We start from the raw sequence: 65,609 nt of genomic DNA on the forward strand, positions 1-65,609 counted from the left end.
CTTGGTCACACAGAGGAGGTCCACGATGATGGGAAAGAGGGCGAAAAATGGTACATACCTCATCACGGTGTATTCCACGACAAGAAGCCAGGCAAACTGCGCATGGTGTTTGACTGCTCTGCCAAGTACCAGGGAACCAGTCTGAATGATCATCTGCTCACTGGTCCTGACCTGATGAACAATCTCAACGGCGTACTCCTTCGCTTCCGGTTACACTCCACTGCATTGATGAACGACATAGAGAAAATGTTTCACCAATTTCATGTGAGGAAGTCGGACCAGGATTACCTGCGCTTCCTTTGGTGGAAGAAAGGAGATCTCGGTGCACAACCCCAAGAATACCGTATGAGGGTGCAGCCTCATCACCTGGTTGTGCGAACTACGGATTGAAGCATTTGGCTACAGAAAATAAAGACCAATTCCCATTAGGCTCTCAGTTCATTCTGAGATTTCTATGTCGACGATGGAGTCACAAGTACAGACAGCTCAGAGAAGGCTATCAAGTTAGCAGAAGAAGCCAGAAGACTTTGTGCCCTGGGTGGTCTTAGGCTCCACAAGTTTGTGTCCAACGACAAAGCTGTCCTGGAAAGCATACCAGCAACTGAACGTGCATCAGACATTAAAGACCTCAACCTTGCCTTTGATAACTTACCTTCGGAGAGAGCGTTGGGTATCCAATGGCACGTCGAATCAGACTGCCTGAAGATCAGCACCAACCTTAAGGAACAGCCTGCAACGCGTTGAGGCATATTGTCCATTGTTGCATCCCTGTACGATCCCTTGGGTCTCATAGCCCCTTTTTTGCTCATTGGAAAGGAAGTGATGCAGCAGATGTGCTGCCATGGAACAGGTTGGGACGACCCTCTAACCAACGAACTTCGTCCACGGTGGGAGAAATGGAAAAACGACCTCAACAACTTGGAGAGGATAAATATACCCTGAAGTTACGCCCCGGCAGATTTCGGAAAGGTTATCAAACGTGAGTTACATCACTTCTCCAACGCAAGCACTACCTGCTATGGACAGTGTTCATATCTGAGGCTTAGCAATGAAGAAGGAGACATCCACTGTGCACTAGTCATGGCCAAATCTCGCGTTGCCCCAACAAAGGTCACCACGATCCCAAGATTAGAGTTGACGGCTGCAGTCATCTCTGTGAAAACCAGCAATGTTTTGAAGGAAGAACTTGGATATGCGGACATTGATGAGCATTTTTGGACTGATTCCAAGGTTGTACTAGGGTACATCAATAACGAGACTCGACGTTTTCACACATTCGTAGCCAACCGTATCCAGAAGATACATCTCTACACGAATCAAAGGCAATGGAGATACGTCCCTACCGACCAGAATCCTGCGGATCGTGCTTCTAGAGGTTGTTTCGTCAATGAGCTAATATTATCGAACTGGTTTACCGGCCCTGCATTTCTATGGGAAAAGGGAGTTGACCTCTCAGCAGAGGTGGCTCCGGAACTATCAGTCGGAGATCCAGAAGTTAAGGAAACACGGACTCTAAACACGGAAACTATAGAAGAAGATTCTCTTACTTATCGGCTGGCAAAGTTCTCGTCCTGGACTCGCGCCATCTGTGCAGTGGCTCGCATTCTTCGAAGGATCAACAAGGATAAGTCAATCGGCCTCTCTACAATGCAGGAAAGAGAAGAAGCCGAGCGCCTCATCATCAAAGATCTGTAGAGACAAACATACTCGGAGGAAGTGCGGCTATTGAAGAAAGGTTGTCAGCTGCCACCTCATAACAAGCTACATCAGCTCAACCCCTTCTTGGACAACAATGGTGTGATTAAGGTGGGAGGTCGACTCCGTGATTCAAACCTTCCTCTCTTAGTCAAACACCCTACCATCATTTCAAAGGAACATTATGTTACTAGGATGATCATAGCATACTGTCATGAAGAAGTCAAGCATCAAGGCAAGGGGATGACTCTCAGTGCAATTAGGACAAGAGGTTACTGGATACCAGGAATTGGTAGGACGGTTGCATCCTATCTTCGTCGATGTGTAGTTTGTTGGAAGCTTCGGAGACGGACAGAAGAACAGAAAATGGCCGATCTCCCTCCAGAGCGAGTAAATCCATCCCCACCCTTTACCTACTGTGGAATGGATTGCTTTGGACCCTTCTATAGCAAGCAAGGACGTAGTGTGCGAAAACGATATGGTCTCCTTTTCACCTGCTTCTCCTCCAGAGCCATACATATTGAAATGCTGGAGGATCTATCTACAGACTCAATCATAATTGGACTGCGCTGCTTCATTGCTATACGTGGAGCAGTGCGCCAGATCAAATCTGACCAAGGCAGTAACTTCCTAGGAGCCAAGAATGAACTGCAGGAAGCCCTCGCGGAATTAGATGGTGATAAACTGACGAACTTCCTTTCTAAGAAGCAGTGTGACTTCATCCTAAATGCTCCTGGCTCAAGTCATGTTGGGGGAGTGTGGGAGCGTCAAATTAGAACAGTCAGGAGTGTTCTCAACGCGACCCTTGGACTCTCACCTGGAAACCTATCTGATGCTTCCCTCCGAGCATTCTTCTATGAAGCAATGACGATAGTTAATAGTCGTCCTCTCACTATTGAAAACCTACATGATCACAACAGTCTTGAGCTACTGACACCAAACCACTTACTTACCCTGAAGTCTACCATGGCCCTTCCTCCCCCCGGCAAGTTCATAAGGGAAGATATGTATGCGAGAAAGAGATGGCGCCACGTACAATATTTGGCCGAGCAGTTCTGGAGCCGTTGGCGGAAAGAGTACTTGGCCAACATTGCCTTTAGACAACGCTGGCACACCCCAAAGCGAAACCTGCAGATCGGGGATATAGTCATAATGAAGGATGAAGACTTGCCCAGAAATGAATGGAGGTTGGGAAGAGTCGTAGAGATGGACTGGTTAGGAGAGTGAAGTTCTGTCTAGGTGTCAGGAGACTTGGCAAAAATGGTGAACGTCTTACTAAGCGGTCAGTGCTCGAACGGGCAGTTCAAAAACTAGTCTTATTGTTGGAAAATGACTAGTTCATTCCTTGCATACTATGCTTCTGTTGTTTGGTCATTATTTGTATTATGAAATCATTTGTGTTCTCTCTTCCTATGGTTATGGAGTTATGATGTTTGTTACACTAATGATTTGGTGGGAGTGTAAATGACTCAGATTATTTATCTTATTGATATTTTTCAAATAGTTAAATCCCTGAATGAATTATACCTTATAATATAGATTAGACTCTTATTTTGAAATTCGGAAAGGATTTGTCTCTGTGTTTCAGTTTGGCTTAGCTGTAGGCCTGAGAGTGTGTGTAATTGTGTAGAGAGAGAGGAATTTATTGTCTGGTGTCATAAAAGGAGACAGGAAGCTACAGTTTGGGGGGTTGCTGATGATGATGCTTGTACCTTTAATAAAAACTCATAATTGTTATAAACTTAGAAGCAGGAGACTCTCCACCTTAAACGTAAATGTAAGACAATAAGAGGCCAATGGCCCAGTGGATGCAGAGTGGGAGTCTCAGTAATATGTTAACTCTGTTTTCTATGTTCTGTAGAGGAATCTGGTGTAGTTTGGGTGAGGAGATTACTTTTATGACCCCCAGGAAGTCACGTATACAGAGACACACACAGTGCTTTAACTGTTACGACACACCCACACATACATGCACACTCCCTCACATGCACTCACATAGTGTAAATGACCCAGATTATTTATCTTATTGATATTTTTCAAACAGTTAAATCCCTGAATGAATTATACCTTATAATATAGATTAGACTCTTATTTTGAAATTCGGAACGGGCAACTTCCGGGAAGGAAGATCGTACTGCTACTGCTTGCCGCAGAAAAGGTTAATGAGAAGGTTATCGTTTTCCATCCATCTTTAAATTAGCATCTAGCCAGAAGGCGAACAGGTATGTTTATGTGTTATACTTGTTGTTTACATTTCGGACAATTTGTAAATGTATTACTTGATTGTTAATAAGTTTATGAGTGATCTAGCAGGCTGATGCTAGCACCTCTTGTGCCTTTTCTGTGAATTAATTAGCATAACGGAAACGTGGTTATATCAAGTGAATCTTTATTTTGTTTTATGTTATGATTACAGCTCTTACGATGTGTCTATGGTAACTTGTGAATAAATGGGTTGGAATACCCCACCATGGTCCATCCGTAATGATCATTGAGTGCATCGTCTGAATAAAGTCCGGCTGGAATGCTACACATAGACATATGGGTACGCGCATACACAGGCACTCAAGTGCTCCTGCATACACTCAGACACACAGAGTTCGCAGCACACCATGGGGGTTTTATGATGGATCGCTTCTACAAAACTGTGTTTCACAGACAGAAGAGTGAAGATCTGCAGAGGGACACCAGCCTGGCACATCTCCCCTTCTAGAAGATGCGTGCTTAAATGAAGATGAATAAAGTTTTTTGTGCATCTCTGGAGGCCCGAAGAATAAAAAGAACCGGGCTGAAACTGATTTCTTAACACTTATAAGAAATGAACAAAAAGAAAGATCACATTGAGCAATAAACTTACCTTGACTTAAATATTTGTTCGGGTTGCTGTTAGTGACTGATGTTGAGACTTTGTGCATTTGAGAGTACCTAAAGAATTTATTTACAGTAGCTTGCAAAAGTATTCGGCCCCCTTGAACTTTCCCACATTTTGTCACATTACAGCCACAAACATGAATCAATTTTATTGGAATTCCACGTGAAAGACCAATACAAAGTGGTGTACACGTGAGAAGTGAAACGAAAATCATACATGATTCCAAACATTTTTTTACAAATAAATAACTGCAAAGTGGGGTGTGCGGAATTATTCAGCCCCCTTTGGTCTGAGTGCAGTCAGTTGCACATAGACGTTGCCTGATGAGTGCTAATGACTAAATAGAGTGCACCTGTGTGTAATCCAATGTCAGTACAAATACAGCTGCTCTGTGATGACCTCAGAGGTTGTCTAAGAGAATACTGGGAGCAACAACACCATGAAGTCCAAAGAACACACCAGACAGGTCAGGGATAAAGTTATTGAGAAATTTAAAGCAGGCTTAGGCTACAAAAAGATTTCCCAAGCCTTGAACATCCCACGGAGCACTGTTCAAGCGATCATTCAGAAATGGAAGGTGTATGGCACAACTGTAAACCTATCAAGACAAGACCGTCCACCTAAACTCACAGACCGAACAAGGAGAGCGCTGATCAGAAATGCAGCCAAGAGGCCCATGGTGACTCTGGACGAGCTGCAGAGATCTACAGCTCAGGTGGGGGAATCTGTCCATAGGACAACTATTAGTCGTGCACTGCACAAAGTTGGCCTTTATGAAAGAGTGGCAAGAAGAAAGCCATTGTTAACCAGTGTTGGGAATACTATTACTACGTTATTAAGTAACGCGTTACAGTAACTACATTATTATTGTGGTAACGAGAACGGTAACTAGTTATTATGCCAAAACCAGGAGCGCGTTACTCGTTACTGGGATTTAGATAGGCTCGTTATTCATTACTTCGTGTGGTGGCTATCGCGGAGCTTCCACAGATTCAATAACATTAGCAAGAGGTGGAGGCCAGCAGGTGGATGAAGGAAAAGGGAGGCAAGAGGAGAGACCCGAGGCGGCCGCCGGTCCGAGTGTCAGGTGAACTGAACTCCAGGTAAGAAGTTATGACCTGCAGAATATCTGGGTCAGATATAAACGTTTAGTTTAGTTGGAGTATATTTTTTTTATGCTGACTTTTTCGTACTGCGTGCTAGCTAGCATGATGGACTTTCTATACAGCTGGGTGGGTGCTATGATGTTACTGATGTTGAACTTTATTTTGTTCATAAGGTTAGTTAGTAGAGTTGAGAACCGTCCCATAAAAAAACGGAATCGTCTCATATTCAGAGAAAATATTACGCATTTCGTATTGAGGTGAAAAGGAACACAGTTTGTCCCGGACTTCAGCTACAATGAAAAAGACACAAAGCTGGAGTTATTGTGCATCTTTACACTGCACAGCTGCCTCTTCTTCTCTCATTCCCTCCCCTCCCTCTCCTGTTTCTACTTCAATCATGAAACTAATCAATGATCAGCTGATCGGCTTTTCTCTCTTGTTTATTTATCGCCCACTTTGCGCCAGAAAGAGGAAACCAGCGGATGTCGCGCTAAACAACAGCAGCACGTTTGATCAGGTGTTGTTAGAATTTATTTAATATTAATTTCTAGTATCAGCTGACGTTTGCTGGAGTCACAGCTGTAAAGCTGCTGGTCATGATATCGATTTGGTTATCTGGTGAGAGGGAAACATGAAGGTGAAACTGAATCATCAGAGCTGAACAGGTGATGGAGAAACAGGTTTACCTTTTAGGTGACATAAATGAGTTGAAGGGAAGTGATGAACTGTTTCTGAGAGACAAATAACAGCAGGATCCTTTTCTAAGTAGCTGACAGCTGGTAACTGTACAGGGGCGGGTCTAGCAAAGTGTTGCCAGGGGTCCATGTAGGGCATTAACAAGGAAAGGGGGCACAAAGAAATACTTTTCTTTCTTATTCTCATTTAAAATGTCTCGCTTTTAACAAATAATTATCTGAATCTTACAACAAACAGTTGATAGATTGATGCATATATACCATCAGAACAGTGCACATCACTGTCACAACAGTGTTTATTTTCATTCAAAAGCTTTATGATTTTTCCTATAGTGGTGGGCCGATCTCTAGTCAAAATGCCCGGGCCGATTTTTTTCACCCAGTCCAACCCTGTATGCAGCTCATCTGCATTCTGGTGTTACCTACATCTTCCTATTCAGAAGGCAGAATTTCCGAGTTCTGAGTACAATCGAAAGCACCACGACTGCAGTTTTTGTGTTGGATGTAAAAAGCAGGCTAGAATCATGCAGCGGTCAACGACAGTCCAGGCGTGGGATTTCTCTCGTGGAAATATGCACATTATCTTTTCCTGTCTATTGGTAGGTGGCACAGTGCACTTGTGGCAAGTAAGCAAGCTAAAAGACTGGCAATCTTGCTGGGTTACGGAAGCAACACATTAACAAGAGAATTCTGAGTATGATTTATATATAACACAGTTATATATACAGTGTCAAAGGAACCTGTCTTTGAGTGAAGATTTAAGGTGACAGGAAATATAAATAAATGCAGCTTGAATCTTTGCTGCAGCTCAGTATTTGACACAGAGTTCATTCACTGCTGTAATAACTAATAATGATTGAAAAGATAACTTTAATATTGGCCATATTATATTTACATCACCAAAGTGAGATGACTTTAGTCTCATGAACAACATTAGGTAATTGTCATTTACTAGCTAATCTTAAAACGACTGTTCAGTACAAAAATGAGGCCCAATAATCATGATTTCACAGTCATGTGGTCTCAGCCTCAGATACTTGTCAAATAAAAGCTCATGTAGAAACAAACAAACAAATGAACAAAAGATTTTCTCCTTCATTTCTGTCAAATAATGCTGTATGAAACATTTCCAGCTGTTAGTGTCTTGGTTGCTAGGCAACCTGGGCAGCATGATGGAGGCTAGACCGTCCCATTTCACAAGCCTACAAGCCTGTCACTTCCGGCCTTAGCGGTCTTTGAGTACGCGGCCCTTGAGGACATTTAAGGCTGCAGACCCTGAATTGGGATACAGCCTATGATTCACATTTTACATTAACAACATCCTCACTCATGGTTTATATATGGCCACTAGAGGGAGATGTTGGACTTTAAATACTAACTAATCAGTCAAGTTAGATGGTCACCACTGCCGTAACATATTTCTGCTGGAGGTTGCTTCCTGTCAAGAGATATATTCTTAAACACTTCTTCAGCTTCGAATCAGAGAGGAGAAACACACAGATTTACTTGCAGCAAGGGCAGCCACAGAGCACTCGCACGGGAGTGAGGGCTCCGGGACCTGCGCCCTGCCACTGCCCTGGTCTTTATTTATATACATCAGTGGGTGTGTTTGTTCATTACATTGGAATGTGGATGTGTGTGTGGGGTCAGAGTGTGACCCCATAAAGACTTCCCTAAACCTGCTGGTCTGGAAGTCCAGCGGTTCATCTAAACAAAAGGCACTTAGACTAAAACAGATATAGCTACGTTTATCCTACCATAAAACAATAAGAGAAGGTACAACCTCTCCCATGCTCCCAGGATGTGGGTGTGAATGCCAGAGCACTCTGGAATGCACACAAAGTCTTTGCAGACTATTAAGGATCAAACATCCTATCACTACACAATTGATTATACACCTCTAAGCATATATGGTTAAATATTTCTTAATACAAATGACAATAATAAAATCTAAACCCATCATCACCACCCATGTTACGAAATCAGTTTTACCTCGGTTCTTTTATTCCTCGAGCATCCAGAGATGGCACCGGACTCAGTAATCATTTTCACAAAATCTTTATTCATCTTCATTTATGCATGCACTTGTAGAAGGGAAGACGAGGCCCGTGTCCCTCTCCAAATCTTCACCCCTTTGTTAGTTACAGCCAGCTTTATAGAGACGACCCTATCATAAAACCCCCCACGGTGTGCTGCAAACCCTGTGTCTATGTGCACAAGCACATGAATGCCTACATGTGTGTGTTCCCATGTGTCTATGTGAGTGCTCGTGTGTGACTGTGTACGCATACCTGTGTGTATGTTTGAGTGCACATGAGTGAGTGTGCGTGTGGATGTGTGTGCGTGACAGTTAAAACACTGTGGGTGTAGGTGACTCCCTAGGTCATAAAACCCATCTCCCTTCCAGACCACAGTTATCCAGTTACAAATGTTGAGACCCCCACCCAAACATCCTCTGGGGAATTTCCACTCAGCATTAACTCCTCTTTGTCTTACTTTCACAGTTCAAGTGGGGGAGGGGTCTCCTACAATCTACTCCTAAGTTCACGACACAGTGAAGCCTTTATTATATTGAGGGCAGTGTCTCTACAATAGTTCTACATTCTATGTTAACACATTTCTAAACTCTAAAATAAGCTAAACACTCCTACACCCAACAGCCTAAGTCATCAAAAGGTCAACATGCAGTATTCTACCATATGCAAACTTATATCATTAAAAGATTATACTGACTACTAAGTACAATTTTCTATTGACACTTCCTGTTAAAAGGAATCCTTCTCACTTTCACCAATGTCCTTGCTCGTAGGAATATTTGGGTTTTCTCCGTTTTCTTCTATTATTGTAGAGTTTTTACATTACAGTTTTAAGTGTCTCGGGGCAAATGTTGCAATTTGACACTATATTCACAAAATTGAACTGAACATCTGATTTAACAAACAATGACTTGATTTAACATTTAGCTTTTATATTTTACATTTCAAATTGTGTTTTAAATATGAAAGGCTACAAATATTTTTCTAAATGTTGTAAAAAATGACTCGACAAAACATGTTTTTGTTAGGTTTTGAGCTAAATGTGAAAAAATGTTGCCGTTCATTTCAGCATGTTTCGCTTTACAAATGGTGCCCCATAGTGATCTACTCTAGCGCTCGTGAACGTTTTCTTAGTGTTAACCCGTGACTTCGTCTAACCAACCTTTCCTGTGTGTAGTTTTCCCAGACCTCTGACCTACCCGCCGTTTGGACGTGTGTGAGTTGGAGTGTGAGAGAGCCTTCCCTTTCCCAGACCTCCCTTTGGCCCTTGGAACCCTGGATTCCTCCACTGTATATATCCTGCACCTGGTGATTGTGTGAATAAAACTGGTTTTTGAACTGAATCCTGCTCTGACCTGAGTCCCCGCGATCACACGTGACTGTCCCAGTGTACAGCAAGCTGCATACAAACCGTTTTCGTGTTTCCTGATATTTGTTCTTGGTAATGGTAAATGGAGGCATTATTATATAGTGCTTTTCCATGCTATCTAAGCACTCAAAGTGCTTTACAAAAAGCATTTTTTTTTTAAAAATCTGATGATCTACAGCGTTTTCTGTCTAACATTCACATACATTCATATTCTGATGGAGGCACTGGAGAAAAACTTGGGGTCAATATCTTCCCCAAAACAATAAACTGCATGCCCAATATTTGGCAAGCAGGCTGAAGCAAAAACAAATTAAAAACACTGACCTTCTAATCAGCAGAGGACTTTCTACACCCCCTAAGCTACCCCAAATGTTCTGCTAATAGAAACACTGGATTTAAAAACACTTCACAGATTTAAAAAAAATAAATAAAAAGTTACACACTCTATGCTCGCTCCTCTTCCGTAGGTGCTGAAGTACAGCCACCCCTCTGTTTGTACATCTGCGCTCATGCGATGACCAAAAATAATACCTCATAAATGTGTTCAAAAAATTAAGTCTGCTTTAAAAATGTGAGAGGTACAAAGTAGAGACATTTTGTGCCAAAATGCAGTGAATAAAAGTAAAACGTTTTCAGAAAAACAAATGCCAACATAAAGTACAGATACCTTAAAATTCTACAGAAGTACTATAAAGATTTATTTGTACTTCGCTACTTTCCACCTCTGCTACCTCCTGCCTATGACCTGAAAAGGAGAGCTCCATCTTGAAATGTGTTTCAACTCCTAAAATCTGAGCTAGCGAAACAAGCCGATGAATTAGCATTTCACCCTCTCTTTTAAATTTAGCCATTTCTGCCTCTGAATGGCCTCAAACTGAGGTGCTGATTCCCGTCACAGAATGCAAACTGTTCTGTCACTGAGTGTTGGAGGCCATTGAAGCCTCGTGGAACACGTCATCAGTGAAAATCAGGGATTTGATTATGAGGTCAGAGAGACTGAAAAATCTACTCTTTGTTTAGGTTTCCATCCAACAGGAACTACTCTGAATATGTACAACAAACATAAAAGGGAAAACCATGGTGTGCAGTTGGAGTACTTTCTTGGTCCAACCTATGATGAAGTATTATGGACCACATTAAAAAAAATATTAATCATTTTGAGAATACATTCAATATGTGAAGATTATAGTTGTGTTTTCAGACAAACTGCCACGATTGCTAGAACCTCTGAGTTAGTGATTTCAGAATCAGATTTAGTCATAGGGATGGAACTGGTCTCTTTTTTTTAGTGCACAAACACAGTGTGGTTATCGGTATAAGAACTGAAAAGATTGTGTTGAAAGATGCATGTGGAGATTTGTATAAAATGAAATGGCTGGCAGTAGATAGATGAAGGATTATCGATGGTTACACCCCTGTGCTATAAAGAGGATGTATGTTGTATCACAAGATGACTGATCAATTTGTTTCACTAAGTTTTGTAGAGAGTATAGCAGCTGTGGCAGAAATATCAAATCCTTTTTTCTCAAAATTGAATTTTAACTTGTTTCTGGAAATAGAATTACAACTTCAATCTCACCACCATTATTTAAAAATCCCTGAAAAATCGGTACTCTGTTCTCCATTAAAATCCCATTTTAGTTCAGGAGTAACATCATTAAATTTGCTTAAATTTGTTTGAGCACATCAAAACAACTTTCCACTCACCAATTTATTACTTCCTGTTAAAGGGAACAGCCTCTGTTTCATTTGTTTATCTGCTGCAGGGCATCAACAACAACAAACCCAGCCCCATCATATAGTACGTAAGGTTACTGTAACACCTGATCAATACATGAGAATCCGTTTGATCTTACAAACAGCTGCTAAACCTGAAAAACTCATTCAATGATTCTGATTCCATTACATACAAGACACTGAATTAATTAATACTGAGGGAACAAACAGTTATTTTTTTCTAATCATCAGTGGAAGTTGAGCTTTGAGTCAAACTGAAAACCTTCTCTAAAATAAAAATAGGAAATCTTAAAATATATATGTAACTTTTCTTTTCGTGAAAACATGAACTAACACATACAAACAAGATCTAAATAAAAAGAACGTAACATGAACGTAACACTGAGATGATCAGCTGACTTGGACAGTTTTGGTGACCTCAACTTGTGCTCTTCTTGGTTTTATAATCACTTTTTTCAGTCTTACTTCAGGCAAAGTGAAAATATTGTGGGCATGATGTTCACCGCTCTGTTATTTCAGCCCAAGTATTTATCAAACTATCGTCCATCCTGGAAAAACTCTTTGGACTCCTCTGTTTTTTTTTTTACTTGGATGTAATGTTTTAGTCTCTACAGTCACAGATTATCCTTATGTTTGATTTAGCAATGCAGGCTTCTCTGATTCTGTGTGAATAGCTGAGCCATTTCCATGCTGCAGTTCATCAGGAGGCTGGTATGAATGCTGACTCTGTTTTGGTTTTTTACATTTTCTGTATTTCAAAGAACCAACAACAGCAGCAACAAGAAGAACAGCAGCAGAAACTGACAGACCAACTTTCAGTCCAACAGATCCATCCTCCTTCCCTCCAGCCTCCTTCCCTCCATCCTCTGTGTCTCCTCTTGTCTGACCTGCAGGTGAGAAACAGGTGTGAGGTGTCAGCTGTCAGGTAGGTGATGAGTGAAGAACAGAACAGAATCCATTTCCTCTTCAAACTGCTGTCAGACATTATCTACTGCACTCTGATCACATCACTCAGACCAGCTGCTTTCTACAAAGTCTCATCAACAACATCTTTAGAAACAAACATCAACAACCAGGAAGCAGCTTCACCTCTGATCACACACACACTCAACTCTACTCACTTACCTGAAACAGTCAGGTTGAAGGTGTTGATGGTCTCCCATGATCTTGTCTCTCCACTGAAGACACGACACTCGTATGTTCCAGTATCATTAATCGTCACGTTCTTCAGAATCAAAGACATGTCTCCATCTTTCATCTGTCTGTCCTGCAGATCCACCCGGTTCATAAAAGATGGATGCTGACCATCAGGATCAAACTGCTTGTCTCTGTACGAAAGTATATATTCATCTCCCAGGTCAGCTCTGTTCCACTCCACACCTATGATGTTGTTGTTTGGAGCTCGACATGTAAGAATGATGTTCTGTCCAGACTCAGCTGTGATGGTTCTTTGGTCTGAAAGAGGAAGCAACACAGAGCAGAGAGGTTATATTACACATTGTTCACACTGAGAGTTGCTGTGTTCAGTGATACTGAACAAAATGAGAGCTGTTATCATTGAGAGGATGAGGAGAAGATAAAGGTGCTGCAGAGCTACAGAAAGTGAAATCTAAGAGGAGGAAAAAACTGTTTGTTCCAGCTATCATTAAAGCGAAAAATGCTGCTAGCACATTTAGTGCCACTGCACACCCACCCTCAGCAGATCTAACTTTAATTCTATTCCTGCTGAAGCCAAAGTGTCTTTTCTGTTTTTGTGTTTTCTCTCCTTTTATAGTTTGGAGCATTTTTCAAAAAGCCAGAATCTCCTATTTCCATAGCACAGGGTTAGATTTAGTAGAAGGCTTTAACCCTCAGAGGGTTAAAACAGTGCTGTTTGTACCACTTTTTACAATAACCAAAGAGCTCATTATTTATAACAGCAGAAGTCGTATAAACACCAGCGATTCAATGCAGTTTTAAGAAGTGGTCCTTAAAGCCGGAGATATACAAACTGTGCTATGACTACACCCAGAGAGATTTATGATGTAACACATCTCCAGAAACCTGGAGGACTTAGGCTACGTCGCTGGGTTTTCGTTTGAAAACGCATCGCTTTCTCTCTGTTTTGGCCTCTTGTCCACACTGAGACGGCGTTTTCGCTGATGGAAAATGCAGCATTTTAGAAACCTCTTGAAAACGCATACATTTGAAAGCCGTGCTTTCACTTCGCAGTGTGAACAGTAAAAACGGAGACTTTCTATAACGATGACGCATATTAGTCATATGATGCAGTCATGTGACCAATTAAAGTAAGATAGCGGAGGGCATTATACAGCAGTTGTTTTGTTTGCTCTCAATTTTGACAGCCCTATTAAAGATTAATATCAGTTTGTACATGCTTCAGATAGCTTTTCTTCAAATTCTTTAATTCTCACTCGCTTTTGCAATTTTGTACTTTTGTGTTACTCGTAGCAACAACTCCACTTCGTTGTTAGTCCATTTAAAAAGCTATTTTTTTGCTTTTCATCAACATTTTGCCGCGACGTTTCAAAGAGCCGGAAAGTAACCATTTGAATACAAGCGCGCTGATCCACACAGGTGTGCACACGGGTGTTCACTGCTCATAGACTTAAATCACACCTTTCTTGGTTGCTACTTCAAAGCACATTGTGCGCTGTCTGTCCTGCGTGCTGCACAACAACATTGAATATTTAGTACTTACTGCTGTTTACACTTAGCTAGATTAATGCGATGGTGTTGTGTTTAGTATGTTGCTTTGGGGTTTTTTTGCTTGTTTTCTATTCTTCTTCTCTCAACAGGTGATCCAGGAGATTATTTTTCCCTTTCTCACTGTCCCTCTCCCCTTCTGTTTTTCTTTTCCTCCATCTTTCTCTCTCCCTTTCCTATCCCTCACTCATGTCTGTCCCGTCTGTAACAACTGAAAATAAAATAAAATAAATAATAAAAACAAAGGTCGATCAAATGGACCAATACGGCAATGCCACGATGATCCATTTGGCAAAATAAATCCATTGGGTATCCTTGTTGGTCTTCAGACAACAATTCTGATGGCTAAAGAACCAAATGGGACAAAAAAAAAAAAAAGAGCCGGAAAGTAAATAAACGGCAAGCATGCGCAGTACTGGAATGTTGCATTTTTGGCCATTTCAATGTGGACGCACACTCTGTGAAAATGACTGAAAACGCTAGTGTGGACGTGGAGCGTTTTCCGACAAAAACGCCTTTTTCAAATCTATCCAGGCTAGTGGTACACGGGTATTTTTGAAAACAGAGATCTTTTCCATTTTCATTTTTTAAAATCCCACGCCCAATCCCATGAAGGAAAACGCTGCCAGGAACATGCCAAAGCAACAGTTGGCGATATATTCCTAACCGTGTAGAAATGTTGGCCAATCAGAAGTCTAGAAGCCTGGGTGGGAAAGAGTAAACAAAGATGGTGCATAGAAGCAGAACTGAGTCCTATGTGTGGAGGGACAGTAACTCTATGTGTATATGTAAACATTTAAACACTGCATAGAGTAAAATTAACAGTAACAGTATTTTCTGTAAGTCCGCCCTTGTAACATCAAAAAAGCCGCACACCTTTGATGCTGCGCTTTCTCCGTTTTCTTCGTCCACACATAAACGCAAAAACTGAGTTTTTGAAAATCTCCACCCTGGCAGGAGTTACTAACAATCTCTGTTTTCAGTGACCGAAAACACTGTTTACGTGTGGACAAAAGGTGCAAACACATGGAAAAATCTGCGTTTTCAAAAATCTCCGTGTAGGTGTGGACGTAGCCTTAAACTCACCTAACCTCCCTTGTCATTGTCCTGTAATCAGCACAATAAGGCAAACATCTCCACTGAGACCAATTAATGCAGTGACACCTATAGCCTGGGGAAAACTGCTAGATATCCTGTAGTCCAGATGATAGATGGGAGTGGCTGGATGCATGTTGGTAGACAAGACACCAGAAGATGAAAGAGCTTGAAGGCTGATCTAATTTAAGTGGAAATGGACTAAATGGTCAAATTGATTTCATATCCACAGAGTGCTCACCTGTCCTACCCTTCATGCCACAAAGCTGCATTTTAGCCACATTACAGTTGTCTCCCTCAACTAGCGTGCAGTTACCTTGTTGTGGTTCACAGTCCAACAACAGCTACAAGGGATTCACCTACACATACATCAGGCTTAGCATGCAGCACAACAAGAACAGGCGGACTCTTCTGTATCAACTATATTAACATCTGAAGCTTTGCCTTTACAGCCCTCTGCATCTACAATTCCTGTGGTCTTTACTCATCTTTTATTAGTGCAGCCTCTTCCTCCTGCTTCACCGCAGCCTCCAGCTACTGTTATGATGCCGCAAGATGCCAATCTATAGAACGTATGTGGATAAGTGTCGCCACTCAAACAATATCGCTTCATAATCGCTGATAAGGAGACGAAGTCAAAAGCCAAGAAGCCAAGACTTATAGTGAGCTCCTCAGATGTTGACAGTCTACTCCACTGTCACATCCACCTGTCCATTATCCTGCACCATCACATCTACAGCACTCCTACCCAGCACCCTTTTCTGCAACTCCTTGCCTTCTCTCATCTAACAAGTATGATGGAGATGATAATTGCTTCATCATATGTGAGCCAAATTCCTGCGGTCAGAGGATTTAGGTCGGTTCTATCCTGCAGTGTTCCAACAAGTCTTCACACACTAAGCCGGTTTTATTGTCCCACAAACCTGTCCATCCACTTTTTGGTTGAGGAGGGTCACCCGCCCCAGATGTACTCAGGGGCGGTTCTACAAGATCCTGACTGTACGTCATTGGAAGCCAGATGACGTAGGCCATTTCTGAATGTTCATTGGTTGGCAGGTGAAAAAAGAGCAGGAAGTGATAGCAGAGTTTACAAAGAACAAGAGAACCTAAAAAACTTCAAAGATCAAAAACTAAAGCACGAAAAACACAGACAGTGACTGTAGCGATACTTGTCTTTGTTTTTAACACTCGGGAGCTTTTGGTATGTTAGCCTTCGCTCTGCTCCCCGGCTGGCTGGCAGACCAACAACAACACGAGCAACAGACGCCACAGACCGATTAAAGCACAGAATCTGTGCACTGCCATCATTTCAACCACAGATCTCACTTTAGTCAGAAGGACAGTCCCCACAGTGGTACAGATAGCAAACATGCTAACTCTACGATAAAACAAGTGGACCCCACCCAGCCTCGTGATGCGTTCACGGACACAAACAAATGGAATCGACATGAAACTAATTATTTGTGAAGTATTGGCACCACGTAAACGACAAAGATACCATTTTTCCTTTTTTTATCTCAGAGGGGAAAATTTTGGTTTATTAACCTCACCTGCCGAGACAAACACGAAGATGCCAAAAAACAGCAAAGTGGAGCAGAGTGACGCAGTTACAAACATTTCCGTGTTCTTCTTTCGGATGATCGGACAAGTTTGTTCTAAATGTGCTAGTCTGATGATATTTTCTGCGAATAACAGACTATGACTTTAAAAAGTAACTACAGGAGATTCAATTTAAAGTTTAAGCAAGACAAAGATTATTTGAGCTTCAGCCGATCGTTTCAGCTTCAAACTTGCGTTCAGTTCTCTTAAGGTAGTCGCATTTAAGTGACGTCAGGCTCGCTGAGCTATACGAACAGTAAGTGAGTCATAAGAAAAGAGGTGAAAACTAAAACAGCTCTGAGTGTTTCTTGAATGATCTCCGTAACCGCTCTCATCCATAAACAATCAGCTACATGCTAGAGACCAAAGGACTTTAAAATCGTTCCACTGTACAACAATGTAAATATATAAAAATGAAGCCCTCAAACACTTTCCTGATTGGCGTCCTGTCTAACTTCTTAATAAGGACTAGAAAGTTTCTACCCAAATATTTGCTCATACAATTAAGGTAGCTTTAGCTTTCGTAACTGATGAGACACAAACAGAGGAATTGGTATATCTCTGATCATATAAGAATAGTATTAGACCTTATTGATTATTTACTTCTCATTTGATTTCTACAAAACTTTTGATTCCATCCAAAAAAACCCAAAAACATTCTGCACTTGATAGGTTTAGCTTTGGGGCGTTTCTTCTATAACACTATCAAGAAATGTACACAAATGTGAATTGCTTTACAAAACTGAAGTCTTTATTTTCTAAAGCATTAGATTCCACTAAATGTGAACAAAACTTTTAAAGACTCCATCAACCATGAAACTGTGAAAATAACTCAATTTCTTAAATAAAATCTGCACTGTTTATTTACGATGCAATTAGTTCTTTGTAAAATGTCAAAATGTTAGTAATTATTTTTATTTTTATCTTAACCTTGTTTCTATCTTACTTCACTATATTGTGAAATTATAAAGAACACCATTATGAATCCCTTCCCAATATTCTAAATGTTATTTATGATGTCCATCCATCCATCCATCCATCCATTTTCTTCCGCTTATCCAGGTCCGGGTCGTGGGGGCAGCAGCCCAAGCAGAGAAGCCCAGACCTCCCTCTCCCCAGCCACCTCCTCCAGCTTATCCGGTGGAACACCAAGGCGTTCCCAGGCCAGCTGAGAGATATAATCTCTCCAGCGTGTCCTGGGTCTGCCCTGGGGCCTCTGGTGGGACATGCCCGGAAAACCTCTCCCAGGATGCGCCCACCTCAACTGGCTCCTTTCGATGCGGAGGAGCAGCAGCTCTACTCTGCACAGCAAAATCTCCAGTGTTAAATTAACACTAGAGAGTGTCTATATGGGTCCACACCTCTGAGTGTTAAATACAACACTGTTGAGTGTTAAATTAACACTTTTGACAGTGTTATATGTTTAAAAGTAACCTACCGGTAGTCAGTTTTGAAGATTAACAAAGACTAACACTGAGCAGTGCTGATTTTCTAACACTGGAATATTTCTAACATTTTGAGTTAGTATTTGCTGATTCTCATTCCCACTGCGTCACACTCGGCTGTTTCAAGGCAAGCTGGAGGCCATCACCTGACGAAGCCAGCAGGACCACATCACCTGCAAAAAGCAGACATGAGATCCTGAGACCACCAAAGACCACCAAAGTGATCTCAAGTAAGTAAGTCTGGAATTACTTAATTGATCCTGAGGGTTATGGAACAAAAAAGTCAAGTGGAAGACCCCCCCCCCCCCCCCACACACACACACACACACACAATTTCACCAGCACTGAGCCGGAGGATCCTCAACCCAAATGAAGTCCGTTACTGGTGGCAACTGCAGCCCCATAACCATCAGACAGCGACTGAAGAGCTTCAAAACCAAAACATCTTCAAAGGCCTCGTCTCATTGAACAACACAGAACTGACCGTTTGTGTTTAGCAAGAGTGCACCAAACATGGAACACTGAAAAGTGGACGAGAGTTTTATTCTCTCATGAGAAAAAATGTAACCTTGATGGTACTGATGGTTTCCAATGTTACTGGCATGACAGTACCTGCCACAATGGAAGAGGAACCATAATGGTCTGGGGTCCTTTTTCCTTCAGTGGAACAATGAAGCTTCAGGAGGTGTGAGGCGTCAAACAGCTGCTGGCTATGTCCAGATGTTACAGAGAGCATCTCTCATGACTGAGGGCTCTCGTCTGTGTTGTAACGACTGTTTTTTTTTTTTTCTTTTTTAACAGGACAACGCTACAGTACACAATGCCCGCAGGACAAGGGATTTCTTCCAGGTGAATAAAATCCCTCTTTTGGAGCATCCTGCCTTGATCTAAATAAAATTGACAACCTTTTGGGATTTGTTACGTGTCTGCAGGCTGTATGTTTTCTGAATCGCCTTTCTCCCAAACTGATGAGTCAGTGGGTTGAACAATACACTGTGCAGACTGTCAGGCATGGTTTACAGAGTGCAGATGGTCAATTGGAATAGGGTGGATGAGCTCCGATCATCTTGCACCCTACCAGCCCTCGATGCCATCTGAGGGGGAGTCAGGGCTCCAACTCCAGACTCTGAGCACAACTTTCAAGATGTCTGAGGCTGAAATGACTTTGTTGTGGACAAGTGGGTTGTTTGGCACAGTTAACCACCTAGGTGGGAAGAAAACGTTGTTTCGTTTTGATTCTAAGGAAAGTGTGTTTATTGTACATGTTATGGTTATGTTGCTCCTTTAGGTTGATCTTGCCAATTTTGCTGTGTTGTTTTGACTTAAAGTTGTTTTTGTGGTGGAGCTGTTACACCACTGAAGTAATGTGCAGGTTCGTTGACCTTCTTTGAAGCACTTTGTTAGTGTGTCTGTAAATGTTGACCAAAGAGCTCCCCCTAGTGTGTTATTGGGGTAGTGCAACCTGAAGTAGTTTCACACGTCAAAATTAATTGCTTTGGGATTCCTCAGCTCCCTTTGTTTTAAATAACTACACTTAATTAAGTGACAAAATGTGTTTATTGGTCCTCACTTCAAAATAATATAAAAATTGAAACTAGTAACTTAATGATCTAATTAATCACTGAATCCTCAGCAGCTTTGTCTGAGTGGAAAAGGGTGTGTGTGTGTGTGTGTGTGTGTGTGTGTGTGTGTTTGCATTGTGGTATTGTTGTATTTTTGCATTATCCCTATTAAACTGGTTCAGCAGTAAGAAAACTGTGTGAATGAGATTTCCTGCTTTTTGTAAAGTTTGATAAACTCTAAAATTAAGGGCTACTACAACATGGAGCTTCTTCTTTTTCTTCTTCAGTGTTGGTTCATCTGTCTGTTCAATGTTTGTTATTAGAGCTAACATAGCTCTGGTTATCTTAGACTGACTAGACTGACCGACTAATAGATCCAAACAGTAAAATTTTAAATTTAATGTACTTTGGGTGTTTTTTTCTCTTGAGGGTTTGTTTTTATATGAGTTTATAAGAAAGTTATTTAATTTCCAAACTTTACTTATTTTTTAAATTTAGAAACATCTGAAGAGAAAAAACAAAGATTGTTTAATTCTAGTTTCATTTATTATTTCATTTATTTTTGCTGTTCATGTTTTCTCCTCATGTGCAGTGACAGAAAGAAAGAAAGGACAAATGTGATGTGCCCAAATAATACAAGTATGTGTAGCTTACACTTTATAAGATAAGCATAAGAAATCTATACTTATTTTTTTCAAAAGTTAAACTTCTTGAAATGTATTATATTGAGGTAACACTGACTAAGATACTACGTTGAATTATTCGAGCTGAACTATTAAAAATATTCTCAAACTGAAAATATGTTTGTGTACTATACACTATGGAGTAAAATATATATATTACCACATAGAGGACATTTAGTGAGGAAACACAAGCAGGACAACCAACCGCATGTAAAACATGAGAAGCAGCAAATAGTCCAGGAAGAAAGAGAGGCAGACAGATTATGTGACTCCTGCCAGCACTTCTCCTAAATCACATGACTGTAATCAGATTGACATGATCTTCCTCTTTATACTGTGTCAGTCTGACAGTTTTTGGTTCTTCAGATGATAAAGCATATTGAATCCATTTAATATGATGGGGTTTTTTCAGTCAACAGTAAATAACATGCTTCACACTAACTCTGCATGACATTCATCTGTAACCAGTAAAGTGAAGCTTTAATCCTGGTCCAGATGGGTTGACATGAACAATCTGTTAATCTACTGAAGCTCACAGACTTCAGTCAACCTGTCAGATTATCTAAAAAACTGAAAGACGTCATTTTAAACACTTACTGTTGTTCTGAAGGATCTCTGAAGCCCCCCAACACTCTTCTGCTCATCAGGATGGAAAAAATAGGATTTACATGAATCAATCCTTCCATTTTCTTCTGTTTATATGGGGGCAGCAGCCTAAGCAGAGAAGCCCAGTCCTCCCTCTTCCTACTGACAAAAGATATAATCTCTCCAGCGGTTCCTGGGTCTGCTGCGTGGTCTCATTCCAGTGAGATATCCAAAGAACATCTCACCCAGGACGTGTCCAAGAGGAATCCTAGTCAGATGCCCAAACCACCTCATCTGGCTCCTTTTGATGTGGAGGAGCAGCATCTCTATTCTGAGCCTCTCCTGGATGACTCAACTCCTCACCCCATCTCTAAGCGACAGATCTGGTTTACAAAAGTAAATGTTTCCAACTAAAACTGTAAAGATGATCTGTAACAAGTTTCCTCTGTAGCAAACTGACTGAGCTGACCAGTGAACTGCTGTTTTAAACAGACACACCCAGATCTGAGATCTTGCCACAGAGAAACCACTGTACGCTCAGAGATTTGATTAACAAATTTTAAAATGCAAACTAAGGTGTGACCATAACAGGAAGTGGACTTGTTTCACTGACACAGGTAGATGTGGAGACAACTTCCCACTGCACTCTGTGAATTTACATCAACTTGTTCTAATGAATAACAATAAAACCCCATGTTAACATGCTTAGGCTCACATAAAATATGCACTATTTATAATTAATTGTACACACACAACTCAAAAACCTCACATGAGAATTAAGGTCTCTGTATTTACTTTTATGTGAGCAAAATTATATATTTTTATATAGTCCTTAGTTTTCTTTGTTCTGGTTAAATGTACAGAAATTTGTAGTGCAACAAGACTCAGATAAGAGCAGCATGACAGATGTTTACTTTGATTAGACGAACAGTATTTAGGAGGAGGAAATGGACAATAGGTATTGATGTGTATATAACTGGAGATGAACAACTTAAGCATATTATATATAATATTATATTAAAGCATATGTCGAAATAATGTTATCTTATAATACTATGAGCCAGGATCATATCCTGAATGTGAATGTAAACAATTTATTCAACGTTTTAAAGACAAAATTAATTTTAGGAAAAATTTGTCCTCATTTGACCTTAAAGAAAAGGTCAGAGGTCCAAAGTAACATTATATATATGGAATCCCAGATATTATTCCCTGCAAGCTGGTACACGTCAATACAAACAAACGTTTACGTTTTATTGAACTTTGACAGACATGCTAGTGCTACTAAACACATAACCTCCTTGGCAAAGGTAACAACAGCAATAGATGAATTTTTTTTTTTCACAAATGTAAGAAAACAAACAAAAACATTATCAGTAAACATTTTAAACACACTGACTGTGATCAAAGCCACTTACTTTATTCTGTTCTTGTCTCCATCTGGTAGTTTTTCTCAGCATAACGTCATCGGCTCATAACCACAATCATGTCAGGAAACATCTTCAGGGTTGAAAAACAGATTTAAATCAGAAAAAAGTTACAATTAATTTAAAATCAAAATGAATCAGTTTTACACTGCCCACTCCAGCTGTCAGGGTTTAAAGACAAAACTGCCAAGTCTGTGAACGTCTGTGAGAACAGAAACAAGTAGTGGTTTGTGCTTTCTCAGTAAACTGAAGGCTCATATGACTATGTGGGATATGTGGCTGCTCAAAACAAGTTACAGCAAAGATCTATTCTTGCCTTCATTTCCTGAAAAAATTAAAACAATAACACATGGATCTGATAGTGTTTACTCTGAAAACATCTGGAGGAATCTTTAAAGTCAGCTTTGAGTTTGTGGAGAAGTGAGTCTCAGAAAGACGTGAAAACTCTTCATGAAGTCGTCACCTCAGAATGATCTGATCAATCAATAAATCAATAATTTACTGATTACAATTGTCCGATCATCAGCAGCACTGAGTATGTGTTTGTGTGTTCATCAGTATCCTGGTCAAACTGGTTCAGTGAGTATTATTGGTACAGATGGACTCATTCATTTCCTGCTAGTGTGTACAGTTTACGTACATCATCATCTTTAAAACAAGCTCTACCTAAACATGGAGCTATTTTTAAAATATTTCTGTTGTTTTGTCATCATCTCTCTGTTTGTGAAGTGATTTCAAAGATTCTTGTTATTGTGTGTACCTGTGAATATTCACTTCCTCTCTCGTGCTGACGTGGGAGAACAGAAAAAAGAAGCTGTTGTCAGATAAACAGTAAACACTTTGGAATTAGTGACTGGAAATAAAACAGAAACAGTGGTTCAGGGGATTTTAGCACATTTGTATTTCTTTAAAATGAACAATTACATAACCATAAAACATTTGAGCTTTGATACATTCTAATTACTTAAAACCAACAAAGAGCTTTGATTTCCTACGTGTGAGATTTGTTGTAAAGGGCAGAAGAAAACTTCAGATCTCTTTGAGTCCATCAAAAAGTGCAAAGCTGAGCAGAAAGCTGCACCAACTTAATAATCTGTAAGTAACTGTGTAAACATTTGCTGCATTATTCTTTATTCGACTTAAAGTCCAACTACTAAAACTGAAAATATTTTAAGTCACCAATTCCCAAAAAACAAGAGTGGTGTTCCTCCCACTCAAAAAACAGAAAATCCCACACACTCCACCCAAAGCTAAATCCTCAATCTAATCAATCAAACTCAAAGTGTTAAAGTCAATGTGTGACCCACCTGCCACTGACACACAAACTTCAATGTGTTTCATAGTTTTTGTAACGGTGACAATAAAGATCTGTTCTTACAGAGCAGTGAATATAGGTCAGAGTAGTCAGTGATATCACCTCCTTTTATTTTTAATTCACTTTTTATATAAATAAATACATTCAGATGAATGTGTAATTTAACACACCTGTGACTAATTTCAGCCTGAATTTCAGTTTTTACTGTGGCCCACCTGTAGTACCTTCATGACTCACTGGGGCATCCAGACTTTCTCCACCCTTATAATATCCAATTCAGTGAAATATACATAGTGATCTTGCCAAATTAATAAAACATTTACCTTAATAAGAATATCACAGAAACTGATATGGCGTGATATGGCAGCCAGGGCAGCTGTGGCTACAACCGTGGATTGCCTCCACCAATGTGTGAATGTGAGAGTGAATGAATAGTGGAATTGTAAAGCGCTTTGGGTGCCTTGAAAAGCGCTATATAAATCCAATCCATTATATTTTAACTCAAAAGTACAGTTTTTAAATTTAATGTTGCTGAAACAACAAAATAAATAAAAATAAATAAATCTGATCGAGAAATCACTCATCTTTGGAAAAGAGTTTTTTACAGAGAAATGGCTCTTTCCAAAATAAAAGCTATACTATACGCTTCTTCTAGGCTATATTCTCAGCAGCATATTAAACATATCAGGTCAGATCCTCATAAGGAGAATAAGTGGTAAGTAGATACAGGCTGGTGACACAGAGACATCCAGGTCAGTAACTGTACAAATGGAAGGCAGAAGACTAGACACTGAGAGGGAGAAATTCAAAAATACATATATTGACTAATCAAAACCCAGGCTGTGTGGCCATGTGGCTAACGACAGAGAAGAAGCAGTTCAGGAGGACGGCTGCCAGAGATGTGGCAGGGCTGGAGGCTAGTCGAGGTGTGGGTGAAGACCTTTGGGTCTCTTGGTAGGTGGAGACGGTACCTGGAGTGGCAGGTGCAGGAGGTCCTGGTCGTGCCATGGAAGGTCCAGGCAGTGCCGAATGTTGCAGATCAGGTTTGGCAGGTGCAGAACCAGATAGCGGAGCGCAGACCTCTGGCTGAGACGTGATATAACCAAACATCGCTGAGGCCTCTGACTGAGACTGCAGCAGGCTCTGGAGATGGGCGTCCTCCAGCCTCAGCTGGAAAGGGACCCATTGGTTTAATTCCCAAAGCGGGCGATGGCATGGAGTCTGTGGCAGGCGGTGGCATGGACCTTTCGAACTGGGGTTAGCAGTGTCTGTCCATATTTTTTCCTGTCTCCGAAAGAGCACGAACAAAGTCTCTGTCACTCACCACAGCTGGCTGCTTTGGGGAAGTGTCGATTAGACATGAGCGCTGGTGGCGTAGACGCCAAAATTGCAAGATTAGCAAAAAAAAGTGCAAAAGCAGACAGAACAGAATTTGAAGGAAGGCCCCTTACCACGTTCACTGCTTTGCTGCACCAGCCCAGCTACCACACCAAGAACCATTGTTTTCATAAAATGTACCTAAACCCAAATGACTTCAGTGGTCATCTGATAGATTTCTGAACGTTAAATCTTACGTCTCTGTCTAGGAGGACCAACATAAGGGTTAAAAAAGGTGTCTCTGCCCCAGTCCCCAAAGCCAGACCCAAAAGCCAATATAACATACGGTGAGGTTTATTCCTACTAATAACACCAAAACTGAAAGCATTAACTCTGGGGTGAACAAAGACCACAATAATAAAGAAACAAGCTATTCCAAAGAAGTGCAACCTAGCTCTGTGTGAAACAAAACCAAACTAAACAGCATTTTCAGCACTACACACAAAACCTAATTATTCTCAAAAGACACACAAAATTGATTACTGAGGGTTTGGAGGCCAAGAACAGGTCTGCTGCTGCCAGTTGCTGGTATACGGGTTTTTAAAACAGCCAGTTGTTAATAGGGAACCAACAAGCAGCTGCCAGGTCAACGCCATCCCAAAACTGCTCCCCAGGTCCTCTCATAAAGACCACATGGTCAGGGTTCTAACATTAAAGTATTGTCATGTATAAAGCAAGTGTTCCGCTTAGTGCTGTGCAGTACTACAAATTCTGGTATAAGTCTGATACCAAGTAAATCCAGGGTCAATATTCCTGATACCAATATTGATGCTGTTGACCTATAAAAGCAACTTATGTTGGTGAGATCAGTCTGTCGTGGTTTATGAGATAAATCAGCATCTATTTGTTAGTTCAAAAAACATGCATTGACCACTAAATAATTCCTGGAGTGTAAAAGTGTCTGACTCTAAAGTGCTTTGGTTTAGCTTTTGTTGTTTAAAAGAATATAAACAAAATAAATTTTCCATAGTGTGTCTTTTGTTTTGTTTTTAATAAATGAAAATATATATTTATTTAACAGATTTCAGTCAGCTACATGCTGAACTTGTGTGATAGAATCAAAGCATCAATCTTTTAACACTAGTCTTTATTTAATACCAATATCAAGATTGTCATCAAAACTTTTGAGCGCAAGCGCTGATGTAATACCCAGTTTTACCAGTAGGTGGCAGCAGACCTCATATGTGAATCATTCCCTTTTGAAGCTTCACTGTCATCCCTCACAAACTCACTCGCAAGCTGGCAACACTCGGCCTGCATCCCGCTCTATGTGACTGGCTACAGGACTTCTTGGCGGTCAGTCTGTCAGGATCGGCCACAGGACTTCAGCCAGCATTATTACAAACACTGGCGTCCCACAAGACTGCGTCCTCAGCTCCATCCTCTACACTCTGTACACCCACAACTGTGTCGCCTCCAACAAAGATGATATCATTTTGAAGTTCGCGGATGACACTGCAGTGATCGGTCGCATCACTGGAGTGGACGAAGTGGATTATAGGAGAGAGGTCTGGTCTGGTGTCATGGTGTGAGGACAACAACCTCACCCTCAACACTGACAAGACAAAGGAGATGATTGTGGACACGAGGACGAAGAGGAGGCCTCACCCACCGCTGTCTATCCAGGGCCTTGAAGTGGAGAGGGTGAGCAGCTTTAGGTACCTGGGCGTCTACATCTCTAAGGACCTCACCTGGACACTGAACACCACACAGCTGACATCTTGCTTGAAACCCATAGAACCACATGAATAACACAGAATAAAATCTTTTAATGCAGATAAAGTTAATAGCTGGGGAAAAAGAACACGGTGTTTAAGGCACATTTAAAATAAAAAACAACAAGGAAACTTAACTGTGGCCATAAAACACAAACATATGTTTATTGTTATTGATGATTTTACAGGAAAATTGAATTTTAAAACTCCAGGTAAAAATACATACTCATATTTTAATCATAGTTGTTCAGGTAAGTAAAAAAAATAAAGAACAACATGTGGATGTCCTCTGCTCTGAAGGGGGGGACCAGTTAGAGACCAGCAGCTGGACGTCAGTGGTTGGACTGGTGGACTACTTCAGTGAAGAGTAGACGACGTCTGGCTCTGGTTTAACGTCTGAACACAAACACAGTTCAAACAACAGGAAACATGATTACAAGCTTTGTAGTTCAATCAAGACCTCCAGTCTCCACCTCTCTGCATCACACAGTCCCAGTTCAGACTTTACTGGGAACCAGCTCAGATACATATCACAAAGGTTACACTGCTTTCATTTTAATTTAAAGTTAAATTAACAAAACCCAAACCTTAAACCCACAGAGCTGAAACAATCAGATTTGCATTAAAAAGTCCAATATATGCTGTTTTAGTTCACTTCATTGGTTCTTGGTGACTCCATGAACGATTTTCAAAATACATTTGAAAAACTGTTGACATGTAAAAGTGTGTAGTCCACCCAGACAGCTATGATAAGCTCCAGTTCCCATGTGACCCTTAATTTGACAACTCAAAAAGAACACAGCTTTATTGCTGGCGAGGAGGCGACACAAATAACAATACAAAACTAAACTGGGGAAAACTAATGCACAAGGAGACAGGGGGAGAAACACACAGCTATAAGGGCTGATGCAACAGTAACAATGAAAAACACAGGGCTTAAATACATTGAGGGAAAACGAGGGGATTGTGACACAGAAGGAGAGCACAGTTCTTCTGTCTTAGGCTGGACGAGACAAGGGAGGCAAAAAAAACCAATGACACGAGACACAGACCTTCAAAGTAAAACAGGAAACACGCTGACTGAACTCTAGACATGTAAACTTAACAGACTGGGGAGACACAACATAGGGACCTGAAACATGGGACAGAAAGGCACAGTAGACACAACACGAGAAGCCATCACACAAAACCTAAGAACTAAATCCTTGACAACCATAACTGAAACCTAGGGAAATAACAATAATCAAAACAGTACAGCCAAGGACTCAGAACATAAACCATAATATGAAAGTACAAGGCTGGTCACAAGGACCCAGAATTTTTAGGTTTCTGTGTGGATGTAAAAATGCAGCACACTACACTTCACTGTGCCCTACAGCAAAGTTTAATAAAACATATAGAAAGAGACATGGTGTGACTTGTGTTTGTTCATTGAAGCTATGTGTATGATTTGTACTATGCTTGAATGAGAAACTGTCTGTTTCCACTCTGGAAGGAGATGACAGATAATCTATAATATCTATAATAATCTATCCATATTTACAGTGAAACTCTTCATTTTCAGAGGAGCGTTACATGATGATACAGGGTTTAAAATAATCATTCTTTATCTTATACTGAACCTTTGTACAGCCTCTGGTTTTATTCTCTGCCTGAAACAAGGTGATTTAATATACCCTTGTTCAAGAAAACATTGTTTTAATTGGCTGCTGGTTTTTTTTTTTTTTTTTTTGCCTGAGAAAAGCATATTAGGGATATATCACCTCTCTATAATACCATACAGATTATTGGGAAAGACAACATGTGAGCAGGCTGCAACCTCAGCTTTTGGCACACAGGAATTACTGTTCACACAATCACCTCATCATTTAAAAGGTTTGATGTGAGCATGGCCTTTCCAAACCAGTAAATGAATGCTTGGCTGCATTTGAATGGAAAGCAACTGCACCTCTTTTTCTCTTTGGTGTGGCAGCATAATTGTTCATAACTGATGTTTCCTGTTCTCAGTACTGAGTAGCCTGCAGCTGAATAAATATCTGCAGAAAAGAAAAACACAGAAATTACTTCACAACAACAACAACAGTACAGTGAAATAACGTAGCCATGATGGTTATACTGTATGCAGATTAACTAAACATCACCTCTGTCTAAAACGTCAGAGTTAAAGTAAATAAAAAGAGGGGAAACTGCAGTTTAATAGTTTAACTGCAGATTAATGCAAAGTTATGCCACTTTAATATTTTCACATTTTCATAATTGGTGCAAATATGTAAAAAACAAATATGCATAATCTATACATACAAGGTGTTTGTAAAGTGTTTTGTATGTTTGCGTGAGATTCCGTTTCCTAAGTCCTGATTGGTTGGTCAACCATACTGGAGCGAGGAAGTGGGTGTGGTCAGGCCCCGGTGGCCCGTGCCCTACTGGACTGGAGTAAGCTGTTGGACGTCTACAGGTAACAACTAGCTGACAAAGCTTCAGCGACACCCCTTCTGTGTAGTGATGGGCAGATGAAGCCTCATGAAGCATTGAAGCTTTTCATCCAATTGGTTCATCCCAGCGCAAAGCTTCTTGAAGCTTTATTTGCTCTAGCAGGACACCTACTGGACGTAAAAATATTAGTTGGCATGAATTTGAAGAGTGTGGCCTTTTGCACATATTTATGCTGGCAGTATGGAAAATGATTATTTGCGGCAAAGTTCGAACCGCTTCCTGAACCAGTCACGTGGTACAGCCGGGCAGCGAGGCTTCGGACGTCATCATTTTCAGCTCCTCCCATAAATGAAGCAAGCCTCGATACGCGCTTCGCGGAAACGCCCCCTCCATTACTCGACACACGCTCCGAAGCCTCAATACAGAACGTCACATCACCCCTGCTGTGGTCTATCCCCACAGTAGCCTCAGTGAAGCAAAAGCTTACTGCCGTGTTTTTCCCGAGGCAGAGTTGGACTGTGGAATTTTTTATGCTAAATTTGAGTTGGACTAGGTTTTTGCACCACCAGTGCGGAGCTGTTTCCTTCTTTGCACCAAGATTTAACAACGTAGTTTGCAGAACTGCTAGCAGCACTAAAGAAGTGTTGACTGCTGCAAGCTAGCAAGGATGGTGTGCTGTCAAAATACTCAAGCATCTTCTGCTGAGGCTGCAACAGGTTAGTTTAATTGTTTTCTTTGTGTTCACGTGAGCTGACAAATGTACATGCGGTTATTGTTTAAGTAATCCCTCCTGCTTCACTGATTTATTACCACCTGGCTGAATGGGAAGGGTTTTTGTTGTGTGTCTGGGGATGCATCATCTCCTAGCTTAGGTAAACTATTTTGTTAAGCTATTTAGCATTGCTGGCTTAATAGGGGTTTTATTTTCTTGAGTCAACCACCCACATATTATTGTTGTTTTCTTTTGTGGTGTGTAGTTTATTTGTGGTAAATAAATGCCACCATTTTCCACTATTTTCCTATTTTATTCCTTTTACCACCACTTGATTAAATCCATGGCTGCAACATAAAAATTCTAATTTATTGATTAAGATAGACCTTCTAAGTTGCAAACTTAATTTTTTTGGGTTGTGTTGAATTAATAATGTTGGTAATTACATTAAATTAATTTTATATGTAATTTGAAATTCCAATGTTAGTGGGTTCAAAATAAAATTCAAGTTGTAATTACTTAAAGAAATTTAATAGATAACTTATTTTTTTTCCACTGTAACTTCTGATTTCAAATTCCTTCCCCTACCGACTTAACTACCACATGTAGCTAATGCTAGCCATTCTGAACTTTAGCACAGGAGAGGATAAGATTTATAAAGTTTCATTTGACAAAAGTCTTCAGCTAGAGAGTGCAACTGTGGCTAGGAAAAGCATGGTTAAAGCTTTGCTACACAGTGCAATCTAATTTCGATCATAGGCTGATTTTGTTTTTCTTTTTACCAAAATTAGAAGCCTTTAAGCTGTGAACAGTTTTGTCAGAGGGATAACCTAGAGGCTTCTTTTTTCTGTCTGGCTCACCTATTTTATATCTTTATAAAACTTGCATGACCTATATGTAATATTACATTGATTTTGGTTAGTATTGTGATACAGCTTAAAGTAAGTATTGTTCTTGATCTTAAGAGTTGTAGCTATCTTTGTTTTGTTTTTTTGTTTTTGTTTTTTTAAATCAGACTGTGTGAAATATTGTTAAATTCATTCCAATAGCATTATTCTGGCATAGGCTATGTGAATCTACTTAACATTAAGACTTTATGTAAGCAGTTAGTATAGTGTGATAATCTAGGGTCATTAGTGCTTTGTTAAGTTGGGACACAATTTTTACAAAATGGGCTGGGAGTGAACAATGTGTAAATTCGAAACCTCTGCAAAAACAGGGTTGCTAAAACATTAGAGATTACACCACGGTTATGGTGGGGAAGTCTCCCTTGTCTTCACCAAGATTGTTTTTGTTCCCTCAAAACTTGGGGTAGCCTTAGATCACATCTATCCTCTTTAAATAATGTATTAGAGCATTCATTAATGCAGTATAGCTAATAGTCTGCAAGATTTAATTCTTCTGTTTGTGTGGTCTACAGATAAAGGAGGAGTTCAAGAGAATAACCACTGTAAGCCTTGAATGGCTACACTTGACCATTGCACCCCAAAACTGATGGATGTCATTTTATCAAGGGGAGGAGCTAAGGGAGGGAGCATCAGGCAGATCAAGGACATGCTGCTTGAGGTAGGACAACTATTTAGACTTTGGGTAGCTTTGAAATGCACTTTGTTGGCAGTCACCCATGTATTTTATACTCATACTTTATTTTTTCTTAAATAGCACAATACAATTGAAACACGCAGAGAAGTAGCCATCTGCTGCCTTATCACTTTCCTTGGAGAGAAGGACGAGGACCTTTTCATGGAGTTTGGTGTAAGTAATTCAGCATTGTGTGTGTGTGTTCCATTGATCATCTGAATTCATTAAGATTCAGTAAGTATAAAAGTCTAATCTATAATTTACTAACCTATTTTTTTTTTAAATAGGTTAGTGAATTAACCTATTAATTCCTTAACTTAAGGTTGGCCTTAAGTTAACACTGAAGAACTTAAGGCCAACCTTGAAAGGCAGGTGATGAAAACTGCCATCATCAGTGACCGGTACACCCCTAGATCTAACCATAAGACTGCAACCATTGTGGTGGAGGAAACAAAAATCATGGAGGGCCAGAATTTCCCAAGGTGCTGTGTTTTGCTCATGGGCATAATATATGCTCTCAATCTGAGCGAATGCAAGGATCTGAAATATACTTTTGAAATTGTTCAGAAGCTGTTCCTTGACCTTGATGGAACCATCATTATGTTAAAGATGTTGACTCTGTTTCAAAAATTGGTAACGGTTTTGAATCCTGTATGTGTAACATTGATCTTAAAGGTGTTTGCTGCATTGTGTAATAGAAAGATGCAAGATCTTGTTTGTTAGGCATTGAAAGTTAACATTTACTGAACACTTGCATGGAAGTATTACTGTAACAAAATGTTTTCTAAGTAGATTTTTTACCAATTGAACACATTTGTTTCTGTGGTGTTAAATACATAAAGGCATATTCTATAACTTGGCTGTGATGGTATAAATCTAAATTTCTGGTTTATTTTCACTTTTTAAATACAAAGTGTTGAAATGCCTACAGTTAAAAGATAAAGTTTTTTGATAAAAAAAATGTTGAATTAATTCCTTAAAAGCTATTACAATAAAAAAAATAAGAGAAAGCTAAAATGATGATAATAATGATGAAAATCAGCAACTTAATATTTTAAATAATGAACTTTAAAAAATTGTTTTTGTAATTGCTGTAATTAATTACATAACACTTAAAATCATTTTAAATAATGTGGAAAAAGCAATTGGAGGAACATAATTTTTATGAGTAAACAACTTAAAAATATGTTTTTAAGCTACCAAATATTACGTAAATGGTAATTAAAATCACCTTTGATTATGAAGGAAAAGTTAATTCCCCTAACTCAATATAGTTTGTTGGTTCAATCTAATTTCAACATAAGTTATCATAACTCAAAAAGAGTAATGGAAATTGTTGCCTTAATTTTTTTTTTTGTTGAGCTTAAACAATAATTTTTAGAGTGTAAGAGAGATATGAGATTAATAGTTTTAAAGTTTTAAAGATCACGCAATTGGCCAAGCTGCCTCACTCTGAACACACCTATTTGAGAGCGTGTGTGTTTTTGGTATACTGATTGCTGTTAAAGAGACAAGAACCTGGGGTGATCCAATATCATGGCAAACCATGTAATAGTCAGGCTGGTCTACCATGTACATTTCATACTTTGCCTCTTCAAAATGTGAAATGTACACCCATGCAGAAGTTCCAGTAAGTTGCTGTAACAGCAGAGGTAGGAATTTCATTTCAAGCCAGTACAAAAATAATCATGAAAACAGACATAACACATTTACATGTATATACATATTATCCTCCTAACTTAATTGTTTCCAGTTATCAAGGTCCCTACCTGACTTCATCGCTTTAAATAAACCATCTTCCACTGCTGGTAACTTCTGCATGCATGTCCATTTCATGTTTCGAAGAGGCAAAGCGTGAAATGGATACAGTGGACTGGCATGTCTATTTCACATTTAGTCATGATACTGGGTTGCAAAGGCAGCTTGAAAGCGTGGACACAAACACACCAGTTCAAGTCGTTGTGGGGTGCATCGACTTCAGGTGTAGTTAAATTTCTCAGGCGATGGACATGTAAAATTTAACTCTGTCCTGATTATCTGAGTTAATCAAAAAGTTAAAATCTTTATGTAATATTTTTTCAATTTATTTTTATTTTTTTATTATTATTTTAAAAGGTATTGATTGTTTTATAAAGACAAGTTATTTGTTTGGGTATATTATTTAACAGGTTGATTTTTGTACATTTATAATCTGAGTTAAATTTCAATAAAGGTTCAGCCAGTGTGGTTAATATTAAAATTGTTATAAGATCATTGCAAACAACAGAACATTTGTGGTATCTGCTTTACATTGAATCCAACGCTAAAGCTAGTTTGGTCAAAACTGGGGGACCAGGTTTTGGAGACAGTATGGAGCAGTTAGACCACAGATAAAAATACAAAGATGCAACGATTAACATATGTATGTAACCTTTGTAAGTAGCGTTTGCTTTTCAGTCTTCTTTCCTAACACTGCTACTGAGAAACAACAACTGCTGTAACTAGTTGAAGGTGCACGACCACAGATCTATTTTGGTTTTCTGCTTTTCATTTAACCCACCACTCAACCTAGTTCGATCAAAACTGGGGTACCAAGCAGTACAGAGCAGTTAGAGTGCAGCTAAAAAGACTGTGTGAAGATTAACACATGTATGTAACTTTTGTAAATAGCTGAAGCTTTTCATGGTCTTTGCATTTCTCAACACTTCTGCTGAGAAACAACAGCTACCCTAACTAGTTCAAGGTGCACGACCACAGAGCTGACACCTTTTTCAGTGCAAACTGATGCTTCACCACAGGGCAAGTTCTCACGATATGAACTCTGTGCTTGGCCAAACCAGAACAGAGAAGTGTCATCAGCTTCAGACTACAGGAAGGAGCTGCTGTGGTTTTACATGCAGAACATTTTTAGGTAGTTTAAAAAGGACAAACTCCCTTTTGACAAGAAGAAAACTTCAGCAGAGCCAGGCACAGGGAGAGCAGCCATCACCTGTGACTGGTTGGAGTGAGGGGAGGAAGACATTGTTAAGGACACGCTGTAGAGCTAAAGCAGACACATGTGAGCCTAATTTGTTCAGTTGTAGCACTGTGAAAAGTTATAACACACCTGACATCTATATAAAACAGAACTGTGGCTGAGTCGATGTTATTAGTAAAGAAACAGAAACATCAAGAAAAGAGTATGTGGTGGATGTCTTTGTCTGTGTTTTCAGCAGCTCACTCTGAGTTGTTTGTGAGAAAGGTGGATGTCAAAACAATTGAAGCTACGTCAGAGTCCTGACCCATGGGTGCATGAAGGCAAGTCCTTAACCTACTATGATAGAATTTAACAAATATCTGAGGACAGGAATTATAGTAAAGAAATGGACAATAGAAACAATCAGAAAGGGTAAAGGTGAAAAAAAAAAGAACAATGCACATTTGGGCAGGTTTCACAGTTTGGAATATGCGAGTTGTTTATGCTCACTTAGTTGTTCAGGAAAAGTCAGTGATGAGAATTTGCTGAATATCTTTATTTTATGTTCCAAAGAAAGAAATCTGCCTGTATGTTATAGATTGAGTCTAATGTATATAACCTCAGGTCTGCATTTTGCACGACTGACCATCAAATCCTGATTAAAAGGTGGTGGTATTATTTGTAATTTAGCCACAGCTTAAAATTTCTTTCAATTTTTAAATTTCTATTGTCTAATGTCAGACAGACATATCACCACAGACAGGAGAAGAGCAGCTGTACCTCTCATCTGTGATATAATCTCAGGTCTGCATTTTACACGACTGACCATCAAATCCTGATTAAAAGGTGGTGGTATTATTTGTAATTTAGCCACAGCTTAAAATTTTTTATTGTCAGACAGACAGGAGACCAATAAGAGCAGCTGTACCTCTCATCTGTGATCTGGTTTTCTTGTCTTTGATGATGATTCGACCATAACTGATGTCTTCTGTTCTCACTGCTGAGTAGATTACTGCTGCATCACTGTCTGCACAATAAAACACACAAATTGTTGGTCTAACATAAATATGAAACAGTAAAGTCATTTAAACTTTGAGTAAAGCTACATATGTTAAACTGAGTTAAGCTAATTATAAAAGGAAATTATGAATAAAACTATAGTAAGTTTACTTAATGAGAATATGAATTATTTATTTCTAACGCCTGATAGAGAAACACCTGCAGGTGACTTTAAAAACAATCATAAACAGGAAACTGTACGACTGCAGAGGTGTTAGCTTGTGTTAACCACAGACAACAACACCTGCTTCATAATATCCTCATAGAAATCTTTTCATGAGACATAAAATCTCTATGAATATAATCAGAACTTAAAAGTATTTTATAAAATTGGAGCTGAATAAACACAAATAAATAACCAACAAAGGACCTCAAATTACCGTTGTTTTGTTTTTTTGGATGTTGATGAGTTGATATTTTGACATCACTGTACAAGATGTCATCTGTGAGGCCATTTTCCACAGCTTCATCTAGTGAAATTATTAAAATTAAGAAAATATTTACAATCACAACATTTTACAGTGAAGAGTCCAAATAAAAACAAAAAATAAACGGTTTTACATTTTTAATGTGAAATTAAAATTTTAAAAATCATCAAATCATAATAAACATAATAAACATAAATAGCATAACACATGGATTTACATAACCACATATATTGAAAAGTCTGAGTCTCACCTTCAGGTTTCCTTTGAACACATCGTCTCACCAGCAGAACCAGTAACACCAGTAGAACCACAACACAGACTGATCCAACAGATGACAACACAAAGAGTACAGGAGGAGAGAGTGATGGAGGAGAGGTGGATGTAGGTGGAGGTGTGGATGTAGGTGGAGGTGTGGTGGTGTGTTCCCCTAAAATAAAGCAAACACAGTCATTAAGTTGTCGTCACATTGTGAATGTTGAAAGCTGCAGAAACACAGACAGGTGAGTGTGTCACCTGTGACAGTGATCCAGCTGGATGGAGACTCTCCATGACCGCTGATGTCACACTTGTAGAGGCCTTCATCAGACCTGGAAACATGCTGGATGGTCATGTGACCTGTAGGCTGCTTCCTGATGAGGGAGCCATCTTTATAGAAAGCAGCTGGGAGGTTGGAGGGAGTGGTCTTTGTTTTACAGAGCAGAGTGACGTCATCTCCCTCCATCACAGGGAGGACAGGACTCTGCAGGATCACTGATCCACCTCAACACAGAGACAAACTACAGCATTTCATCCATTTACACACAGCTTCATCAACACTAACTCCACACACTCAGCTTACCAGTGACTGTCAGGTTAACCATGTTACTGATGGGACCCTCTCTGGACTCACACCAGTAAACTCCACTGTCATGCTGTTTCGTTATACTGATGTTACAGGAAGAACCAGCACCTTCTCCCCACCCATCTCCACACTGAGTCCTCTGTCGTGTGCTTGTGTTTCTCCTCAGAGTCCATCCAGCAGAGCTGTCGTCCTCCTCACAGCTCAGAGACACAAAGTCTCCTTCAAAGAACTGAGAGCTGCTGGGACTCACAGTCAGACGAGCTGTGAGGGTTAAAATGAAAGACTGATGATCACGTCTTTGAGATCTTTACTGAAAGTTTTAATCCAAATGTGTAAAACCTGTCAGAGTTTATCAGGTTTAAACAGCTCAGCAGTGAGATCAGAACTAAAGAGAAATGACACTCAGGTTGATTTGAGGTGAACATAAAGAACAACTCCACACAAACAGCTGACAAACACACACATTCCTCTCTCCCTGACAAAAGAATAAATAAAAAGTGCCTGAAGCTAAAATACATCTGGTAGAATCAATCCTTCAATTTTCTTTACCAATTTTTAAAATTGGTAAAGAAATAAAAAATCTATCTCAGCTGCTTTAACATGACTACAGGTATTTACAGAGTAACGCAGACGGACTAACATTCACACATACAGCCAGTTCAGAATCACCAGTTAACCAAACATGGCTTTGGACTGTGGGGGAAAACATACAGAGACACTGCAGCTGTGTGACACTTCTACTATTAGATATAATGTATACTCTGTTCATTACCAAATCTCACAACATCTAAAATTTTTTGGTGAAACTTCGTTACTGACATGAAAGTATTGAGACAGTTTTGTCTTTTTGATTCTCCTCTACCCCAGTTTTTATGTAAACACAACACTCACTAATTATCATGCACAGTGACTAAACTTTGACTATACACACAACCGCTACATTTAAATAACACAGTAAAGTCATGTGTCCACTGTCTAGCTGTGTTGATATAATGAGTGAATGATTTGATCTTTTCACTGTTTCCCACTAAGGGAAAAGACTAAGAGTTGAGATGACCTGTTGTTTCAATCTCTATGTTAACAAACTTGAATAAAATTTTGTTTGCTTACTTAAAATGTTTTATATATGTTCATGTTTAAGTTTATTTTTTTAAATGGCAGTTTAAAAGTTTAAGTTTTACTTGCAGTCTTCTCCTCCATCATCAGTTATCAGGAGAGCAGACAGTCAAAGTACAAGAATTCAAACAAACACAGAGATTCTACTTACAGAGCAGACACAGCACAGATGTTTCCTTCATCGTCCTTCTCACTCATTTGAGCTTTTTTTCATTTCTGTCACTGACACCAAGTAATGCCCGCCCTCTTCCTCTGAGCACCAGCTTTCTATTGGTTCAAAGAAAGTGGTGGGGCACTCACTTTTATTTATTACTTTGTTTAAAGATGCGAGTGTTAAAAATAATAAAAAATAAAAAATAAGTATAAGAACATCGTAGTGCCTTATGAATGAAAAAAATACAAATTAAAAATAAACAGTGTCATATTATTTACTTGGCATGAAATGACTAACATGGCTTCTTTTTTATAGGGTATGGAAGAACGTGCCATCAGTGAGACTGTTGAAGACACCACTGTTTGAATTTATCTTCTTAAAGAGCAAACTTCAGCAGATGAACAAGAGTTGTCCTTGCAGGCATCAGGGTGGCGAAGAATTTGGATAATGTAGCATTTGCTGTGATAATGCTATTTGGACTCATGTATGCATTAAACCTTGCCTACCCTGCTGACCTTCGCTACAACGTTGACATTTTCCAGAAGGTTTTCATAAGTCACTTGAATTGGCAACATCAGCCTTTTGGTAATAACATAGATGGACTGGAAAACTGACAGCTTCAAGTTTACATTGAGCTCTCTCTTCACCACAATGGACCGGTACAGCCTCCACATCAATACATATGTCAATGTCACGCTTAGCTCCCCCTTCACACTCAAACTTCACTCAGGGCAGGAACTTGTCCTGGATTGCCCACTTCATGCTTTTACTGCTGAGAATTAAGCCCTTAGATTCTAGGTGCTAATTTTCATTCTTGCTGCTTAACACCACATTAATTAGAGTTAACAAAAGCAAAGCTGATATCCTAAGGCAACTAAAGTGGAGACGCTCCACTTCCTGGCTATGCCTTGATTTCCGTACCATTAAAATTATGAACAGAATTTGTGAAAAAAGGCAGCCATTACAGAGTCCAACATGGACCAGAAGAGAGCAATATGAGCAAATTCACATACACCCTTGGATATTTTTTTTAAGGATGAAGAGCTCCAGTGTTCCACATCCTGGTTGTGGAACACTCTGAGATTCAACTAACAGACAGACATTCCTCTGCAGTACCCCGACATAGACGAAGTTAGGGAGGTGGAAAACTATGTGTTGGACGGCACTCTCTGGTGCCCATCTGCCAATCCACAGGCATCACCCAAGACCTCCACAGAATGTTGCAGAAAGATCAATCAAGACTGCAACAGAACATCCAGAGTTTTAAAGAATTCAGAGCACACCTTGTCCTCCTCACAAGCTCTTCCACCAAGCAGTTGCATAACTAGAACAGTGACCTTAACCCACTGATAAGCACAATCACTGGACACTGCTTCCATAGTCTCAGTACTCAGGGATCAGTCCGCCAGCGTTTCCACCCTTTGCCATGGATGAATGCCCGGCCATGAGGCACTCACCCACCGGTACCCTCCACAGGGCAAGGTAACCCTATCCTGGACAGGGTTAAAAGTTCCCTAGATCTTTCACTCATAGGGGTCTTCAATCACTCTTTGTCTGATCCCTCTCCAAGGGGCAGTCAATTTTACGTAAGAGAACCTAACAAGAGGGAAAACGCCCCCTGACAACATAGCCCGTGGGACATACTGATCCCTCCACTATGATAGAGTTGTGATTCAATGAGGGGCATTTAGAAATATTTCTTAATAATTCCTCTTTTTCTTGTATATTTTCCATTCATGATCAAATAATGAATTGCTGCATGAATGTTTAATAAGGCAGCTATGTTGGGCGAGTAGGTTAATCTTTGATGTCTAGTTTTTCATCTCCCAAGAATGTAATTCAACAGATCTCAGTGGGATCTATACTGAACTTAGGGATAGAATCCAAACATCAATCCTTTCCAAGTAGTTTCAATTCAATACCAATATTAGGGGCAGTGTCAATACTATTGAGCTTGAGCTCTCCTGTAACAGTCATTACTCCAGTAAATTGCAGCAGATTTTAAGTGGTACTTATTGTTTTATAAAGCTTCACTGAGGTGTAACACAAGGGTCTCTGAGCTGGTTCAGGAGATAAGCCTGCCGTGTCCGGTCTGAGTCACATGTTCATCAGTTTGTAGTTCATCTCTAAACTCTTCAGCTCTCTGGCTTCATGTTAAAGCTCTGAGTGTTACACTGTGAATGTTCCCAGATGGAGGAATGATAAATGGACACTCAGTGACTTTCTAGTCCAAGTTAACACAATTAGATTACTTTATTTTTTGTTTAGCAGACAAAAGTTTCAAATGTGAAGTTTGTAGTCAATAATAAAGATAAAGGTAAAGACTCACTTAAGAAGAATGTTCAGGCTGTTATTTGTATTTTAACATTGATAAGTTAATTAACGAAAATAAAATGTTCTGCCATGAAAGCAGCTGCTGGCTGGTTTCAGTGTGATTTAAAACAAAGCTCTTTGCGTTATCATTAACAAACACTAAATCGTTTCTGCTGCTGTGGTCTAATGCTTCTTTTTTTCTTTTTAGCCACAACCAAACCGGAAGAAGTCAAATTTTCCATCTGACATCTTAGTGAGACCCACAAAACCACACGTGGAAAATAAGAAAGAATAAAATTTTATTAAAGCAGAGAAACTAAATTGTTGCTGGGGAAATACAAACGATGGTCTGAGACATATTTTGAATATAAATAACAGGGAACTTACTGTGGCCATAAGAAACATTAACACATTTATATTTTCATTGTTGATTTTGCAGGAAAAACACTTTTAAAACTCCAGTTAAAAATACATATTTGTGATTTTTGAATTGTAATATTCTAAATGAGAAAAAGACAAAGAAAAATAACAGCATGTGGATGTCCTCTGGTCTGAGGTGCTGGGGGGACCAGTTAGAGACCAGCAGCTGGACGTCAGTGGTTGGACTGGTGGACTACTTCAGTGAAGAGTACACGACGCCTGGCTCTGGTTTAATGTCTGAACACAAACACACAATTTTAAGATTTTTTTTGTTGATTGTTACACAAATTTGGAAACTAGGGGGCGGTTGCTTTTTGAGGGACATTAGTTGAAAAGGATTCTGGGAAATGTCAAATGTTCCTGGTGGTTTTTCTACAGTGAATATCTCAACCCCTAAATTATGTCAGGCTGCATAATTAATGCTGAAGCATAAACAAGGGTAACATTAGTCTGTGAACGAAGCCGCAGCAGAGCTGTTGGGACTTGAATCTGTTTTTAGCACGAGGCTTTCAAATTGTATGAAAGTTACAGCTGCAGAGTAGCAGCTTTTAGGAAAGTTGTTCCACTGATCATCAGCTAGCTTGCATCTGTCTACAGTTAAAGATACAGAGTAGCTGTACCTGGGTCTCCTTGGTCTGATGGTTGTTTGTTTCATGACTTCTTCAGTTCTCACAGCTGGAGAAATTGCAGCTAGATCAGCGTCTGCAGAATAAAACACATTAAGGTTACTGAAGATAAAACTGCAACAGTACTGGTTTTTGGTTATTTGTAATGTTCCATTATAAAGGGACTTTGGGATGATTGTTATACACAACAACACCTTTTTACAGACTTATAAATACCTGTGATACACAAAGTGACCACGAAGAACTACTTATGTGATATGAATGTATGCTTTCTTTCAGTGCAGTCTGACACCTTTAACCACAGAGCAAACATGTTCTCACAACATGAACACTCTCATTGGCCAGATCGGAACACACTGCAGTGAGAAGTCTCATCAGCTTCAGGCTACAACTACAGTTAACTAAAATCATCTTCAAGATGAATGTTAAACATGTCAGAATGCTACAGAAACTCCAAAATTAGGTTTTATTGAAATACTTTTTCAAAATATGTCTCCACGATCCTTCGTATTTTAAAATGAGCAGCTCTGTGCTGAAACAGCTGCAGCTGAAGTGTTTCTTTCTATCAGAAACAGGATGCTGGATGACTGCAGAGCTGTTAGCTTCAGTTAACCACAGACCACAAACACACAGTCCAGCTCACAGTTAAATATATTTAAGTTAAACTTAAATATTGTGATTTTAGGTTTTGATCAGGCAAAAATTTTTAAACTTCTGATCATCCCTCTGATTCTACATGTCCTCATAATCAGTCAAAGTCAGCAACAGTCTTCATGACTATAACATAATACACAACTATTCTATTTTCCTTATCTATTTTCACAATGTAAAGCTGCACAAAAGTCCTTCTAGAAGCAAATTTAACATCTCAGTTATGTTGTATATGTTTCAAAGTACTACCTCTGTTTTGTGTGATTGGCTGTTGATAATTTGGTGTTTTGACAAAAGAGTACATGACATGAGTGATGATTTCATCTTCTTCAGTTTCTTCTTGATCTGTTGAAATGATCCAAAATAAACAATAATATAAGTTAAATAGCTAAAAAAAGATCACATTCAAGAAAGTTACTGTGATCATAATTAATGTGAACTTTATTCTAGTAAACAAACTCAGACGTGAAAGATCAGGAAGTCTGAGTCTCACCTTCAGGTTTCCTATAAACACATCGTCTCACCAGCAGAACCAGTAACACCAGTAGAACCACAACACAGACTAATCCAACACATGACAACACAGCGAGAACAGGAGGAGAGAGTGATGGAGGAGAAGTGGATGTAGGTAGAGGTGTGGATGTAGGTGGAGGTGTGGTGGTGTGTTCCCCTAAAATAAAGCAAACACAGTCATTAAGTTGTCGTCACATTGTGAATGTTGAAAGCTGCAGAAACACAGACAGGTGAGTGTGTCACCTGTGACAGTGATCCAGCTGGATGGAGACTCTCCATGACCGCTGATGTCACACTTGTAGAGGCCTTCATCAGACCTGGAAACATGCTGGATGGTCATGTGACCTGTAGGCTGCTTCCTGATGAGGGAGCCATCTTTATAGAAAGCAGCTGGGAGGTTGGAGGGAGTGGTCTTTGTTTTACAGAGCAGAGTGACGTCATCTCCCTCCATCACAGGGAGGACAGGACTCTGCAGGATCACTGATCCACCTCAACACAGAGACAAACTACAGCATTTCATCCATTTACACACAGCTTCATCAACACTAACTCCACACACTCAGCTTACCAGTGACTGTCAGGTTAACCATGTTACTGATGGGACCCTCTCTGGACTCACACCAGTAAACTCCACTGTCATGAGACATCATAGTGATGGTACAGGAAGAACCAGCTGGTTTTCCCCACCCATCTGTTCCACACTGACTCCTCTGTTGTTTGCTTGTGTTTCTCCTCAGAGTCCATCCAGCAGAGCTGTCGTCCTCCTCACAGCTCAGAGACACAAAGTCTCCTTTAAAGAACTGAGAGCTGCTGGGACTCACAGTCAGACGAGCTGTGAGGGTTAAAATGAAAAAAATGATGATCTGTTAGACTTCATTTATTTTATTTCTGAGATTTTACATCTGCAAACATGAAGTCTATCCATCCATCCTCTTCCGCGTATCCAGGGCTGGGTCGCAGAGGCAGCAGCCTAAGCAGAGAAGCCCAGACCTCCCTCTCCCCACCCACCTCCTCCAGCTTATCTTGGGAAACACAAGGTGTCACTGGGCCAGCTGACAGATACAATCTCTTCAGTGTCCTGGGTCTGCCCCGGGCCTCTTCCCTGTGGGACATGCCCAGAACACCTCACCCAGGATGCATCCTTGTCAGTGTGGATGCTTCAAGTGTGGCAACACCTTGAGGTGTTATATTAACATATGAAGCGCATGAAGTTTGCGTTGACAAACATGAACCCAATCAGGTCATATCAGTGAGCATTTCTCAGGTTTAAACTGTGACAGAAGAAGGTTACTGACCTTGGTTTGTTGAGCAGCTCAGCAGTGAGATCAGAACTAAAGAGAAATGACACTCAGGTTGATTTGAGGTGAACATAAAGAACAACTTCCAACAGCACTCTCTGCCAGTTGAGTGTATTTAAAACATTTTTTTCCTTTATAAATGATTAATCCTCACATCAAATATTGACTTAAATTTAATTCAGTTCAATTTTATTTTGTTTAAAATGCCAAATTTTAAAGCTGAAAGTTCTTTGCTGAGAAACCCCTCAAATCAGAGAACTCCCCATGACCGCGCAATTTGGATACACTGGAAGGAAAAAAAAAGCTTAAATAAGGAAAATAGAGAGAACTAAGATAAGATAAGATAAGATAAGATAACCTTTATTAGTCCCACACGTGGGAAATTTGTTTTGTCACAGCAGGAAGTGGACAGTGCAAAAGTTATGACGCAAAAATTAGAATACAATAAGAATAAATACAGTACACAGCTGTACAGAATAGAATAAAATAATATACTATATACAGTAGAATAAAATAGAATAAAAATATACAATAAGATAAAAATAGAATACGAATGCTATATACAACTGAGTAAAAATACAACGATGCCAGAAAAGATTATTGCACTTAGTATTATTGCACATGTGTGGATGTGTGTGTTTGTTCAGTTAAAGTCTTTGTTGTGGAGTCTGACAGCAGTGGGGAGGAAAGACCTGCGAAATCTCTCCGTCCCACACCGTGGGTGCCGCAGTCTCCCACTGAAGGAGCTGCTCAGTGCTGTCACAACTAGGATCTGGGAGTTGTGGAAATGAAGACAAAATAAAGGAAATGGCATAAAACAGATGTTTAATATGTCCCAATTCGGGGGGTGTATCTTCCTGAGGACCCAGACTTTGCGGTCTACATGGACCAGGTCCTTCGAAATGGGACAGCCTAGCCTTTAGATATGCATCACTACTGTCTTGGTGGAGTTTAATGAACTCGGCTGTCTGCTCCTTGCTCACTAAAATATAACAGGACACTGGAGTATATTCTCGAGCATCTCACACTTCTGTTTAAAATGTTTTCTGTTTGACGTTTATTCAGCTGTGTGAAAACTAGAACTTTAATCTCAGCCAAATTACTCGGGAACAAATAAAACACTGAAAAAAGCCAAACAATAACATTTGTAAGTTATCTAAGTAGCTTATATATCATGTTTAACCTGAGTAGTGAAAGACTGCGGGGATGAGAATGATGTGCCGGGAGTCGAGTGTTCTCACCGGCTCTAGTGAGCCTTGACCTCCCAGTCAGCTATCAAGCTGGCGGGTAAAGACGTCTCCGAAAAAGTCAGAGTACTTTTGCAAATATGTGATGTCTTGATAAACCGAGCAGATATTTGAAGTTTACACAGCTGCATTCTTGTCTGAAAATATGTTAAAAGTTTGTTTTGTGACCCAGAAAGAGTGATATTTCAAACTCTTTTGCCTATGCCATTGCCACATTTGAAAAGTATTTTTATATTATTATAAAAATATTATAAATATTATAAATACTACTTCAATTAATAAAGTGTTGAAAAGAGAAATAAGAGTAATATTAAAACTAAGTAGCTGCTGTCATTGTTGGAGACTGGAATTGGCTGGGCTGCTTGAATTCTGGGATAGGCTGGTCCATGAAGTCGGCTGCATTTGAAGCAGCCCTCGAATTTGGACAGCCTTTGTCGCGTCACTGTGACGTAATCGGTCTTCAAATGCGCCCCCCAAAGGATGCAGCCCTGAATTAGGACATGGCAGTAGTCTGTTACAGCCCTTGGCCTTGGAAGAAGGGAGCCAGCCTGCCTTCAAGCAAATTCAAGTGTGGCAACACCCACAGACGATTGGCTGACTGGGAACCTGTGGTTTGCACCTCCAGAAAAAGGGACCAATCAATGGCTGATTTGACACACCCGTGTCTTTACAATGCAATGAAGAGCATTGATTCAGGCGCTGCTGTTTAGAACTGAGTGTGCAGTATGTGAGTCTCTGCAGTCTTCTCTCTGTGAGCCTAAATTGTGATATTCTCTTGAGTAATGTTAGTTGTGTTACAACCTGTGAGGCTAGTTTTGATTTCTACAGGCTTTAAGCAAGCAAGTTGTTTTTGCATTGGTTATTTATTTGTAGTAGATGCCTGTATCATTCTTTAGTGTTTTGTAACAAAACTTTTTAACTCCTTTGATTCCCTACCAGAGCTGGGTCATAACATAGACAAATCAATGTTTCAATAAAGTTTGATCAACAAAACACCAAAAGGTGTGTGAAGCTGCTGTTGGAAGTATCATAATCATCATCATCATCATCCATACCTTCCCCAGTTAACCAAACATGTCTCATGTGTATATTTAACCCCTGATTTTTAATCAGTCCCTATCCTGATCTGCTTCATGCTGTGTGCTCTCCTGTCTATCAGTTAATCCATGTTTGTTTGTTTTTTTTTCAGTCAGTCTGCCTTATATTTTGTTTAAATTTGACAGTTTCCACCTAATAAAGCTGGATGATCTGATATCCTCGTGTTGGTGTTGTTCCCAGACCATCATGAAAATGTTGTTCCAGGTTCAACATTGCAAGTGACCAATCACATTGTTGTGACGTTATTCCTTTGCGCGCCAAGCCATTCGTGCATTTATGAAATTCCAATGTTGCAAGGACAATATCAATTCTGCTTACTGTTTATTAAAGGGTTACGGTTAGGGTTAGGGTCAGGGTCTGTTGATCGGCGGACAGAGGCGGTTTCACGCAGCTTAAGTACAGTTTTTTGTTTTACGCCGGTTTTTCCCGAAGTCGCAAAAGTATGACGTCACAACATTCTGATTGGTCACTTGCAATGTTGATCCTGGAACAACATTTAGTATGATGATCTGGGAACAACACCAACACGAGGATATCAGATCAACCAATAAAGCTGTGTCTTCAGTCAGTCTGCTGAGTCCACGCTCTGCATGCATCACACAGTCACTAACCACAGCACTTCTCTGACACCTTTTAGGTCTAATTTTAAAATTTTAAAAATGTTTTTATACTGTCTTGGAGGAACTTTTACCTTGGTTATAATGTTTACAGCAAGTATACAAAGGATATCCTCTATAGTGTTTCCTCGACTCCTGAGCAAAGATAAAGAGTCAGTTCAGACCTGCAGTTGGTCCTCGTGGTGTTTGAACTTGAATTCAGCCTGATTTGTTTTTCATGTCTTCTCCTCCATCATCAGTTATCAGGAGAGCAGACAGTCAAAGTACAAGAATTCAAACAAACACAGAGATTCTACTTACAGAGCAGACACAGCACAGATGTTTCCTTCATCGTCCTTCTCACTCATTTGAGCTTTTTTTTCATTTCTGTCACTGACACCAAGTAAAGCCCGCCCTCTTCCTCTGAGCACCAGCTTTCTATTGGTTCAAACACAGAGGTTGGGGGACTCACTTTTTCTAATTACGAAAGAGACATCATCATCGAAGCTTTTTCATAAAATATGAGTTGCAACTTTTTGTCTGTTTTCCCAAAATACTTTAAAATAAAATATTCATTGGTTAACCAAATGAAAACAAAGTAAAATAAATAAATAAATAAAACAAAGAAAGTTCAAAAGTCCTCTGCTCTCAGTGATCTGTAGTTTGGTTGATGAACAAATCCATGTCCATGTAGTGGACGTCCCCCTCAGTGAGAGAGGCAGATATGAGCTGAAACACAGGAATCAAACCAGGGACGCTGCTGTTATGGAGCTGAACTGGAACCATTCAGACACTGAGGCCCTCTGAACACATTTTAATTACAGCTGTGCAGAGACACACTGATGACTGACTGGAACACTATGATTCACCTTTTACATTAACACCATCCTCACACATGTTTATATATGACCACTAGAGGGAGATGTTGGACTTTAAACACTAACATGGATACAAGCAGAACATCAAATTGAATGTGAACGTAAACACTGATTAATTCAGTTTTAATGATGATCATAAAAGTGAAACTTGTTGTATCACAATGAGTATGCACATCTCAGCACTTCCTGCATTGTTTTAAATATTAAATTGTCAAATTTCTCAGTCTTCATTTCTTAACAATGCTTTTATTTTGAAACAATTAAAGGGAACTTAAAAAAAAAACTTAAACTGATCTCAATTAGAATTAATATCTTATAGCTACAGAAGTTATTTTTGGATTTTATATCGAAATCTACCCTCAAGAACGTTTTGCCACATCAGAGAATAGGGAGGGTGCAAGTGGGAGCATATTTGGCTTCCCATTATACAGCAACATGGCTCAAACGGAAGAACAGTGAATGACTTAGACACACAAACACTCAAACAAATTCATGGGGAAATCAGGAAGATGTGAAAACATGTTTTGCATGTGCTTTGTGCTGAATTAGTGATGGTTACAAAAAACATCCGACACCTCAGCAAGTATGAATTCCATCATATGTTTCAGTCATGGTTTAATTTTGTGCATTTTATGATGAATACATGTTCCTCATGAACTGAATTCCCCATCCATCCATCAGCTCTGCAAATATTTACCATATTAGTTTACAATACAATGAAAATAAACTTCCTGACCAGTCATCTGTGCAAAATGCTTGTAAACCTTTTGAAGTAAGCTATTCAATTTTTTTTAACAACTGTTTCATAGAGCAGTTTGTTGGCAGTAGCATTTTTGAATGACTAAGCAAAGCAAAAAATGTTTGGATTTAGGCAGTGTTGTCTTTAACTTCACTGAACGCACAACCCCAAAAATGAAGGTCTGATAGGTGAGCATGTTGGGATATTGTAAAAAGCTGAAATGTTATTATCACATGTGTTGTAATGCGTGTGTGTGTGCGCATGGTATATGTAGAATCTGGTCCAGTGATTGTAGACTGAGGATTTCTATAAATGAGTGAACTCTAAATCTTAAATAAATGTGTCTGTTCCTCCAAACTCTGATTGGGGCTGCCACCCATGGTACGTCAGCAAATTTCAGATAACAATAGTGGTACATCTACAGAAAATAAATAAATACTCATTTCACTTCTCCTAGGTTTTAATTCAAATGAAAACCTGTTAAATATATATATATATATATATATATATATATATATATATATATATATATATACACTGTTTTTGTACCAACAGAAAGGTGCTCAGAGGAGGTGCTCAGAGGAAGAGGGCGGGCTTTACTTGGTGTCAGTGACAGAAATGAAAAGAAGCTCAAATGAGTGAGAAGGACGATGAAGGAAACATCTGTGCTGTGTCTGCTCTGTAAGTAGAATCTCTGTGTTTGTTTGAATTCTTGTACTTTGACTGTCTGCTCTCCTGATAACTGATGATGGAGGAGAAGACATGATTTGCTCTGTAGGACGAAGGGTGTACATGCAGGTCTGGGTTTTCTGTACCACGAAGGTGGTTCCCTTCTTACTGGGGTGAGTCGCCATGGTAACTTGTGCTGTAGGGCAGGTTGTCATCCAGATGAAAGATCAAGAAACAGCTTTTTAATCGATCGATTTAATTCAATTTTGGGACAAACTGCAGAGATTTCCACGTCTCCTTTGTCAGGCTGTGGGACAGAAAGCGTTAGTGTTTAAAGTTTCAGAGCTCTAATGTGCAGCTGTCACCCTAATAATACACACTTCTTTTGCCTTACATCTTTCTGTGTGAGCAAATGTCTCCATCCAAGGTTGGGTCGGGTCACTTATGTGAGACGTGTCCCCATGCAGTCCTCCACAATCCTGACTGCGTGGTGCTAGAAGTGGATGTTGACTGGTTGATAAGTGGGCGAGGATAGCACAAGGTGGTGATTTCACACCTGCGGATTTCTAATCGGCTCCAGAATAGGTTATGTTCACAGCACAAGTTACCATGGTGATATTATGGTAGTCTTTACCTTATTATAGCCTTATAAAGCCCACTGATGCAATTGTTGTTATGATCTGGTACTATACACACTGGAAGTGTGTTTGGGGTCACTCTCCTATCAAACAGGCCCCAGGAGAGTTTGAGGACTTGACTTTAACTCTGCTTTGTTTGTCAGCTTGACAGAATGGAGACTGACACTGATGTTTATTTTTAGTATCTGAAAAGAAAATATAATCTTAATCTTAATATAAATAAAGCTTAAATGACTAATAAAATGTGTGTATGTCTGTCTTTTTCTCCGTGTTTATTTTGCCATTTCGGTTGCTTCCTTGTACTTTTACTTTAAGATGAATCATTTCAATTAACCTCAATAATTATAATCAATTCTTACAGGTGGTCCAATGTTTCTGGATTACCCACAGCCCCCTCTGTCTGCATAAAAGCAGTGCTGGAACACTGGTGTACCATGGCCTCGTGAGCATCAGGGGAACAGTGTTGTCCTTGTTGCTACAGAAAATGGTGAGAAAAAGTAATTAACAATGGAGGAGAGACAGACCGTCATAACACTTAGATGTAGGTCTTGTAGTCTGATGAATTATAATCTGAAATCTTCGGTTCATCACGCAGGATCTGTGTACGCCATCGAGTAGGCGAAAGAATGGTTACACAGCATTCTGCAGCGCCATGCGGTACCCTCTGGTAAGCTTGAAAATATGGAGTGGCCAGCACGGTCTCCAGACTTAAACCCCATCAAGCTGGTTTGGGATGAACTGCACCAAAGAGTGAAAGCAAAGCAACCTACAAGTGTCAAACATTGTAGAAAGAACGCCATGGCTGTGTTCTGCTGTTATATCTGCCAAAGGTGGCTACTTTGAGAAGTTGAGAATACATTTGTCTTTAAATTGATTCTGATTTCTTTTTTAACTCCAATTGCTTATTTGTACTGTGCTTTCATTTCAGAGTACAATGAGACATTAAACTGGATAATTTCCAATAAGCTCTGATGAAGCTGGATTGACTAAAGTTATTGTGTCGTGTTTCCATGTGTTCAGTAATTTTACTGTTATTTGTATTTTGTTTCTAAGTGCTGTCGTCTCCACAGCAGTGATCTGGTTTCTCTGCAGTTTCAATAAACTTTGGTCTCACTTGATCTTCTGTTTGTTTCACAAAGATGTCTGATGGACAACCTGAGTTGTTGTGATGAACCCAAAACACTTCAGTTTTCTTCAAAGCAGATAAAGTTCATGTGAGCCACAGACAGCAGGAACGATTTCACACATGAATCTTAGTTACTGTGAAGTTTGTCTGTTGACAGCAGAGCTGATTTGATTGCAACTCATTTAATGGACAAAATAAATTTCAGGTACAGCTGCACTCAGCTTTTTCTGTATCTACACGATGGATCATTGTTCATTATAAAATATGATGTGAAAATTTAACCCCGTTTTATAAAATGTTTAACAACAAGTTTGCTTGAAGGGGAAAAAACCACAGGATACAACTTTGCAAAGAGACTTTGACTTTGTTATAATCTATTCTAACTCTTATTTTAATAGATGCATATCAACATTTGGTGATATGAGGGAAACTCCATTAATAAACGGTCTTCATGTACAGTGTGTGGGAGTTTCTGCATACTGATGAAACTGTCTTTAAAAGAAAACGGACAATAAATGCATCACAGACACATCTGATTGTGTTAAAGCTCCCTGTGGTGGAGGGCTAATAAACCACCACAAAATGTGGTGTTATATCTGCCGAAGGTGGCTTTGGTCTCACTTGATCTTCTCCTGTGGTTCTGTGGGTTTCACTAAGATGTCTGATGGAAAACATGAGTTGTGGTGAACCCAGACACACTTCAGTTTTCTTCAAAGCAGATAAAGTTGATGTGAGCCAAGACTTAAAGCAGCGGGAACACTTTCACACATGAATCTTATGCTACGTTCACACTGCAGGCGATGCGGTGTGAATTTGGATTTAGGCAGTGTTGTCTTTAACTTCACTGAACGTACGACCCCAAAAAATGAAGGTCTGATAGGTGAGCATGTTGGGATTTTGTAAAAAGCTGAAATGTTATTATCACATGTGTTGTAATGTGTGTGTGTGTGCATGGTATATGTAGAATCTGGTCCAGTGATTGTAGATTGAGGATTTCTATAAATGAGTGAACTCTAAACCTTAAATAAATGTGTCTGTTCCTCCAAACTCTGATTGGGGCTGCCACCCATGGTACGTCAGCAAATTTCAGATAACAATAGTGGTACATCTACAGAAAATAAATAAACACATTTCAGACAAACATAAAATTTTGCTGTTTTTATTATCATTTGCACATTTCTAAAATATTATGGGCCATCTATACACATTATTCAATTAAATTACACACACAATACAAAATATATAGGGAAAGATGTTGGCTTTAACTTTAGTTCATTATATTCCAGTCGGCAGTATTTTTTTTGGAACCTTTTCAGCTCGGTGTTAATTAGAAAGACTAATTCTTGCTTGACCAGACTAATTTCTTGGGACTTTCCAACAGATGCTTGAGAATAGGGCTGGGTGATATATCTAGTTTTTTAAAAATATATTTTTATATATTTTATACGAGATATAAGATGTGACAATATCCTTTATATCGATATAATATATGTTACGTTATAATTATACTTGTGGAGCCAAGTTTGCCTCTCTTTCGTCCACTTTTGTCTGTTACTCCTATTTTTCGTAATAATAATTTTTAATAGTTGTTTGATACTATATGTTTCCCCCCCTCTTTCTTGAGGGACTCTTAGCTTTTATTTAACATTGTCTCTGCTGTGAAATCTTTTTGGTATAAAGCAATTCTTATGTTTTTTTGTTTTTTGTTTTTACTTGTACTCTGGTGTTTAGGTTTCTTCAGTGAGACTAATAATGTAGGTTTCTCTCACCCAGCGTCACCATGTGAGAAGCTCTGAGACATTTCAAACATCAGGATGTTAGTTAAAATTCTGTTTTTGTCGTGTATGCCAGTAGATCATAAAACCAACAACAGCAGCAAAAAGAAACCCAGCAGACACACTCAGACCAACTTTCAATCCAACAGATCCATCCTCCCTCTCTCCTCCATCCTCTGTGTCTGTTGGCCTCACAGATTTGATGTTCCTGGACTTGTTCTTCCTTATTTTATAATGTTTTTGTTTTCTCTTACTTGAGGCACGGTGTGTATCATGGAGGAATTGACGTTCACCTCTTCTGTTATTTAAGCCCAACATTGGCTTACTTATCAAACCATTGTCCATCCTGTGAAATTTCTTGGAATATATGCAGCTGTTTTAGTTTTTCCAGTCAGATCTTCTCCTGATTTTCCTTTTCCAGCATCATCATGTAAGAATCTCTGGGACATTTCAAACAGGTTGCTGTTCAGCTGGCGGCTGGTATGAATCTTTACTCTGTTCTTGTTTACATTTTCTGTAGATCAAAAAAACTGAAACTGACTGCAGCTGAGATCAAATCTGCATCAACTGCTTTAATAGAGAAAGAGAGAAAAGAGACAACCCGGCTCAGAGGAAATGACAAGCAAGTGGGAGACCACACACACAGGTTTTTAAAGGCTGTAAGACATATTTAATGAAAATAAGGTAAAGCAACTTAAACACAACTTAAAGGACATAACAGCCATAACTGAAACTTCCAAATGATGGAGAGAGCCAGAGCAACACAGCTGCTTCCGTCAAGGTGTCTTTATATACACTGGGACTGGCCTTCTCAGGTGTGCTGCATCTATAATTGGGTCAGCTCCACCTACCTGCAAGAAACAGGTAACAGAAAAAGCAAAACACAAGGCCAGCCCACTGGCCGTCACAGAGAAAAAAACATTTACAGCCACAAAAACACATGAATAGACTCAGTTAAGACAACAATAAGGCTAAAAAGAAATTATAAGTAAAAACATTCAAAAAGAGTAAAAATGAATAACAAAAATGTGACCAGCTCTTGAAATATTTAAACTGACAGCCAGAAAACAGAATGTAAATTTCAAAAAGCTTCACAGATCACAGGAAACATCTTAGTGTTACAGAAATAATTTTTAAATTTTAAATCTTTGGTTTTATTAACAAAAGATTTAAAATTATAGTTGTTAAATAGATCCCGAACTCCATCTGATTGTTATTGATGACCTACGATCCACAGTAATTCATATGTTCATCTTCACAGGTTTGTGTTGTTTAGCTGGTTCAGTTACTGTTTGTAGTAACAGCTTCGTGAGGATCAGTCTGTGAGGTATAAACAGCTGTTGAAAATTCAGAGAAGTGTTGGAAGTAAGCACACAACAATACATGTAAAGAACATGAAATGCAAACAGAAATGGTTTAGAATATAATGTTTTATTCAATATTAGGCAGCATCTAGCATAAACTTTGCCTGTTGATTAAAATGTCTTTGATTTTTCTTGGATCATTTTGGGTCTAATTTCTGAGGTCTCTCCCACAGATACTGGAGAATTTTTAGTTTTTAATTGCATTGTGATATTACAGTTAAAATAACCTACAAGTTTTAATAATTGTAGTTTCCCATTATGGATTGATTAACTGATCCTTGTCATTTTTTCCTGATAGTAATAATACTACTACTACTAATAATAATAGTAGTAGTAGTAAAATAATAAATGTATTTTTTATCCTATTGAGAGACAGTTAGCTTTTTATTTAACATTGTCTCTGCTGTAAAAAAATTTTTTTAATTGAATCAACTCTTTTGGTTTTGTAGATGTTATTGTTTTAGGTTCTTCAGTCAGATTTACTCCTGCCTTTGTTGCTTCTCTTACCAAGCACCACCATGTAAGAAGCTCTGAGACATTTCAAAGCTGCTGCATTTCACTGGGAGGCTGGAATAATTCCCGACACTGTCGTTGTTCATATTTTCTGTAGATCAAAAAACCAACAACGGCAGTAACAAGAACAACAACAGAAATGCACAGGATAACGATCAGTCCAACAGATATTTCCTCCTCTCCTTCTTCCTTCCCTCCGTCTTCTGTGTCTCCTCCTGTCTGACCTGCAGGTGAGAAACAGGTGTGAGGTGTCAGCTGTCAGGTAGGTGATGAGTGAAGAACAGAACAGAATCCGTTTCCTCTTCAAACTGCTGTCAGACATTATCTACTGCACTCTGATCACATCACTCAGACCAGCTGCTTTCTACAAAGTCTCATCAACAACATCTTTAGAAACAAACATCAACAAGCAGGAAGCAGCTTCACCTCTGATCACACACACACTCAACTCTACTCACTCACCTGGAGGAACAACATGAAGGTAGATGATGCTGATGACCTTCAACGGTTGTCTGACTCTCAGGACGACACAACACTCGTATGTTCCAGTGTCATCAATCGTCACATTCTTCAGAATCAAAGACACGTCTCCATCCTTCATCTGTCTGTCCTGCAGATCCACCCGGTTCTTAAAAGATGGATGCTGATTTTCTGGATCAAACTGGCCATCCCGGTACAAAAGCACATATTCTTTTTGGAAGGTCATATATGTCCACTTTACAACTATGATGTTGTTGTTTGGGACTCGACATGTCAGATTGACGAGTTGTCCAGACTCAGCTGTGATGGTTTTCTGGTCTGAAAGTGGAAACAACACAGAGCAGAGAGGTTAAAGGTTAAAGTACAACTGTTGACTTCAACAACATGTGCTGATAATAAATGACCATAATGTGTGAGAGAAAGCAGCCTCTCATTATAAGACACTGTGAGTCTCTGCATGCTGCCTTTATGTAGCTACAGCTGTTTGTATACACTGAACAAAAAGCTTTGTAGCTGCATACTGACTCCTGACACTACAACACATCACACTGACACACACATTACACTTCTTTGTCTCTGTGCTGGGAACAACACCGCTCACCAAGCGGGTGAATCCACACAGAAACCACCACATCTCGAGATGCCGTTACACACACAGGCAAACTGAAACTAATTTTTTGGGAAGTACCATGTAAACCAGAGTGATGTTTATTCCTCTTTATTTTATTCCAGAGGGTAACACTGTTTGGTTAATACACAGAGACCAACATGAAGACATCGACAAACAGAAAAGTCGAGCAGATCGACGCAGTTACAGCAGACATTTCCGTGTTTTTGTTTCTGCTGATCTGACTTTTAGTTTGTTCTAAAAGTCTGAGTCTGTTGGTATTTTCAGTGAATAACACAACTAGAGTTTTAAAACTGCCTACATGAGGTTAACTTTGAGGTTTAAATAAAGCTGAAACATTAGTTTTTCAGCCACTCATTCAAACGCCACACTTTCGATCTCTTAAGGAAGTCGCATTAGAGTGACGATCATAAATAAGTGCGTCATTACTAAAGCGGTGAAATCTAAAGCAGGTCTGAGTGTTTAACAGGTTCAGTTCAGTAACACTATAAAATATATATTCAGTTTTAAAATTTATATTCAGTGTTAATAGTAGCTGGATTCAAAGTGTTGATGCTAGCTTATTTTAATAAAAACAATATAGATACAAAACTACGGTGGCACTTGGGGTGCCAAAAGATCATTTTAGGCTGGCACCTGCCACCTCTGTGGATCTGCCCCTGGCTGTAATCTGACTCCTGAAGCTACAACACATCACAGTGACGAACATCTTACACTTCTTTGTCTCTGTGGTGCAAACAGCACCACTGACCAAGTGGGTAAATCCACAGACACCACCAGACCTCGTGATGCCGTCACACAATCAGACAATATGATTGTCTGATTCAATATAAAACGAATTGTTTGGGAAGTAAAATGTAAACCAGACTGATGTTTGTTCCTCTTTATCTCAGAGGGAAACACTGTTTGGTTTATAAACCTCACCTGCAGAGACCAACACGAAGACATCGACAAACAGCAAAGTGGAGCAGAGCGACGCAGTTCCAGCAGACATTTCCGTGTTTTTGTTTCTGCTGATCTGACTCTTAGTTTGTTCTAAAAGTCTGAGTCTGTTGGTATTTTCAGTGAATAACACAACTAGAGTTTTAAAACTGCCTACGTAGGGTTAACTTTGAGGTTTAAATAAAGCTGAAACATTTGTTTTTCGGCCACTCGTTCAAACGCCACACTTTCAATATCTCTCAATATCAAGGAAGTCGCGTTAGAGTGACGTTTGGTAGGTTGGACTGTAGGACGACCATAAGTTATGGTCATCATAACTACAGTCCTTTAGTTATGACGCACGAAAGTTTACCCGGCCTGTCGGAGCCGTCTCCAAGAAAGAAGCGACGTTTGCGCCGTCGGCGTGGCACCCCACAGCCGGATGTCGGGACATGTAAACAATCGGCTGTGGTGAGTGAAAGGGACACTTTTTCTGCTGCGTCAGACTCTGTGACTGTTGTTTCTGGATCTATTTTTTGTGTGTCTTCTGAAGATAACAATAATTTTTCTGTCTCACCCATGGCCACTGCTTCCAAGACTATTTCTCCTGAGCCCACGCTCCGTGTTAATGACTGTTTCCATTCTGTTTCCAAGCCTGGTATTATGAATTTAGACAATGAAAATGTTTGGGACCCTTTTTCACCTGCACTGAGTCATTCAGGGGAAGTTGTAAACCTCACCGAAACAGTTTTTCCTGATCATGTTCTCCCATCCACACTTTCACCACAGTTTAACGTTGGGTCTGCAATTCAGTTAACGGTTCAGCCAACAGCCCAGCTGCCCTCAGTTCAGCCAGCAGCCCAGCTAGCTGCCCTCAGTTCAGCCAGCTGCCCAGCTAGCTGCCCTCAGTTCAGCCAGCTGCCAAGCCAACTGCCCAGCCAACTGCCCTCAGTTCAGCCAGCTGCCTAGCCAGCTGCCCTCAGTTCAGCCAGCTGCCCTCAGTTCAGCCAGCTGCCCAGCTAGCTGCCCTCAGTTAAGCCAGCTGCCCTCAATTCAGCCAGCTGCCCAGCTAGCTGCCCCCAGTTCAGCCAGCTGCCATCAGTTCAGCCAGCTGCCATCAGTTCAGCCAGCTGCCCTCAGTTCAGCCAGCTGCCCTCAGTTCAGCCAGGCGCCCAGCTGCCCTCAGTTCAGCCAGCTGCCCTCAGTTCAGCCAGCAGCCCAGCTGCCCTCAGTTCAGCCAGCCACTCCACCACCTGTTACAACTTCGCCACCTGTAGCTCAGTTGCCACCAGATCAGCAGTCTACCCACTCGTTCATTCAGCCACCATCCTCACTGTCTCGTTCTAAGCAGTGAAAACACTTCACCACAACATCTGCTGGTTCTTTTAAGCTGGCCATGTCAGAGACAGTTGCTCCCTCTAGGGCCTCCCCAGAGACTGGGTGTCAGTCACCAGCCAACTCTGGACCCCTAGGGGTCAAGACGCCAGCGCCAGCAGCCTCACCGGAGAGCTCACCAGAACAGTCTCAGCTCTCAGCACCCCTTGAGAGTTCAAGTGAGTTCATCCGTCCGCCTCCGTCCTCTGCTGAGTGTATTGGGGAAAACTTTCAGCCCTCTGAGGACTGCATCCCACTGTGGCTGCCTGAGTCTAGCCACTGTGCTGCTCAGTCCCAGCCAGTGTCCACACTGGCAGGTCTCCGTACCTGCTGCTTCAGTGTCTGCTCTAGCTGGAGGGCCCGAGGAGCCCGTCCAGCCTACCGTTTCATCAGCTGGAGGGCCCGAGGAGCCCGTCCAGCCTACTGTTTCATCTGCTGGGGGTTCGGGAGAACCCAGCCAGCCTCAAGTTTCATTAACTGGGGGTTCAGGTGAACCCAGCCAGCGTCCTGCCTCGTCAGCTGGAGGGCCCGAGTCGCCCATCCAGCCTCAAGTGTTGTCAGCTGGAGGGCCCAAGGAGCCCGTCCAGCCTCATGCCACGTCTGCTGGAGGGCCCGAGTCGCCCGTCCAGCCTCATGCCACGTCTGCTGGAGGGCCCGAGTCGCCCGTCCAGCTTCAAGCCAAGTCAGCTGATAGGTCCGAGGAGTCCACCCAGCACCACGTCTCGTCTGCTGGGGGTCCTGGAGGACCCAGCAAGCACATCCTCATGTCTGCTGACGATCCGGGGAGGTTTGTTCAGCCACCACCTGTTGAATCATCCCCTGTGACTTCTACACCGTTGCCTGCATCCACATCACCTCCAGCAGCATCACCACTGTCAGGTTCCGCAGCCGTCCCGCTGCCATCAGGTTCCGCAGCCTCTGTGTCTTCATCCATGCCTGGTCCGGCCTCAGCTCCGCCTTCATCTGGTCTGGCCTCAGCTCCGCCTTCGTCTTCGTCTGGTCTGGCCTCGCCTGGTCCTGCGGTTGCCACACCGCCGTCAGAGCCAGCTCGACCTGTTCCGCCTCGCCTCTGCCAGCCGTTTTCTTGGTATCATGGCCTTCGGGGACGGCCTCAGGAAAGAGTTCGTCGCCGCTGCTGGCATCTCCAGACCTGCTCAGTGGCCGCCACTGCCTTCCAAGTGGTCGGCCTCCTGATTGGTTTTGCCTGCACCGCCGCCGTTGCCGTGTGCACGGTCGGCCCCCTGAACTTTTCGTGGTCTCATGTTGAGCTCTGGTTTCGTTTTGTTTCTTGATGTGCTTTCCTGCGTTTTTGGACTCTAGTGCTCCTTGTTTTTTGTTTGGTCTCTGTCCCTCCATCCTGGACCCCCTCCGCCCACCCTGGCCTGGTGCTTTGTACTTTTTTGTTTTGGGCTGTCAGGAGCCAGCCCTTGGATGGGGGGTACTGTCACGGTTCTGGGTCAGTTTGACCCAGTATTTTGAGTTGTCATGTTTTTGCAGGTTTAGTTTAGTTCCATGTGTCATTTTCTGTCTCTCTCTCTATGTCGAGTCTGCGTCTTAGTGTGATGGTTTCTTGTTCCTGTTTTATTGTGAAGGTCTGCGTCTCATGTGAGTGTGTTCAGTTTTACCTCTGTCTCGTCTTGTTGATTATTCCCAGCTGTGTCCACCACCTGTGTGTAATTCCCCTGTGTTTCTCTGTGTATTTAAGTCGTGTCCTCTGTCATTGTAGTTGCTGGTCTGTCTGTGTATTCACCATGTCTCACCCGTGTGTTCTCCCTGCTGTTCATCTCCTCTGCTCGTTCTTGTCCAGGTTTGTGCTCTTTAGTTTAGTTGTTTCCAGTCTAGTTTAGTTCGTGCTCCATTTGCTGTTTGTCCATATTTATTTTTGTGTTCAATAAACCACCTTCACTTCTCCACTACTGCCTGCGATTGGATCCTCATTTATTATTTTCACACGGCTCTCCTCACCCGCCGTGACAACATTCCTGTCTTCTCTAGCTTCATACATATATATTTCCAGTCCAACTTTATTTATAGAGTACTTTAAAAACAAAATGGTTTACCAAAGTGCCTTCTTGAATATTTGACAAACAAATACATTTACAAAGTAATGGAAAGTCAACACATTTGAGTAAAACAGATACATGTATGTAGAGACAATCTCTCAACACACTCTGTGTAGTGGGAAGTTGTCTGTCTGTGAATTGAGATCAACTTGGTCCAATGAATTAACTTCAAAGCTCACATGTCTCTAAACATGTTGTAAAATGTTATATACAATGTGTTTAGATAGGAGTCAAAGTTTTCTTTTTCTTTTTTTTTTTTTTTTTTGTGTCCCGTTTGGATCTTTAGCCATCAGAATTGTTGTCTTAAGGCCAAGAAAGATGCCAAGCGGATTTATTTTACCAAGTGGATCATCATGGCCTTGCCATATTGGTCCATTTGATTGACCTTTATTATAATTATGAATTTATTTTATTTTTGGTTGCTACAAACGGGACAGACATGACTGTGGGATAGGACAGGGAGAAAGAATGAAAGAAAGAGAGGGAGAGAAAGAAAACCAAAGGGGAGAAGAGACGGTGAGAAGGGGGGGGGGGAGAAAAAAACAAAACAAAAAACCCCCCAAAAAAAAAAAAAAAACACCTGGGTCACCTGTATGGAGAAAAAAAAACAGAAGAGAAAGCAAACAACAAAGAGCAACAGAATAAAAAAAAAAGGCACCATCACAATTAACTAGCTAGCAGTAGATATCAGTAGATACTAAATAATAAACGATATTGTGCAGCACGCAAGATAGACAGCGCACAATGTGCTTTGAGGCAGCAGCCAAGAAAGCTGTAGTCCGCGTCTGTGAATACCCGTGTGTACACCTGTGTGCATACCTGTGTGGATCAGCATGCTTGCATTCCAAAGGTTTCTCCATGTAACGATCTGCTAGGGAGTGTGGGGAGCCACAGCCCCGTCCTCCAGGGTATGAAGCAGGTATGGAGGAGATCAAAACTGCAGCCATCCAGAGGCCCCCAGAACACAAGAGACCAAGGAAGACCAACAGAGGGGCAGCCGCGCCACTGTCCCAGTAAGAGCTGAGGAGAGTCCCAGGTGAGGGCTCGCCCAGCAGCCGCAGAGCAGAAGCCAGGGGGAGTTGCAGTGACGCGCCCGTGAGCTCCGCCGGCAGCCAGCTGTGCCTGAGTGACCGAGCCCCAGGCCGAGAGGCCGGGGGCACCCCACTTCCGAAGTGGCCCGAGCGAGCCCCAGGTTCCAGGCCCCGATAAGCGACCGCCAAGGAGTGAGCCGGTGTGTACCCCGACGCCCACCCCCAGACACAAAGAACCACCAACGCACCGACACCTGAGGGAGTCCGCCACTGGCAGGGGAAGTGGTGGTGGGTGGAGATAGGCCTCCAAACCTTGGAGGGCCTGAGATGTCCCCCGAGAGGTGGCGTCTGATACCCAACCTGACATATAGACACAGACATACAGGCACACACAGACACAAACATCCATTCCCACCCTCATGCTCTCATAAGCACTTACTCCACACTCAACCAATGTGGAGACAGACATAAAGAGACGCTGTACACACGATCACACTCCCCAAGCGTACTCTACGAACCGGGTCTAGGTACCCTTGCCCCTGGAGGGGGGAACTGCACCCAGACCCAGGTGGTGTTACCCTTTTCCCTGCGGTGGGGAGAGGCAGACCGCCCCGACTCCGCAGCAGCAGGGAGGCCCCACACTCCAGACCGCAGTCGGACGGCCAACTCCTCCTAGCCCCCCCGCTCCAGCAGGCCGCAGAGAACAGGGGTGAGAGAAGACTCCAAACCTCCCTCCACCCGCTCATTGTAGTGTTAATGCATGTGTGTTCTAAGGTGCAATTAAAACCCAGGAGGGCATGGAGCTACCTGCCAGAGAGCAGCAGGTAAGCGCATAGTCCCTCCTGCTAGCCCTCAATGTCTACGTGTATTCAAAATTGAGAGGTGGGCAACGACGCCAGGGGTGAGGTATACAACCTGATGGTAATTTGGACTCCGTGTATCGTGCCCACCCCCAAGATCCTATATGTATGTGTAATGAGAGTGTGAGTAATGTGAATGTCTAAGTTGTGGGATAAAATTGAGGCAGAGACAGCCAGAAGGGGACAGAGGGGGGGGGGGGGGGTAGCCTCCTCTGCACCCTGGTGACATACCCCTACTCCAAAGCCCTGCATGTGTGGGTGGTTGTGGTGGAGCGGGAGGAGGGAGGCAGCTGAAGATGGGGATTGAAGGAAGGGAGGGGCAGGTGACCCCTCCCTGGGACCAGCTCCCCCGCTGACCCCAGTAGGCACTCCCATACTCCGCGACCCGCCAGGGAAAGGGGGCCCAGGCCCATCCAGACCGGGGCCCAGCGCAGCAGCGCCCCCCGGCCCCACAGAGCCCGGGACAGTCCACCCAACCCCACTACAGAGAAAACTGCACCCACCCCACCATTCATTCATCTTCCAGACTACATGAGACAATGGACGCCCAGGCTGAGATCTTCCTCCACCTCTCCTGTATCTCCCCCTCCTGCAGAGAGTTCCTGAGGAGAGGAAAGCTCCTGCAAGGTGTGACAATCTCCCCCACCAGTTGAAGAGCCCCCCAGGCGACTCGACGCACCGGCGGCACCCTGCGCCAGGGATGGGCCCCCATGCACCCACCCGCCCACAACCCCGGCAACACACAAACCAGGACCCAAGGCCCCGAGTCAAACTTTTCAGGCTTTTTGTAATCCTTTACACACCATACAAATGAAAAAAACCTCAATTGTTCAAAATATATGTTACCTTTCAAAAGTAAAACAAAACCAAATCATTCATAATTAATCCAGCAGGAATAATCGCATATTCAAATAACATGAAAAAAAAACCCACTTACACTTACCAATGATTCCCTCATTACATTATCAAATTATAAATTATGAAATTATCATGGCTAAAAAACACCAATTTGTGTTGTGGATGATCAACATGAATGCAAAAAAAAAAAAAGGACTTTGATTCTTTCTTTCTTTACGTCATCAAATATTAAGCTATCAAATCATTAAGGCTAAATACATACTTAATTTAAGTTGTGCAAAAGAGTTACAACCAAATTAATATATTTTACAGCATCCACTCCAACTGTCACAATCTACAGACAAAACCTTTATCAAAGTTTCACATTTTTAATAACAAGTCCAGGTTAAAGCAGTGCATTCTGGGAAACTTTGAAGGCTCATATGACCATGTGGGAAATGTGGCTGCTCAGAGCAGTTGATGAGTTACTGATTACTGTTACTGTTCACGGCGAAAAGGTCAGTGTATAGGAATTTCTTTTACTTATGAATTAAATTTCCTTTATGAGATTGTTACCTTAAAATAATTATTTGATATTCTGATTATTCATCAAATCCTCACCAGTTTTGTGTTGGTGGAAAACAGGTGTGTGTGTGTGTGAGTCAGTATCCTGGTCAAACTGGTTTAGCACAGTGTTTGTTGATGGAACACATGGATGCTGTGTGTTTTGTATGTGATACAAAACATAAATTCTTTACAAATCCTACTGTGTGAATTCATGGATTTTTTTTTCACATTCTGTCTCTCACAGTTGAAGTGTACCTCTGGTGCAAATTACTGACCTCTGTCATCATTTTAAGTGGGGGAACTTGCACAATCGGTGGCTGACTAAATACTTTTTTGCCCCACTGTATATACATTGTCAAAGAAACCTGTCTTTGAGTGAAGATTTAAGGTGACAGGAAATATAAATAATATAAATAAATGCAGCTTGAATCTTTACTGAAGCTCAGTATTTGAAACAGAGTTCATTCACTGCTGTAATAACTAATAATGATTGAAATTATAACTTTAATATTGGCCATATTATATTTACATCACCAAAGTGAGATGACTTTAGTCTCATGAACAACATTAGCTAATTGTCATTTACTAGCTAATCTTAAATGACTGTTCAGTACAGAAGTGAAGCCCAATAATCATGATTTCACAGTCCTGTGGTCTCAGCCTCAGATACTTATCAAATCAAAGCTCATGTAGAAACAAACAAACAAATGAACAAAAGATTTTCTCCTTCATTTCTGTCAAACAAAGCTGTGTCAAACGTGTCCAGCTGTTAGTGTCATGGTTGCTAGGCAACCTGGGCAGTGTAACGGAGTCTAGACCGTCCCATTTCACAAGCCTCGCACTTCCGGCCTTAGTGGTCTTTGAGTACGCGGCCCTTGTGGGCCGTTAAGGCTGCAAATTGTTCAAAGGCCATTTAACTCAAATTACTTCACTGGTAAGCTGAAGTTTAAACGCTAGATGGCAGCAAATTTTCAACATGACCTTTCAAGTGTCAGCTCTGAGCAGATGAGATCCAGAAGGAAGTTCCATATGCATTACATGTTCATTGGTTTTTAGTTTATCTCCAAACACTTTAGCTCTCTAGATTTGGGTTAAAGTACTAAGTGTTAAAGAAATTCATTCAAGTGGGTCAAAGGCTATTCTGGAAATGAGTAGAAGACCTTTTGTTTGTAGATATCTGAGAAGTATACACAGAATAATTCCCAGGAGGAGGGACAAAAAAGAAATCTGTTTATCAAAATGAAGCACCCTGTAGTCCAAGTTAACTACAAGGTTGGAATTAACTTTTTTTGCTCAGTAGAAAAAAGTCCCAGATTTGAGATTTGTAATACATATTGATTGTAAAGAATCACACGAATCTGCAACCAAATAATGTTTAGATTGTTATTATTATGTTTCCTTAACATCAAACAGTCAGCTGCTGCCGCTGGTTTCAGTGTGAATTAAAACATCAAGGTAAGAACTCTTTCCATGTTGTAGCTCTCCTGCAGGTTTAATGGGTTTTTTTCCCCTCTTCTTCTTCTTCTCTGAAGTGAAAAGATGTCTGCATTGGTTACCCACAACCAAACCGGAACAAGTCAAATTTTCCGTCTTACATCTTGGTGAAGCCCACAGAACCACGTGAGAAACACAAGAGAACAAAGGGTTGTTAATCCTGCAGAGAAACACCTGTTTGCTGTGGGAACAAGAGCAAGTTATTTCTCATATTTTTATTGTAAATAACAGTGAAGTTACAGTGTCTATAAAACACATTCATATAGTTATATTAGCACTGATGGTTCTGTGTCAGTAAAAAAAATATAATTTCAGATTTTTTGAATCATAAAAGAGTAAAAAAAAAACATGCATGCATATATATATATATATATATATATATATATATATATAAAAACTTTGTTAACATGTAGATGTCCTCTGGTCTGAGGTGCTGGGGGACCAGATAGAGACCAGCAGCTGGACGTCAGTGGCTGGACTGGTGGACTACCTTAGCGAAGAGTAGACGACGTCTGGTTCAGGTTTAAAGTCTAAACACAAACACACACAGTTCAAACAACAGGAAACATGATTACAAGCTTTGTAGTTCAATCAAGACCTCCAGTCTCCACC

At 40.6% G+C, this 65,609-nt stretch overlaps 1 protein-coding gene and 3 long non-coding RNA genes across 6 annotated transcripts; 2 read left to right on the forward strand and 2 right to left on the reverse strand.

Moving 5' to 3' along the window:
• Nucleotides 1-11,898: 11,898 nt before the first annotated feature.
• On the reverse strand, nucleotides 11,899-56,844 carry LOC113010622 (neural cell adhesion molecule 2-like). Its single transcript, XM_026149795.1, has 4 exons — nucleotides 56,775-56,844; nucleotides 55,205-55,540; nucleotides 12,636-12,965; nucleotides 11,899-12,397 (listed from the first exon to the last, which is right to left on the reverse strand). Exons 1-4 carry the CDS (start codon nucleotides 56,842-56,844, stop codon nucleotides 12,138-12,140), a joined length of 996 nt encoding a protein of 331 aa, XP_026005580.1. The 3' UTR covers nucleotides 11,899-12,137.
• Nucleotides 29,846-32,663, forward strand: LOC113011126 (uncharacterized). Of its 2 annotated transcripts, XR_003270465.1 has the most exons (4): nucleotides 29,846-30,168; nucleotides 31,585-31,730; nucleotides 31,827-31,919; nucleotides 32,033-32,663. It is a non-coding gene; the product is annotated as an uncharacterized LOC113011126 (long non-coding RNA). The 2 variants fall into 2 exon arrangements; XR_003270463.1 differs by having other exon boundaries at nucleotides 31,827-32,663.
• LOC113011308 (uncharacterized) lies at nucleotides 41,080-42,806 on the reverse strand. Its single transcript, XR_003270514.1, has 4 exons — nucleotides 42,782-42,806; nucleotides 42,538-42,633; nucleotides 41,632-41,713; nucleotides 41,080-41,248 (listed from the first exon to the last, which is right to left on the reverse strand). It is a non-coding gene; the product is annotated as an uncharacterized LOC113011308 (long non-coding RNA).
• Nucleotides 49,309-51,082, forward strand: LOC113011020 (uncharacterized). Of its 2 annotated transcripts, XR_003270420.1 has the most exons (4): nucleotides 49,309-49,338; nucleotides 50,326-50,451; nucleotides 50,560-50,794; nucleotides 50,893-51,082. It is a non-coding gene; the product is annotated as an uncharacterized LOC113011020 (long non-coding RNA). The 2 variants fall into 2 exon arrangements; XR_003270419.1 differs by having other exon boundaries at nucleotides 50,560-51,082.
• Nucleotides 56,845-65,609: the final 8,765 nt, after the last annotated feature.

This window comes from Astatotilapia calliptera, chromosome 3 (assembly GCF_900246225.1).
Source record: "Astatotilapia calliptera chromosome 3, fAstCal1.2, whole genome shotgun sequence".
NCBI lineage: Eukaryota > Metazoa > Chordata > Actinopteri > Cichliformes > Cichlidae > Astatotilapia > Astatotilapia calliptera.

Bases quoted from the DNA above. Each gene is read 5' to 3' on its own strand.
- LOC113010622 (XM_026149795.1), bottom strand. From the start codon at position 56,844: ATGTCTGCTGGAACTGCGTCGCTCTGCTCCACTTTGCTGTTTGTCGAT. The intron at 55,541-56,774 runs GTGAGGTTTATA...TTCCACTTTCAG, and splicing joins CTTCGTGTTGGTCTCTGCAG to ACCAGAAAACCATCACAGCT. The intron at 12,966-55,204 runs GTGAGTGAGTAG...TTCCTCTTTCAG, and splicing joins CCTTCATGTTGTTCCTCCAG to ACCAAAGAACCATCACAGCT.